Raw genomic sequence first — 53781 nt, 5'->3', positions numbered from 1 at the left:
CAAAGAGACACCCAGCACAGAGAGGAACTCGGTGACAGAACAGACTGTCAGGCTGCAGTTACTCAACACGCCAACACATTTACTCCCTTCCCTAAAGGGGAAACTAAAGGGTGCAACATATTTAGAGGACAGAGTCGGTTAGTTGAAGCATTAAAGGTGACCTATTATGCTTCCTTGAACAGGTTAGGATCGGTCTATGGTCTATGCAAAACATGTTCATTACATTTTTTACTCAAAATCATTCTTAGATGATGAGATTTCAGTCTGCTCAGTTCTGCCGTTTTCAGCTGTTTTAAGGCATTTTGTCACTTCAAATCGAAATAAGCTTCTGCTGGCCACGCCCCCAACTCAACATTTACACGTGTACATGAAAATGGCTGCAAACAGATGCACAATTTATGCAACCGTACATCTTCGAAAAGCAGAAGTGGAGTCTCCTGCACAACCAACAAGAATGCAACAAGTAGTTTTTGGATGATAAGCAAACAAAACGAAGCTCGTCTTTTTCAGCAGCCATTGTACAGTGACAAAACCAGCTGAATAAACCTGTTGGAGCTCAGGTGCTGTTGCTAGGTAACAGAATGGTTTTTAAAATGGCTCATTTTCCAAGCACCAAAAAACATCTGGGTGGGTTCTTTTGTGTTTTTTTTTTTACAGCACTTCTTTTAGAAGCATGGAAATATAAAATTGTGCAAAATGTTAATTTGGTGTAATAGGTCCCACTTTGAGAAGCAGAAATAAATAAAAAAAACTTGATAAGAAGTGAGATTAGAGAGAGACGTTTGAGCGTGATGATGCTCGGCTAAATCTAATGGGCTGTTTACTCGCTGCCTGCTGAGATCCACTACGCCACATTGACTCCTGATTTATACGTTCTGATTCACAGAAGCGTGTTCTTCTTACTTTAATCAAGGTTCTCCCCCTCATCTCGTTTTTTTTTTTTTTTCCCCCTCCACAATGCACATCAACCGCAAGGAAAACAATCAGTTTTATGGCGGTTTTTAGCACATGATGGGTGAATAAGGCATCTTTAAAATGATCCGTCACTATCCTAAATCTCCGAACAGAACCGCCGAGATGGAAGGCAAAACGAGGCGAGAGGACACGGTCTCAAGGGTAGGCTTCTGCAAACCAACGGCGGCAATCTGATGCCTGCTATTCTTCATGTTTGTTAGCAAAATATAATTTGAGGGATGAACTGAGAGCTCAGATAAGAGAAGCAGATCATTTGGTTGGCTGCAGAGCGAGGAAACAGTGGCACTATCAGCCGAACAGCTTTTTTTTCCTGTTTCAAGCTATTTAATTTTACACCAATGCTGAAAGTAGGGGAGCTACAACACATCATCATAAAGGACTGACAAGATAATAAAAAGTGGAGCTTTTCAACACAACTGTGACCTTTAAATGAATCAACCTCAGCATCAGAGTAGATTTGTCACACAAGCTGCTTCTTCTGCAGAAGCAAAGTTTCACCTCAGTCTTTGTGTTATTTGTGCTGCTTGTTTTGTTCAGGTCCAAAAGGCCCAGGAGGCCCCGGTTCTGTAGATGAGGTCTGGGGATTTCTGCTAACCTTTCTGCTGAATGTCACATGGTTTGAGCTGTACAGGGATAATTAGAGCCGATTGGCTCTGATCTGTGACTTGCTGTTCATTTTCCGCTGCTGTTGGTGAGCAGTGTTTGGGGAGTAAGTCTGTTTGGAGAAGATTACCCTGCACAAGTTGTACTTTAATATATTTTATTGAGATTTTGTTCATTTATCAGGATCCCCACACTGTAAAAACATAAAATCTTATCGAGTATTTTTGGTTTCTAATGCAAATATCTTAGTACGCTTGAAATAAGACAAAACTAACTTATAAAGTGTTTTTCAGCAAGATAAATCTGGAAGAACAATTTTGTGTACAGAAACTTCAGTATGCATTTTATTTGTCACTTTAATTATTTTGGTTATTTAAAATATCTTTCAGTTGCAGCATGTTAGAAATTAAAGTTAACTGATCTAATGAAGAATGCACTTGCAATATTATGTCTGTATCATTATATATTAGTTGAACATGATCTCAAAACAACAATATCATAATTTATTGAAATAATTTCAAGCAAAATACACTGAATACTGTTACATGTCAACATGTGAAAAATGTGAATTTTTTTTGCACTTTCTGTCATCTGCTTGTGCTGACGCTTCAGTCATCCCTCTCTTGAAGCCGTCAGCTTTACAAAAGTCTGTTTTAGTGATGTAAACACATCATTTGTGGGGCAGAAGGTGACCAAGGGGGAGGGCGCAAAAAATAAAGAATAAATAAAATTACACGCTCGCCCAAATACCTCAGCAAGCAATTCACAGTGACATTTGCCATTAGATCCATGCTGAATTCAACCGGCGACAGAAGCAGAAGAAGCAGCTTAAATCATTCCCAATTAACGGAGGCATCAAACGGTGAAAACCCAAGCAGGAGATTTTCTGGGCAGTGCAGGGAGAAAGGTCAGGCTCCAGTGGAACGGAGAGAGCAAGAGTCGCAGGATTTATTAGAACTAATGAGCGCTTTTGTTAGGCTGAATTAACGCCGGCGCAGAAATAAAAAACAAGAATAAAGTCTGAGCACAACATTTGTTTTGTGACACACGCCTCCAAACGCCGACACACGCACTTGACTGACTGGCTTAATGACCTGGAGGTTTAAAATACTCAAACTAAGTATGTTAAACTAAAACGCATCAAGTTTTACTCATTCAGAGTCTAACATGCACAAAATCTCAGAATTGTTTTCATTATTTCCAATTGCAGTGAAGACCAGGAGCTTCTTCCAGGAAGTTAGAGCCGTCACCGACTAACGGAGGACATTTAACACCCTTTATCATTTATTTTGATAAATTTGATCACTTTTGATTCATTGTTGTCATGATAAGTTTCAGTTGATGTTTAAAACCCTCTAAAATGTCTGGATTGTTAGGATTCTTAGCTTTGCTATTTTCTCCACTGTTTGTTCAATGGAGCCATCAAAACAATTTCAATACATTTGAACATATGATTAAATGTGGTTACATTTTGCAGTTTAATGATAGAAATCACATTTCATTATGAGACTAGTGTCCCAAAGAGGAGTGTTACAAATGGAATGTATGTGGGGCTATAATTGATGTGACGGTCAGTCGAAGCCATAAAGACCTAAAAACAAAATAATAAATAGTTCTTATCACTTTTAGAACAATACCACAAATTATTGAGGTAAAACTTTAAATCCATTTTGCCCAGCCCAATCAAATGCAGCGTTTCTATTAACCATAAAGTTGTATAATTTGAAATTACGAAAATGAATCTGCTTAATGTATTTTGAAAAGTTTTTATGCCATGATGAGGTAGTTTTTCAGTCACATTGAAAAAGATACTGAACTCCTTTTGTGCATCATACAAGTCACACTATTAACACTCAGATCTTATTACTGTTGAAAACGACAAAGAAGATGACAGGAAGTGGTTAGAGGGTGACGGATTGTTTTTGGGGGGTTTTTCTGAACAATGTGCAGATGGCTCCACCACAAGTCTCACATTGTTGCACAGTTCATAAAAGGTTGTTATCCGAATGTGTTGAATCCATTGCTTTTCTGTAAAATCAGACTCCAATTTTCCCAAAACAACACACACGCAGTATAGCAGGTTAGAATAAAACGCCGTCGTCTCCTCTGATGGATGAGAGCTGAAATATAAATATAGGTCATGTAAATGTTTACATCTGTTGTTGCCATGATTTCTATTGACTTATTGCTTGAACAAGCTTCTTAACTGCGTTATTTTAATTAATTTACTTATTTAATGGAAACACAGCAATTGTAAAATTGTGTTTTTTCAACATCAGAATACTGACAAAAATTTGTGCACATTTGTAATGGAAACGCAGCTACAGAGAGTCTGGTAGTCTGAAACCCAGAAGCAGATCTTTTCATGCTCCCAGCTACACAAAACCCACCTGAGCCTCCGTTTGCTAACTCCTCGGTCGCCTAATGAGCCCTGAGCCCTTGAAACGAGGCGAGAGTGTTTATGGAGACATTCAGATAAATAATCCTCTTACCCCCTTGTCCTTCTCCCTGTCTGGAACGATGGAGGTCTGGGTGGGGAGACGTTGCGGAAATTGGCTGTGACAGAACCAAAACGAGGCTAACGAAAGCCGCTAATGAGGAAATGCCAGCCGCGTTTGAACGTTCCAGAACAGCACCAGATACCGGGCCTCAGGAGACAGACGAGCCCAGGCTGCAGCCCAAACTCATCTGTGGCCATTTTGTTGGTTAGGTGGCGGCTCTATAAAGCCACGTTTAGGTGGCACTTCTTTTAGTTTCCTCGTGTTTTTAAACAGGCACTGCAGTGTGATCAAGAGGGCCAACCATCTTTCTGTAACATGAAAGGCTGAATTTTTCATAATATGCTGAATTTAAAAAAGCATAATTAAATTTGAACATTTTGTGTCAGCTGTATTAATACTGACTGAATACATAGCCTTAGACTTAGATAAAATATAACAAAACAGGAACCTTTTATGTTGCTGAATGGAAAAAGATTAAAGGAATAAAATATGTGAAGCATTTAGTTCCCCATGAACAGAGACGTTGATACAGAAGTACGTCTGCGGTTGCTCTTTAAAAAAAGCTAAAACGTCGCCACATAAAGTTCATTAACTCGCCACAACCCTCAAAATCAACTGTGCTTAAAGGCACAATATTTTTTTCCCATCATGTTACATTTTTCTGCTGTTTTGTTTCTGTATCAACTGATTCAGCTTAAGGATGATCAGTGGCGCCCTCTGCTGGACGGGGTCCACACTACAACACTAAAAGGTCTAAGCAGACGTTATCATTCAACTGGAACTAATTTTAATCTAATAAACGATTGACAATTAATTGTAAATCAGTTAATTGTTTAAATCCCCTATTGGAAACGTAGCTGTTGGATGGAGACTCGAGGTTTACTGGTTTGCTGAGGTCTCTCCAGCTCAGTTCACCTCAGATAAATTGCACACTCTGGGCATTTTTCTGACCAGACTTTGGGGATCTCAGGGTCTGCTCTGCTGTGAAGCTCAGATATCTCAGTGGAAAACTGGATGCCATTAGAACAACAGAGAGACCCCCCCAAGCCCTCTGGGGTCTCCCAGGTCTTAAAGCAGCTTATGACGGAGCCTGAGGGCAGGGAAGTAACTCAGCCTTATATAACCCAATGCAGAAGCTTTTACAGGAGGCACGTTTTGGAAAGAGAAAATGAGCCCTGGTGTTGTAATAAAGACCAAATGATTGGTAAAAAATATTAATATGACATAATGATGCAATGCATTCCAGTCTGTTTTCACACCCGATAGCCTGGCAGATTTGGTTTGATTGGGAACCAAAATGGCAACATTTGTTACATTTTCAGCTGGTTTAATTTGCTTTCACACTGCACTGTGAAACTAACCCAAACTAATTTAAAAAACTGTTCACTGCCTCACCTGTAGTAGTGCTGTTCCTGTCCTGCCTGCTGGCATGGAAAGGAACATCAAAAATCTAAGATGAAGAGACTAAGCACAACTTTCTTCTTCACAAAATGTGGCATCAGATTTCAGCGGTTGTAGAGTTTCTGTTTTGTCTTCGGTAAAAGAACGTGAGTCATTTCTCTCACTAGCATTACATTCTCCAGATTGTTTGGGTTGTATTTACCCAGAATGCCCTGTACTACTTAGTTCACTTCCTGCTTTTGGAGCAGTCTTTGGTCCGCTTGCATTCACATGTGCATTTGAACCACACCAGAGTTCACTGAACTGAGACTGAGGTTTCTGGTCCCAGAGTCGGATTAAAGTGGACGAAACGGCGTCGGTGTGAACACACCCTAAGAGATCTACAGGAGATGTTTATGATTTCTTGCTTGGTTTCTGTCCTGATACGCTCCATGAACTGATATATTACATACTCCATTCAAAATTATGAACAACCAATACGCTGGAGGTCAATACTGGAGTGGGCAGTGTGGACTTAAAGTTTTGTTGTGACATTTTGTGGTTTTATAGTGATAATGATAAATGTGATAACTCTTCTTTTTAGGTAAGTATATGGTTGTGATTGCATGACACAGCAATCACATGTTGCTCTTGAGAAATATTCCCATTTATATTGGCCTTCTTTGGGACTCCAGTCAAATTAAGAAATGTGATTTATATCAATCAAATGTATTAATATTTATCTATAATTTCATTGAACAAACAGTGGAAAGAAATCCTGACAATATGGGCACCTTTGGGGTTTTTTAAACATCATTAATTGGAATTTATTATGACAACAATAAATCAAAATCTTTATGTTAAGATCACGATAAATGTTAATACAATGAAGGCTCAGTTATATTTAAACTGATAATCAATTCACACAAAAAACTCTATGATCTAGAACAAGCAGATCTTTTCATAACCCAGAGTTTTGCCGTTGCAGGAGGGAGGAGTTACGAGCTGCAGGGTGTTTTTTGTGTGCTTCCCTCTGCAGAGACAGACATGTTGCGGGATGATAAAGGGGGATGAAGAGGTTGGCATATGGTCACATGAGAGGCACAATCACGATCCACACAGCCAAAGCCCTGCCTTGTGTGTGCGACACGCTTTCATGGCAACAAACGCAGGACGGGCGCGTTTCTGGAGCGTCTCGGTTGTCCTGCCTGCATGGTTGGTGGAAGGGTGAAGGGTACGGGGCGTTTGGGGGGGTTAAGCGTATGATGATGGCCTGAATTGAGAAGAGCCACCTTTTGATTTTGAGCGGCGCCCCTGTTCCTGGCAGGCTGGCCGGCCATAAGGCGGGGTGGGGCCTGAGGATAATGGCAGCAGAAGGGAGAGGAGGCCGACAGCTGGCGAATTCTGCCCCAATATGTTTCCATGAAAGAGGCGAGGAAATTTCAGAAGACGCGATGCCCGATCGACACGCTCGGCGGCAAAAGGGAAGATTAAAAATAAAATTGGTTAACATCTTGCCTGTTTCACCCCACGATGCACATTTCAGCACACAGAGGAAGGGAGGTGCTGCAGAAGGGATGAGCAGAAAAAACAAAAAATCCCTGCAGTTAATTGGAAGAAGTCGTGTGTCGCCTCCTGAAGCTCACACAGATGCAGCCTGCAGTCCGTTAAGCCACTTTGCATCATTTCTTTTCCTCTCCTCACTGCATGCATGTCCTGTTTCCCCATCCTAAGCATATTGTGAATCTGAAATGCAAATCATTTCCTCTTCTTTTTTTTTTTTTTACCTCCAATCACCGTGCCTCTAATGAGGTGTAAAATATGTGCATTAATGACAGAAAAGTTATTTAGATCTGGGGGAGAGTTAATTGGTTTTAATCAGGGCCTACATCCATCTGGTTATGAGAGACAACAAACTACTTCATCCTGATGCCTCATTAGTCGCTGCGATGAAGGAAGAGCTCGTATTTTTCTTGCTTACCTCACACAAAATGTAATCAGGATTGTGAAGCTCAGGACGGCGCCATTTACCCTAAAAAAGGAGCAATGATTCAGATTTTGATGAAAACATGACATTTTCCTCAGCCTTCAGATCTAAAACCCCAAATATTCTTATTTAGAGTGATAACTTTAGTGGAGTTCGACCAAAAGAAAGATTATAAAGATGGAGCGAGGTTGAAGTAATTTTTAATTTTACTACCAGCTACATATTGTTAAATTCTTCAAGTATTGTGCAAAAAGTGCTTGGTCATCTTGTTTCTTCATATTTCTCTAATCTTTTCAAAATGGTTTCCATCAGCAGTTTTAAAAAAATAATAATAATTTTTTATTTATTTATTTATTTTTTTACAAATGTTTCTTTTTATGGTAATCGGAATATTGATAATATTGTTATCAGTATCGGATTAATACTAGTGTGGTAAGATCAACAATTTAGTTTCAGATTCCCTCTTGAAATTTGTTTTATTTTTGTACCGTGGGTTCAAATTCTACTTAAGTTGTTTTTATTTGCTCTCAAATGATTTTTTTTTACCTTATGTAGGGAATAATGCATGTGTTTGTTTTCATTTTTCATTTTTTTCTATTTATTGTGCTGATGTTATTCAAAAAGTATCGATATCAGTATCGTTATCAGCACTGGTGAAACTGGCCCTGTGTTTAGTTGGTGTCAGATCAATACAGAAATATGCAGCATTGCACATTTAAAATTAAAAACATTAAAGTTTGATTAAGATGAAAGATTATGGATCCTTTTTAACACAAAAACTGGAAAATTGTGTTAAGTACAAAAAAAAGTTAAAGTGTTAAATGTTTGACTTTTAGCTGTACTTAAGATTTATTGGAAAACATCTTGAAATAAAGAAAATCTAAATCTATAAATTATGGAAATGTATTTTTCCTTTGACCCCATCCTCCTTTTTTAAGAATCAAAGACACTTAGGGTTTTCTAAGTTGAACACGCCGTCACAAAGCCTCCACAGGTCTCCATCTGTCTTTCCTTACTGATGAAAGCTGGTTACATAAGTTTAAAAACGGACCTTAATTACGCCTCTGGGGAAACATACATTTCCTTTCATCATCCTGGAGAGCCCTCGTTGGAGGGGAAGCTTCCATCCAAAGGGGAAGCAGTCGGCTATCTGCTGTCAGTCTTCATCCGCTAAGCATGAAGATGCTCTCGCCATCTGTTGGCGGTGCGGCCATGTCCAAAGGACCGTGTTTCTGAGCCTCCGAACAGGCCAAGAACCGAAATGTGTGAAATGCAGGCCTGCTAAAGCTGAAGTGTTGATAAGAGGCTTGAAAACACGCTATGTGCGACTTACACCACCAAAACTAGGAGTTCACTGGGGATTCAGCCAAGATATGCAAGCAAAATATACACCTTTAAGTTTTTAAATTAAACCTCAACTTGTTTTTTATACAAAACCCATTGCATATTCTAAGGAATTTAGTATAACAGAAAATAAGGGAATTTATAACATCTGTCACTTATTAGCATTAGCAGAGTGACACCTTCATTGTTTATGATTCATATTGTGAGGTTCTAATGGCTCCTAAACTGGGTTTGAATGATTTTATATTCAAAGAAATGTGTGAATATTAAATATTTGTAAAATTCTACACAACAGGTTCATTTTGCATTCAGTTACAGTAAACCAGAGAAGTTCACAAGTCATTTTTTGAAAGTTCAAGTTATGATTCAAGTCTACACCAATTGAAATAAAGTCTTAAGATCAGAAATTGAACCAAGGACAGCCGTGCTAAGGACTACAGCTCCTGCACATGGTGGGCATTCTCTACCAACTCCCTAACAACAGTATCTAAAGTCTGTTCTCTTTTTAGGCAGATCTGTGAAGACACCGTTGCATTAATCAATGTGACTAAAGATAAAAACATGGATGAGTTTCTGTTGATCTTTCTGGAACATTATGTTCTTCAGGTGACAGAAGGCCGGCTTTGTAACTGTCTTTATGTGACTGTGAAGGTTCAGGTCTGAGTCCAACACCACACCCAGATGTCAGGCCTGATCGCTGAGGTTTAGCTGTAAAAATTGAAGCTGTGCACTACTAATAATCAAATAATGTTGACAAATCTAATACATCTCCACTCTCCTCTTTTTAACAAAGACTTGCTATAAAAGTCCAAATAGACTTCAGTTAAACAAAAACACGAACAAGAAAAAACAAAGAAAAAGAAAGAGCAGCTACAGGCCTTCTGTTTGTCGTGCAAGAGATTTAGTTTGATTAGAGAAGCAGATAGATCTTAATTACAGACATCAGCATAGTTGCAGGCTTGTGTGGAAGGAAGAAAAGTTGTGTAATTTAGAGATTTGCAGGATGCAACAATTAAATCAGCAACAGTGATGGAAATTGCTGCAGTTATAATTGAGAAGACCTTAGCATATTTAACTAAATTAAGCGGCGAGATGGAGTCCATATTTACAGCTTCGTTTTCGGACTAATTTGCAGTTCACCCTCATATATAGAGTCAAAAAAAATCCCCTCTCGCAGTGTTTATGTTTAGTTTCTGTGTCCGTTCTCATTCATCGTGATTGACATGTTTGAATCTACAAGGCCAGATCCAAACTAAGCACAAATTGTACATCCAGGAAATGATGCGGGGTGATCATTATCGGCCAGTGAACTTTGGCGCCTAATCATGAAAACAGTATGCGAGCGGAGCAGGTAATTATCTTTGGATTGTCTGTAAGTATACATGTGTCTTTGCAAAACGAGTGCAACAGCAGAGCTCATGCTAATCATCTCAGACTGCTGTGTGTTTTTTTTTTTATAAATGGCCAAAATAATCACGTCTACAATTATGACTTCAGGATAGGTGGGAATTTAATCTAGGATTTCCATAGTGCGATTTCAAATTGCGTATTTGCATAGGAAAGGTCAAACAATTAACTCAAATGTTAAGCTAATTTTTTATGCTTTGTCAACTGTCACAGGAATAAATAAATATTAATAAAAAGCAAAAATGAACAGAAAAAAATATTTATTGAAAAGAATAAAACTAACAAAAACAGTAACTTGGAACTGACTGAATTTATTCACAGATATTTATAAAAAGGGTTTTTGCTCATATTATTAAATTAGTCTTCATATGATCAGAAAACAAATTAGTATCATGCAAATTAGCAACATTAGGAATAATTGGTTATAGAAGTAAATAAAATTTAATTTCACAATCTAACATGTGTTGATTGTTTTATTGATGGTGTTTTTGCTAAAAAGGCTTAGAAACTCAAGTGTCAGTAAAACTTTTCAAAGTGTCTCACATGCAGCTCACTGAAAGTCTAAATGTTTTGTATATTTTTACCCTGGACAAAGATTTTGACACAAATTAAGTAGTTAGCGAACAGGTTGAGAAAGAAAATTAACAAATCTGACAGGAAACCTGAAGAAGCTGAAATCTCACCTAAGATCACTTTATATGTCTTTGTGTCTCTGTTTCTTCCTGCTTTAAGCCAATTTCAAGGACAAAATGTCAGATTATGTAGTGTTAGAGTGGAAGGTGGTATCGTTTTTCTTCTTAAGGTGGATTTATGGGGTTTGTCTGTCTTGACACTGGGAGCAGACGGGTACTGATCCTGTATATTCACATTTTTCAAAGTTTATAACATTTTAGCAAGTTTACAACAAAAGGAGACAAGTTGGTAAACTACAAATATATTTTTAAATTAAAGCTAATAAACTCCTACAAACCAGGTTTTGTTATCCTGTGGCAATGATCATCATCACCATTCAGCTAAAAATCTGGCTCAAAATTTACATCTGAATTTCTGCCACAAGCAGCTATTAACTAATTACAGATGAGTTATGAGAAGACCAGGCTCACAAAAAGGTACTTTTAAATCCCTCCGCTGTGTGCCGGTCAGTCGGGTGTCCAAACTTCTGCTTTGATACGTAATTCCTTCAGATTTCCTCCTTTTATCGCACACATTTTTCTTTGGAAGAGTTAAATTTCAGATCATTTTAAGCTACTGTCGTTTTAGGTGAAAATTATGAGTTAAGTTCAGATCTTTACAAATCTTTCACTTCAGACATGAAAGTAAAAATAAAAAGATGAGAAGTCAGAATTTAGTAAAACATAGGGTTTCATAATAAATTTACATGAATTTCATCAGAAATTATTTTTTTTGGCTATTTGTTTTACATTAGATACACTCACTAATATGTGTGTCTTTCAATGCCATTGTCTGTAGCATCTCCTATATAACTGTATTAGATTAATTAATTTTAAAACAGACATTAAGCACATTAAAATAAAAACCAAATTTATTCTGTTATGTTTTGTCTTGTGTTTTAGTTCGACTTGGATTTAATGAGCCATTTCTGAAAATGCTAACGAGCGACGCCACGGCACATCTGGATCACGCTGAAGGCCTCTGCTCAAACAGCATAAACGTTCCCCTGAAACAGCAGTGCATCATGGGAATAGATGTGCTCCAAAAGGTTGATGTGGAGGATCCAGGCAAACACTCAGAACAACAAGGCTGCAAACTCACTGGGGATTTTTACATCTGTCCGGCCTCATTGCTATGCACAGAGCCCCGAGTTCAATGTCTCTGCCTCCACCTGAGGGGCAGAGCGTGCTGGCTATGATAGCGCCCTGACAGATTACCGCCTGAAACTGTGAGGAAGAGGCCTGCCAGCAACAGCTGTCCTTCAGCATCGGAAATGTTGGACAGGGACTGAACAGGAATGAATCAACAGCGCTCTGCCCTGCAGTACTTGCCAACATCTTGTAACTTTCTGGGCTCCAAAGCACTTCTCTTTTATACTTCAGGATTAGCAAAACAGTTGGAATATGTGTGGCATTTTTTATTTTTTTATGCCATCTGACGCTTGGAAAAAAACTAAACAGTGAGTCAAAACTGCTGCTGAACCAGAGCGCTGCGCTAGCAGGCGGCTATGCAAATGAGGTCAGAGGAGAGGAAAGCAAACAAATCTGTTAATTGATACCTCCTGTCAGTGGAGGGCCTGTGGGATTACCTGCTAGAAGTGAAGTGTCATCGTCAGGGAGCTGGGACACATAGCAAGAGTTTAAAGTGCAGCTAATGGGGCCATCAGCAGCCGTCCTTTACAGGCTAATGGCGGCCATTTTGCGGCGCCCACGTCGTCGAGGACCAGGCATTCACGGCGACCCGAGCGACCCGCTGCGACTCCCCTGTACAAGTGTACGGGTAAGTTCAACAACCTCTCCAGAAAAAAGCCGGCAGCCGCAAGAAGACACTAATTAAGGCAACACGGTCAGCTAAGTCCCACAAGTGCTGCACACAGTTGGAGCGTATACTGAACCTTGTCATGTAGGTCACTTTGGAGCTTTTTGCAAAGCTATGCATATTAATGTTCCTCATCCACAGCAGGCAGTGTCTTGTTGCTTATAGGGAGGGCGATGGGGTTGTTTACAGAATGTGGGGTTGTTTTCTGAAACATATGCAATGCAAATGAGTCCAAGGCTGGATGCAGCCCCTCAGGAAGAGCTGAACCATAACAAACATGCGAGGAAAGTTAAAGAAATGACTCCAAGTAGTAACCCAAGGTTCAATCCTTGAGCCCCTTATATTTAACATCTACATTCTCCCTCCTCAGAAAATAAATAAGATTAGTTCTGCTGGTTCTGCTCTGCATCCCCAGAGCCAGAACCAAACATGGAGAAGCAGCATTCAGCTTCTATGCACCACAAATCTGGAACAAACTGTAAAACGGAGTTCCTTTAAACCCAGACTAACAATCCTCCTGTTAGAGTTGCTTTTGAAACATAAATGAAACACTGACTGACATTTTCATGTGACAAAATGTAATGCTTCAGTTGTTGACTGTATGTTCTATGACTTTGTATTTTTGTTTTTATGTAAAGCACTTTGAACTTAAATGTGCCATATGCATTTAAGCGACATGCACCTCAGTGCATGGATGTGCCATAGCTTTCTGAGGCTAAACAGAAACAAAACTGAAGTTATTAACTTTAGCCCCAAAGAGGAATGATCAAGAGTCAAACTTAAGATCAGGCCCAAATCTGGGTGTAGTGACAGACCTGAACCTTCAGAGTCACATAAAGACAGTTACAAAGTCGGCCTTCGATCAGCTGGAGAGCATTTCCAGGATTAAAGGACTAATTTTCCAGCAAAATCTTGAGAAATTCATCCAGGCGTTTCTCTTTAGTCACATTAATTATTGCAGTAATGCCACTAAACCCAGAGTGATAAATCACATCACTGACGCATTTAGCTGGTTTTGCCTTCAGCACCATTTTCCTCCGGACTGAAAGAGTCATGAACACTTTTCTCCTGACCATGAGACGTTTCAGTTGGTTCCAGCTGGAAGGAAGGAAAAATGCTGATTCTACTTCTGTGAATGGTTGATATCTTTATGAGAGTCTAATGACCTCCTTTCCAATAAGTTCCCCCTTATGCAGTCTAGAATAAAATAATCCAACACTGTAATCAGAGTCAGGTGAAAAACCAACCATAAACAGGCACATAGCTGCATGTTGGTCCACAGGACCACCAATTTAATCCAGAGTGGTGTTTTGCTTTTACTCTGATCTCTTTTAATTCAGAGACGCGCGCGTGACGCCGATCTTCAGCTGAGCCTCACAAATCGTCTGCCGCCGCGTCAGTCATGCCTTGTTTACAGAAATCCAGCATCCTTTCATTCTCGCTTGGCTGCCTCGCCGCAAAAAAAGAAAAAGAAAAAAGAAGTCGGTAGGAGATGTGTGATGTACATCATCGGTAATCAGATAAGTTGGGTACCATCCTCCTGCTTTCTCTCCGAAACAACATGTCCACTGAACTGAAAGCCAGAGTGCAACTGTCACATTAGCAGCCAGAGTTCCTCACTTCGCTGCGTGCCTCGCAAACAAACCCCGAAAGATGTTCTGCATCGCAGACAGACGCGCGGCTCTTTCAGGCGAGTCGCCGGAAAGACCCGCCGCCCTCTCCTCTCTGTTGTGAGCTGAAATCTTTTCATTAAAATAAAAAAAGGGGCTAATTGTTTGGTCAACAGCCTATGAGTCAATTATTTTACCTTCTCTGTAATTTGCACATGAAATGTTCCCTCTGATGACGACCACCTGCATTGTTGCATCGTTTTGCTGCAGCTCTAATGAGGTGTTTCATATTCAGAGAGAAAAACTAACCTTACTGCTGTTTGTCACTTTTTATAATGAGCGATGGCCTCGTTAGGTTTTCCTGTAGATCATAATGGAGTCGTCAGAGTCCCATCGCTCTGTTCTTCTGTGGAGGCGAGACTAGGAGGGTATATTTACCACTTCATGGGTTTTTGCTCTGCTAAAGTTGTACAATTACTTTTGATTCCCTGGGCTCTAAGAGGAGAAATTTAGTGGAAATAGTCAATTATGGAGTAATAAAATGCTGCAACAAAAAATAAATAAATACATTATATTCAGTTTCTGTGATGTGTGGAAATGTCGTTAGGCCAAACGGAAACGGTTTGAGATAATGAATCGTGTGGTTAAGGTCAAGGAAATGGTTCACAATCAATTAATTTAGCATTTCTGTGGTTTTTTGTTAGTCATCACTAATGACACAAACCCAGCAATCAAAATCTGAATAAAGGGATTTACACAATCTCCGCCTTTCCTGTGAGGAATCCCAGCTGCAACTCCAAAATCGTTCCTTCGGAGGTTAAAAAAAAGAAATCCACTCAGCCGGTGTGGCTCCTGCCAAAAACACTGCTCATCCAAAGCCATTTGCAGCAAAGTCCATTATCATCATCACTTGTGGCGATGAATTCCCTATGATGGTGGCAGGCCCGCAGCAGCCTCCACTCTTAATGACATTCTGCTCTTGTTGGCAGCCTCTCCCAGTCAGATGGCTCATTCCCAACAGCCAGCGTGTCAGACGGGAGCGCGCACAACGCCGGACGGAGGGGACGACGACGACAGGCACACCTGATTTAAGGACAGGCCAGTCAGCATGTTGGTTTTACCTCACAGATTTCTTGTTTTTGATGCCCACTCCAAAATATTAACTGGCTGCGTTCCAATTACCTGGGAAACTCAAGGTAAAGGTGTTTATGTTAAACATTGTCTCCAATAGCGCTTACAAATATTTTAAGCTTAATTTACATAAACAAACACCAATTTTAATTTTTGGAGTTTAGAGTTACCGGCGCTACATGTAAAATGTATTTTAGATGCACTTTTGCATGTGTGTCTTGTAAAAATAAACATGTTTTCACCACATTTTAGTACCGGTGATGTGAGGAGAGGCCATATTGAAATGCAAAGTCTGCCTTAAAAGTTGTTACTGGGGATAATCGTAGTTGCTCCCAGTGGGAAATTCGACTTTGGTTAATTTTTCCGACCAGAAAGTTGGGATTTCCCAGTTCAGAGTACAACTGGAATGCAGCTTAAGTGTCGGCAGTTCTTGCAACATTTGCCAAATTGCTAAATACTTCATGAAGAGATTGCTGCATCCTTAGTGCACAAAGTAGAGTTATGGTAGATCCTCCCAGCAGCTCTTAGAAAACAAACTATAAGTGTTTACATCCCTGCTGGTATTTGCAGTTTTCCCTCATTTCAGATAACATTTCTGCTGTTCGCAGTTTTTATGCACCACAAATCTGGAACAAACATCCGGAAAATTGTAAAACAGCCGAAACACAGAGTTCCTATAAATCTAGACTAAAAACCCGCCTGTTCAGAGTTAATAAATGAAACTTTAACCAACATTTTAATATGTGATGATGCAACTTGGAAAAATGTAATGTTTCAGTTGTTGATTTTTGTGTTTTTATGATGTAAAGTACTTGGAACTGCCTTGTTGCTGAAATGTTATACAAATGAAACTTTATTGTAAACATTATTTTTAATATTTAAATACATATGCAAGTTTTTTTTAAAAAAAAACATGCTACATATTACTTTTAATTGGACTTTTAAAAACTGCACAGCATTTTATGTTGTAATTTTGCCTCAATTTTTAATTCCACATGCTTTGATTCCTGTCACTTTGTTACACCAGATTTTCACCTCATTGTGGAGTGATAATGGATATTTCTATTTTATTCTAAAACATGAACATAAAGCTCATCATGTTGGAGTAAAACATCCCCTGCATGTCTCAGCTGAGTAAAGCCTGACTTTAGAGCTGAACCAGAGCAAAGCAAGATGGCTGAAGGTGACTGGAAGCCTGAGCTCGTCGGGGGATTTGAACGAGCGGCCTGGCAGGGAGCTGCTCTCTGCTGCTGACAACTGGTGATGGTGACCAGGTGGGATATGTTATCCTAACAGTCTGGAACTCTTGTGAATTATTTGCTGATAGATATAAACAGCTGTTATTGTTGGTAATGGAAAGCAATTAGAAACATCTGCATATTTGGCTGTGAGCGATGCCTCAGGATGGCGACCGCGGCTCCCAGGTGCCGCTGGGAAATAATTACATCATTGGGGCCGAGGCGGCGGGGCCGCTGCTGATCTGTGAAGAGCGACAAAGAATAGTCGAAAAAAAAAAAAACAACAGATATTTGGATTAACCAGAACTAGAAAAAGCTGCAAGTTGATTATATTATAGCCAATGTTGTATTCAATGTCATCCTCTCACTGCTTGCAATTCTGCAGTTTAATTTAAATAAAAATAACTAAAAATAGTCATTTTATTTGCTCAACAAACTGACTGATGCTTTATAAAGTGTGTTAAATTAAATTAAATTAAAGACATTTTTACCTAAATACAGGGTTTATACACTTCTCAGTAAAAATCCAGCCAATTTTAAACATTTTTAATAGAAGTTTTGAAAAATTTCCAGCACTGCCAAAAATCTATTTTTTGGGTCATTTAGACTGACATCAAAAAGTCGGATATGTGGAAAAAACAAACAAAATTGGATTTGGGTTGAATTTTGTCTGAACGTAGCATAAACATAGCCTGTTTAATTCATTGATACTGATGAGGTCTAAGTGTAGCTCATCAAATTTAAGCAAATAATTAGTTAATTCATGATTTATTTGAATTACCCTGTTGATAAAATGTGCCATATAAATGAACTTCATTTGAACATCCTTTCACAGAACAGTAAGGCATGTTTAACCACGAAGCCCATCTGCCTCCTTCTTTAACACTGTAATAAAAAAATGCAGATTTTAAATTAACTTGTACAGTTTTAAAAAGCACAAATAGGAAGATCAGAACAAGTTTTTCTGTCCAACGCCTCAGTTGGTCGCACCAGAACTAGAAACGAATATTTAAACTGCAGATAATTTAAAAGCAGCTGTTTTATTGTATCACTTCATAATAAAGTGCCAAATCAACAGGTATGAAGGAACAGAAGGGATTTAAATGTCTCTGGATCAAAACCTCCTAAAAGTTTTCCGCCTCAGACATGAGGATCCACTCTGAACAACTTTCCTCTTGCCAAATTTCTAAAACTCAAACTGCTCTGGACAGACGTACAGGGACACAGACACTCTTATAAACACATACACCCACAGATGAAGACAGCGGACATTTGTTAGGGTGATAATTTATTCCATTTTCCCAGCGACATAAAAGATCTGTCTCTCTCACTCTGATGTTTGACTTCATCTGAAATCTGTCTCTGAAAGTCTTAAAAGTGAAACTCTCTCAACCCAACCAACGCCTGACATTTAAAGTTGGTTTTTGTTGCTCAAAGTGGTTTTTATGCAACAGGAAACAAAAACTTTCATAATTTGTTGGATTTTGAGTTTATTTTCATATTTTTGGTTCCATTGCCGCCTTCGGTCTGTATTTGGGTCAGGATTTGAACCAGGAACCTTCTTGCTGCAAGGCAACAGTCGACACGATTAGATGGACATAAGTGATCAGAATAAATCGCCATTAAAAAGCATTATGTAAATTAATGTCATGATTAATTTGTGCTCATACAAATGATACATTCGCATATGGGTGGGTAATATGGACTTAAAGGTTTCACATGATATCTTGTGTTAATAACGATAAGAATTATTTATTACTTCTTTTCTTCCTTTGAGTTCTTAAACACAGCAATCAAAACCACAAACACAAACACTGCTCCTGAAAAACATCCTCATTTCTTACAGGCTTCTTTGGGACCCAGTCAAAGTGTGACCTGTAAATCCACACACATTCAATCATATCTTCCAATTTAGTGGAGAAAAATAAAATATCAACCACAATAATGAAGTTTTATGAGTTTTTAAACATTATTTGTTGTGACAATGATGAATCAAAATCTTGAGTTTAACACAATACATGATAAACGATGTGATAAATGCAGACCTTTACATTAGTTTTTCTTTTTAAATCCAAATCCATTTCAATGCAATCAAGGAATTTGTAACCATAGTTACTGCTGCCGACTGCACCGCCCTGCAGTCCCACCAAAACATGATGTATGAATTATACTTTTTACCAAAATGACAGGATGATATGATAACTGGTTACAGACCAGATTTATTTCAATATATTCTTTTAAAGAACAAGCGTTCTTTAAAAAACTTAAATTATTTTACCTCCAGAGGAAAAAAGGTTCTGATATGCAGATCCTCAGAGGGACTGACTTTCTGCACCAACAACTCTCCTCCCTTTTAGCAATCCTTGAACACCACCTCCCCCCTCTAATGTGCATCGCCTCTGAATTTACTCCTGCTAAAGCATGACACCAGCGTAGCGCCCCCCACTGAGCGCGCTCATCGGCTGTAAATACCAGCAGTCTGTGCCGCTGCGGTCCAACAATTGGTCCAGAAGAGCAGCCCGTGTACAGAGGAGTCAGCTTTGGCCTGAATGTTAAAGAGGACGTCCTGAAAGCAGAAGGTCACCTGCCTGATTGGCTCGGCAGGAAATGAGTCCTGACTTGGTGTCCTTGAGCAAATCAGGGTGTCATGTTTATTCCTGGATTCCTACACATTTTACTGTCAGAATCCCAAATGCATCCAGATCCAAATGTCCTCTTTAGTTCGTTTTTAAGCTATCAACACAAAAACATATTTCTGCAGAGTCACTTTTCTGCAAGATATAGGAGTTTGTTTTGAGTCAATAACAATGTCATGAAGTAAAATAATTTACCAATAGAACTAGTATAGTATTAGTAGCAACATAAAGGAATTATTTTTGCACTGAAGATACATTGATGGTTGAAAGAATGAATGGTTGATTAAATGGACTAACAGGTAGACAAATGGATGGACAGAAAAACAAGAGTCATCACAAAGCTTCAGTTATTACAGCTGGAAACTGAGATCAGGCCCAAAATCTGAGTGTAGTGGTGAACTGAGACATGAACCTTCAGAGTCACATAAAGACGGTTACAAAGTTGGCCTTCTATCACCTGAAGAACATCTCCACAATTATAGGATTAATGTCCTAGCAAGATCTACAGAAACTCATCTGTGTGTCTATCTTTAACTGTATTGATTACTGCAACAGTGTTTTCACAGGTCTACCTAAAAAATAAAATATAAAAACAATTAAACTGACCCAGAATGCTCCTTCTGCCATTCTCACTAAAACCAGGAAGATGGAGAACATCGCCCCAGTTCTCCACTGACTCCCTGTAGCTCAGAGAATAGACTTTAAGATACTGTTTAGTTTATAAATCACTGAACGGCTTAGCAACACAACACATTAATTATCTGCTGTCGTATCAGTTTTTATGCTCCTCTGATCTGGAACAAACTTCCAGGAAACTGCAAAACAGCCGAAACACTGAGTCCCTTAAACCTCACCTGTTTAGTCAAATAGATGAGTGAAAGGATTGACAAACATCTGGACAAACGGACAGACTCATGGATGAAACTGCAGCAGCTCCAAACTCTTGCATGTTGTCTTCTGGTAATGAAAAACCTTCAGTAATGAAAAGCCACAGGCTAAATATAATTTACAGTTTCACAAAAGAATAAAAATTCATAGAAAACTAGAGGATATAGGTTATAACTTCTGCTTAAATTGAGATAATACTAAAAACACGACTTGGGTCAAACTACATCCACATCCACATGCAGGCAGTCCAGCCACAGACTAAAAGTAGAAGAAATTCCATCAGCCTGATTCGGATCCACACAAAAACAACACAGGAAAAACAGATGGGGCAGAATGGATCTTTTTCTGCAGACAGGAGCGGCTCCAACACAGAACATTATGTTTGTGCCTTTGTCTCATTGGGCCCGTAATCCCTCGGGCAACAAACAGAAAACAGCCGTCAGGTCGGATGAACCTGCGCGCCGTGAGCCGCGGCTGCTGCGGCGGGATACGCTGATGCTGGCTGGCGTACCTGTCAGGGAAAGCTGCAAGCGCGGTTCAAAAACGAGGTGGCTGGTGTCACATGAGTCTGCAGAGGGACTCTGACAAATATGAGCACAGCAGAGAAGCTCACCGTGAGGCTCTGTCAGCACTTTATTCTGCTTCCCCTGCTCTGCAGGCCATGCTCTCTTATTTCAGCTGCATCTATGGAATACAGTTTTCCTCCATGTTTATAAACAAATTAATCCTGTTTGCTTTCTGCAGCGTCTAACAAATTAATGTTTAAGGTTTGATATCTTCTCTGTTCATGATAGTTTTACTGAAGTGGCTCTCTCTTGTCCATCAGTCATTGTTGAGGGAAAATAAACCAGATTTGAAATAAAACAGTGTTTTGATTTGAAAAAAAAAAGGTTACATTTGTAAAAAGGTGGTTTAAAGGGGCAGTATTGTGTGGTTTCCATTTTATAGCGTGAAGTAAAAGAAATTTGACTTTGTAATTTACCGACTTGAAATTGGGCTTGTCTCTTTAAAAACTCTTGCTCTTTCTGAAACTTTACATCATGTTATAATTTTATGACATCATGCAAAGCTAAAAAATTTTAATTTTACACAACACAGCCCCTTTAAAATACCAAAATTGAAAATATTTGTCATTTTAAAATATTAAATCAGATATGATCAATTTCTCTGTACTTGAGTCGTCTTTTCATCAACTACTTTTACTGAAGTAAAAATGTGTTGAAAATGTGTCTTGTTTTGGGTTCTCCACCCACCTCAGGGAGCCACTGAGTGAAAATGAACCAATACAAACAGGCTTTCTTCAGCTGAACCAAACATAAAAGAAAACATAAAGACACAAATGTGTCCCAACAAGTAGCTCTTGTTGGGACACATTTAAGTTGGAACTTGTGCAGCTCAGTGTCCATGTTGTGTTTCTGCATTTTCTTGAATTTTACCATTCCAGTTCAAAAGGCACCAGTCAGGCCTTCAGCTCTCCCAGCCTGTAACTGGACTGTGCTGTAAAAATAGACCCCAGTTCCACCACCATGCTGGTGTTTGAACCTTTGAGGCTTTTGTGCAGGTTCCTGCTCCAAAGCCGTTTTACATGGTGAATACTCTTATATTACTCAGCCTGTTGAATCTGTTCAGTGTGTCCTCAACTACAAGTCAAGTACATGATCAGATTAAAAAAAAGTATTTTCATTAAACTGATCCTGTGTACTGTGCAGATGAAAAACAATAATAATAATTGGTATGTGGAATCCTTCCTCTTCCCAGATGGTCCTTCAGCCTTTTAATATTGAAATCTGCTTTTGTGTTATTTAAAAAATTACAATAACCTTTCTGCTAATCCCCTGACTTACGAGCGAGTACACCTGGGTTTCTGTGATGCACGTACGTCCAAAATCCCCCGGCTCTAGATAGCATATTAGGATTATAAATAGTTTAGATGAGCATATCTGTTTAATTTCATCCAGCCTCCCTCCCTGAGCCAGGATTACAGAGGGGACCTTGGGTTTGTGTGAGTGCCGATACTGCAGCCTGCAGACAGAACATGCATTTTTAGATTACTTAGAGATAAAACGAATAGAATATCTGCTTATCTCACTGGTCTGGATGTGTCTCACAAAACAAGGAATACAGAATCAATACTTTTGGGGGATTATATTTTAGTTTTTAACTATAATATAATTCCAGCTAGGAGACAAAAAAGAGAGACCCCAGCATTATAGTAAGGCATGTCTGATTGTTGGGCTTCTCTTCCTCAGGCAAAATGGACCAAAAAATAAATTGAAGTCACTCTTTAAATGGCCACAAGTTTTGGGTCATTTATGTTTTGCAAATACTCAATAGGGTCACAGAAAAAGGGAGAAATTATCGACCAAAGATGTGAGACGAATTAATAGTGAAGCCAACAGTGAAGCCTTCATGACGTTCAGAGACAAGGTGAGGATGACAGAAACCTGACCAGCACTGAACCGGACACATAAACTGAACCTTGAAAACCGCACCAAGAAATATCTGAACACAGATCCGTCAAAGGTTTCATGGACTGGTGAGACGAGGCTGGTACTTGACGCACTAAATGGATCAGTGAGAGGCAAAAATCTGCATTGCTACAGAGAGCTGCTATAATAAACAATATTCATAATTATTTCTCTGTCATATTTTATCCCTATCCTCCGAGTACGGATTCAGATTTTTTACCAGAGGCTGTAGAAATGCACTTCCTGCTTGTGTCTTTACAGCCTCGATAACGATCAGTGTTTGTTTCAGCATCTTGGCCAAACAGACTGTAGAGCAGAGGAGCTACGGATCGAACAGCAGATCTTCCCGTCGGAGGCTGACAACTCATCCCAGTGAGATAAAATCTCCAACCGATAAGCACTTCCTCAGACAGATGGCTCACAGGGACCCTCTCTGACAGACCCTCCAAAGAAAACGGACTTTATTTCCTCAGATATTAAACTCTGTAGAGTGTCGAAGTACAAAAACAGACATACGGTGCTTCCACTAAAGGCAAATAACAACACAGTGTTATGTATTGCAGAGTTTTTCCCTAGAACACCGGCTAAGCCTGCACTCAAAAAAAATGAACTTAGGGGGTTATTACATTAACAAAAGAATATAATGTAAAATTCTTGTTTCAAACGAAAACATGGTAAAAAAAAATGTTGGAAACACAAAAAATTCAACAACGTAAATTTTATGAAAATTAATCATGTTAAGATAACATGATTCATTTTAGTCAGATTGATCTTGTCCTAAAGACGACAGGAGAGATCACGCGAGATCATAGGAAATCACACGAGATCACGCCAGATAATCGTATTGCGTGCCGGGAAAAGCGGCAGTTATGAGAAGACTACATTTTGCTGGCAGCATTGTGTGTACATACATACATATATATATACATATATATATATATATATATATATATATATATATATATATATATATATATATATATATATATATATATATATATATATATATATATATATATATATATATATAGATATATAGATATATATATATAGATATATAGATATATATATATAGCTGACTGTATAGCTCAGTGGGTAGACACCAGTCTACCACCCGGGAGACCGGGGTTCAAATCCGGGCTGGGGGGCGAGTTACAACAGTGCAATTGAGCTATGCAGTGTGGGTCCTTAGGCAAGACCCTTGGAGCTATATAGCCTACCTCATACCATGAGAGACATTGATACGCATAACATGCCGGCCTCTACCATCCTCTACATGGATGACATCAAGCTGTACGCCAAGAACAAGCGAGACATCGACTCACTGATCCACACCACCAGGATCTACAGCACTGACATTGGGATGTCATTCGGACTAGAGAAGTGTGGCCGGATGGTTACAAAGAGAGGGAAGGTCGTCCGCACAGAAGGGGTCTCACTCCCAGAGGGAACGATAGCAGACATAGAGCACAGCTACAAGTACCTGGGAATACCTCCAACGAATAAGGCAAGTCCTGAGAAGCCAGCTCAATGGCAAGAACCAGGGGAATTTTTTTTTTTTTTATATAAATTCCCTTCTCACCCTCCGTGGGTGGTCTCTTTCATCCTCTGAGCTCGGGTCCTCTACCAGAGGCCTGGGAGCTTGAGGGTTCTGCACAGTATCTTGGCTGTGCCTAGAACTGCACATTTCTGGACTGAGATGTCTGATGTTGTTCCTGGGATCTGTTTGAGCCACTGCTCCAGTTTGGGGGTGACTGCCCCGAGGGCCCCGATGACCACAGGCACCACTGTGGTCTTCACCTTCCAGGCCTTCTCCAGTTCCTCTCTGAGGCCATGGTATTTCTCCAGTTTCTCATGCTCCTTTTTCCTGATGTTGTGGTCACTTGGTATTGCTACATCCACCACAACGGCTTTCCTCTGTTCTTTGTCCACCACCACAATGTCCGGTTGGTTCGCCATTACCATCTATATATATATATATATATATATATATATATATGTTCACAATGTTGCTAAGTTTAGTAATGTTTCTATGTAATTTATATGGGCACTTTTCTTACATTTTCTTACATAAGATCATCTAAAAATGGTTCTGAAATAAAATCAACACTTGAGAACTAAAAATTACTGGACAATAAAATTAACACATCAAATTAAATAATTGCTGAGAAATAAACTATTATGCATTTTGATTTTGAAAAACATTGGAATATGACCACATTTCTTAAATTCAGTTAAGCTCAAATATGTATGTCTTAAATCCATGGAAACTGAACAGTATGTATGGCCTGTTAGCTCAGCTGGTCAGAGCATGGTGCTAATAACGCCAAGGTCATGGGTTCAATCCCCATACAGGCCAGTTTAAAGATAAAGTCTTAACAAAACCTGAAAGTCAAATATTCTGTATGTTCATTTTGTAAAACATGAGCACTTTTCTTAATATTTCATTAAGATCATGTAATTTTTCCTTATATCCATGGAAACTAAATAGTATGTATGGCCTGTTAGCTCAGCTGGTCAGCACATGGTGCTAATAAAGCCAAGGTCATGGGTTCAATCCCCATACAGGCCAATTTAAATATAAAGTATTAATAAAATCAACAAATAATGGCCTGAAAATCAAATATTGGACATGTGATTTTGAAAAACATGAGCACTTTTTTCAAACTTTTCTTATCTTAAGATCATGTAAGATTTTCTTAAATCCATAGAAACTGAACATTATGTAAGGTAGGTGAGTTAGCTCAGCTTGTAAGAGCATGGTGCTACTACAGCTTAGGTCAAGAGTTCAATCCCCTTACTGGCCTATCCAAATTCTTAATAAAATCAACATCTAAAAAAAGTCTGGAGAATCAAATAATATACTCATTGATTTTAAAAAACATGAGCAGTTTTCTCAAATTTCCATTAAGATCATGTAAATTTTTCTTAAATCCATGGAAACTAAATATTATGTAGGGTAGGTGATTTAGCTCAACTTGTAAGAGCATGGTGCTAGAAGAGCTGAGGTCAAGGGTTCAATGCCCTCATTGGGCAAATAAAATCTAAAGGTCTTCAGAAAATGAACACTTCAAAATAAAAATGGTTCTGAAATAAATCAACACTTCAAAACCAAAGACTCCTGAAAAATAAAATCAACAACACAAAATTAAAAACTGCTGCAACATGAAATCAACACATCAAAATCAATAATAACAAGGTCATGGGTTCAATGCCCATATGGTGTAAAACAAATCTAAAGCCATTCAGAAAATGAACACTTAAAGATAAAAAATGGCTCTGAAATAAAATCAAAACTAAAAACTGCTGGTCAATAAAATCAACACATCAAAAATTATTGAAAAATATTATATATTTTGATTTTGAAAAACATTAGAATATCAGCACTTTTTGTTTAATTCAGTTAAGATCAAGTACGTGTGTCTTAAATCCATGGAAACTGGACAGCAAGTATGGTTGCTTAGCTCAGCCAGTCAGAGCGTGGTGCTAATGACTCCAAGATCAAGGGTTCAATCCCCTTACTGGCCAATTCAAATCTATGGTCTTAATAAGATCAACACTTAGAAAAGGCTGGAAAATCAAATGACATACATTTTGATTTTTAAAAAGATTAGCACATGAACAGTTTTCTCAAATTTTCATTAAGGTCATGTAAGTATTCCTTAAATCCATGGAAATACAACAGCCTGTATGGCCTGTTAGCTCAGCTGGTCAGAGCGTGGTGCTAATAACTCCAAGGTCATGGGTTCAATCCCCATACTGGAAAATCTAATATTATACATATAGATGTTTTAGAACATGAGCACTTTTCTTAATATTTCATTAAGATCATGTAATTTTTCCTTATATCCATGGAAACTGAACAGCATGTATGGCCTGTTAGCTCAGCTGGTCAGAGTGTGGTGCTAAGAATGCCAACGTCATGGGTTCAGTCCCCATACTGGAAAATCTAATATTATACATATAGATGTTTTAGAACATGAGCACTTTTCTTAATATTTCATAAAGATCATGTAATTTTTCCTTATATCCATGGAAACTGAATAGTACGTATGGCCTGTTAGCTCAGCTGGTCAGAGTGTGGTGCTAATAATGCCAAGGTCATGGGTTCAATCCCCATGCAGGCCAATTTAAAGATAGAGTCTTAAAAAAATCAACAAATAATGGCCTGAAAGTCAAATATTGTACATTTTGAAAAACAGTAAAACATGAGCACTTTTTTCAAACTTTTCTTGTCTTAAGATCATGTAAGTTTTTCTTAAATCCATGGAAACTGAACATTACGTAAGGTAGGTGAGTTAGCTCAGCTTGTAAGAGCATGGTGCTACTACAGCTTAGGTCAAGGGTTCAATCCCCTTACTGGCCTATTCAAATTTGTCGCCTTAATAAAATCAACATTTAGAAAAGGCTGGAAAATCAAATGACATACATTGTGATTTTTAAAAAGATTAGCACATGAACAGTTTTCTCAAATTTTCATTAAGGTCATGTAAGTTTTCCTTAAATCCATGGAAATTGAACAGCATGTATGGCCTGTTAGCTCAGCTTGTCAGAGCGTGGTGCTAATACCACCAAGGTGATGGGTTCAATCCCCATACTGGCCAATTCAAATCAAAAGTCTCAAAATCAACACATAAGAAAGGTTCGAAAATGTCATGCATATAGATGTTTTAGAACATGAGCACTTTTCTTAATATTTCATTAAGATCATGTAATGTTTCCTTATATCCATGGAAACTGAACAGTATGTATGGCCTGTTAGCTCAGCTGGTCAGAGCGTGGTGCTAAGAATGCCAAGGTCATGGGTTCAATCCCCACACTGGAAAATCTAATATTATACATATAGATGTTTTAGAACATGAGCACTTTTCTTACTATTTCATTAAGATCATGTAATTTTTCCTTATATCCATGGAAACTGAATAGTACGTATGGCCTGTTAGCTCAGCTGGTCAGAGTGTGGTGCTAATAATGCCAAGGTCATGGGTTCAATCCCCATGCAGGCCAATTTAAAGATAGAGTCTTAATAAAATCAACAAATAATGGCCTGAAAGTCAAATATTGTACATATTGATTTTGAAAAACAGTAAAACATGAGCACTTTTTTCAAACTTTTCTTCTTAAGATCATGTAAGTTTTTCTTAAATCCATGGAAACTGAACATTATGTAAGGTAGGTGAGTTAGCTCAGCTTGTAAGAGCATGGTGCTACTACAGCTTAGGTCAAGGGCTCAATCCCCTTACTGGCCTATTCGAATCTATCGTCTTAATAAAATCAACACTTAAACAAGGCTGGAAAATTACATAACATACATTTTGATTTTTAAAAAGATTAGCACATGAGCAGTTTTCTCAAATTTTCATTAAGGTCATGTAAGTTTTCCTTAAATCCATGGAAATTGAACAGCATGTATGGCCTGTTAGCTCAGCTTGTCAGAGCGTGGTGCTAATACCACCAAGGTGATGGGTTCAATCCCCATACAGGCCAATTTAAAGACAAAGTCTTAATAAAATCAACATATAATGGCCTGAAAGTCAAATATTGTACATGTTGATTTTGAAAAACAGTAAAACATGAGCACTTTTTTCAAACTTTTCTTGTCTTAAGATCATGTAAGTTTTTCTTAAATCCATGGAAACTGAACATTATGTAAGGTAGGTGAGTTAGCTCAGCTTGTAAGAGCATGGTGCTACTACAGCTTAGGTCAAGGGTTCAATCCCCTTACTGGCCTATTCAAATCTATCGTCTTAATAAAATCAACACTTAGAAAAGGCTGGAAAATCAAATGACATACATTTTGATTTTTAAAAAGATTAGCACATGAACAGATTTCTCAAATTTTCATTAAGGTCATGTAAGTATTCCTTAAATCCATGGAAAAACAACAGCATGTATGGCCTGTTAGCTCAGCTGGTCAGAGCGTGGTGCTAAGAATGCCAAGGTCATGGGTTCAATCCCCATACTGGAAAATCTAATATTATACATATAGATGTTTTAGAACATGAGCACTTTTCTTAATATTTCATTAAGATCATGTAATTTTTCCTTATATTCATGGAAACTGAACAGTATGTATGGCCTGTTAGCTCAGCTGGTCAGAGCGTGGTGCTAAGAATGCCAAGGTCATGGGTTCAATCCCCACACTGGAAAATCTAATATTATACATATAGATGTTTTAGAACATGAGCACTTTTCTTAATATTTCATTAAGATCATGTAATTTTTCCTTATATCCATGGAAACTGAAGAATATGTATGGCCTGTTAGCTCAGCTGGTCAGAGCATGGTGCTAATAACGCCAAGGTCATGGGTCCAATCCCCATACAGGCCAATTTAAAGATAAAGTCTTAACAACACATAAGAGAGGTTGGAAAATATTATGCATATAGATGTTTTAGAACATGAGCACTTTTCTTAATATTGCATTAAGATCATGTCATTTTTCCTTATATCCATGGAAACTGAACAGTATGTATGGCCTGTTAGCTCAGCTGGTCAGAGCATGGTGCTAATAACGCCAAGGTCATGGGTTCAATCCCCATACAGGCCAATTTAAAGATAAAGTCTTAATAAAATCAACAAATAATGGCCTGAAAGTCAAATATTGTACATGTTGATTTTGAAAAACAGTAAAACACAAGCACTTTTATCAAACTTGTCTTCTTAAGATCATGTAAGTTTTTCTTAAATCCATGGAAACTGAACATTATGTAAGGTAGGTGATTTAGCTCAACTTGTAAGAGCATGGTGCTAGAAGAGCTGAGGTCAAGGGTTCAATGCCCTCATTGGGCAAATAAAATCTAAAGGTCTTCAGAAAATGAACACTTCAAAATAAAAATGGTTCTGAAATAAATCAACACTTCAAAACCAAAGACTCCTGAAAAATAAAATCAGCATCACAAAATTAAAAACTGCTGCAACATGAAATCAACACATCAAAATCAATAATAACAAGGTCATGGGTTCAATGCCCATATGGTGTAAAACAAATCTAAAGCCATTCAGAAAATGAACACATCAAGATAAAAAATGGTTCTGAAATAAAATCAACACATCAAAACTAAAAACTGCTGGTCAATAAAATCAACACATCAAAAATTATTGAAAAATATTATACATTTTGATTTTGAAAAACATTAGAATATCAGCACTTTTTGTTTAATTCAGTTAAGATCAAGTACGTGTGTCTTAAATCCATGGAAACTGGACAGTAAGTATGGTTGCTTAGCTCAGCTAGTCAGAGCATGGTGCTAATGACTCCAAGATCAAGGGTTCAATCCCCTTACTGGCCAATTCAAATCTATGGTCTTAATAAAATCAACACTTAGAAAAGGCTGGAAAATCAAATGATATACATTTTGATTTTTAAAAAGATTAGCACATGAACAGTTTTCTCAAATTTTCATTAAGGTCATGTAAGTATTCCTTAAATCCATGGAAATTGAACAGTATGTATGGCCTGTTAGCTCAGCTTGTCAGAGCGTGGTGCTAATAACTCTAAGGTCATGGGTTCAATCCCCATACAGGCCAATTTAAAGATAAAGTCTTAATAAAATCAACAAATAATGGCCTGAAAGTCAAATATTGTACATTTTGAAAAACAGTAAAACATGAGCACTTTTTTCAAACTTTTCTTAAGATCATGTAAGTTTTTCTTAAATCCATGGAAACTGAACATTATGTAAGGTAGGTGAGTTAGCTCAGCTTGTAAGAGCATGGTGCTACTACAGCTTAGGTCAAGGGTTCAATCCCCTTACTGGCCTATTCAAATCTATCGCCTTAATAAAATCAACATTTAGAAAAGGCTGGAAAATCAAATGACATACATTGTGATTTTTAAAAAGATTAGCACATGAACAGTTTTCTCAAATTTTCATTAAGGTCATGTAAGTTTTCCTTAAATCCATGGAAATTGAACAGCATGTATGGCCTGTTAGCTCAGCTTGTCAGAGCGTGGTGCTAATACCACCAAGGTGATGGGTTCAATCCCCATACTGGCCAATTCAAATCAAAAGTCTCAAAATCAACACATAAGAAAGGTTGGAAAATGTCATGCATATAGATGTTTTAGAACATGAGCACTTTTCTTAATATTTCATTAAGATCATGTAATGTTTTCTTGTATCCATGGAAACTGAACAGTACGTATGGCCTGTTAGTTCAGCTGGTCAGAGCGTGGTGCTAAGAATGCCAAGGTCATGGGTTAAATCCCCACACTGGAAAATCTAATATTATACATATAGATGTTTTAGAACATGAGCACTTTTCTTAATATTTCATTAAGATCATGTAATTTTTCCTTATATCCATGGAAACTGAAGAGTATGTATGGCCTGTTAGCTCAGCTGGTCAGAGCATGGTGCTAATAACGCCAAGGTCATGGGTTCAATCCCCATACAGGCCAATTTAAAGATAAAGTCTTAACAACACATAAGAGAGGTTGGAAAATATTATGCATATAGATGTTTTAGAACATGAGCACTTTTCTTAATATTGCATTAAGATCATGTCATTTTTCCTTATATCCATGGAAACTGAACAGTATGTATGGCCTGTTAGCTCAGCTGGTCAGAGCATGGTGCTAATAACGCCAAGGTCATGGGTTCAATCCCCATACAGGCCAATTTAAAGATAAAGTCTTAACAACACATAAGAGAGGTTGGAAAATATTATGCATATAGATGTTTTAGAACATGAGCACTTTTCTTAATATTGCATTAAGATCATGTCATTTTTCCTTATATCCATGGAAACTGAACAGTATGTATGGCCTGTTAGCTCAGCTGGTCAGAGCATGGTGCTAATAACGCCAAGGTCATGGGTTCAATCCCCATACAGGCCAATTTAAAGATAAAGTCTTAATAAAATCAACAAATAATGGCCTGAAAGTCAAATATTGTACATGTTGATTTTGAAAAACAGTAAAACACAGGCACTTTTATCAAACTTGTCTTCTTAAGATCATGTAAGTTTTTCTTAAATCCATGGAAACTGAACATTATGTAAGGTAGGTGATTTAGCTCAACTTGTAAGAGCATGGTGCTAGAAGAGCTGAGGTCAAGGGTTCAATGCCCTCATTGGGCAAATAAAATCTAAAGGTCTTCAGAAAATGAACACTTCAAAATAAAAATGGTTCTGAAATAAATCAACACTTCAAAACCAAAGACTCCTGAAAAATAAAATCAACATCACAAAATTAAAAACTGCTGCAACATGAAATCAACACATCAAAATCAATAATAACAAGGTCATGGGTTCAATGCCCATATGGTGTAAAACAAATCTAAAGCCATTCAGAAAATGAACACATCAAGATAAAAAATGGTTCTGAAATAAAATCAACACATCAAAACTAAAAACTGCTGGTCAATAAAATCAACACATCAAAAATTATTGAAAAATATTATACATTTTGATTTTGAAAAACATTAGAATATCAGCACTTTTTGTTTAATTCAGTTAAGATCAAGTACGTGTGTCTTAAATCCATGGAAACTGGACAGTAAGTATGGTTGCTTAGCTCAGCTAGTCAGAGCATGGTGCTAATGACTCCAAGATCAAGGGTTCAATCCCCTTACTGGCCAATTCAAATCTATGGTCTTAATAAAATCAACACTTAGAAAAGGCTGGAAAATCAGATGATATACATTTTGATTTTTAAAAAGATTAGCACATGAACAGTTTTCTCAAATTTTCATTAAGGTCATGTAAGTATTCCTTAAATCCATGGAAATTAAACAGTATGTATGGCCTGTTAGCTCAGCTTGTCAGAGTGTGGTGCTAATAACTCTAAGGTCATGGGTTCAATCCCCATACAGGCCAATTTAAAGACAAAGTCTTAATAAAATCAACAAATAATGGCCTGAAAGTCAAATATTGTACATGTTGATTTTGAAAAACAGTAAAACATGAGCACTTTTTTCAAACTTTTCTTGTCTTAAGATCATGTAAGTTTTTCTTAAATCCATGGAAACTGAACATTACATAAGGTAGGTGAGTTAGCTCAGCTTGTAAGAGCATGGTGCTACTACAGCTTAGGTCAAGGGTTCAATCCCCTTACTGGCCTATTCAAATCTATCGCCTTAATAAAATCAACACTTAGAAAAGGCTGGAAAATCAAATGACATACATTGTGATTTTTAAAAAGATTAGCACATGAACAGTTTTCTCAAATTTTCATTAAGGTCATGTAAGTTTTCCTTAAATCCATGGAAACTGAACAGCATGTATGGCCTGTTAGCTCAGCTTGTCAGAGCGTGGTGCTAATACCACCAAGGTGATGGGTTCTATCCCCATACTGGCCAATTTAAAGATAAAGTCTTAACAACACATAAGAGAGGTTGGAAAATATTATGCATATAGATGTTTTAGAACATGAGCACTTTTCTTAATATTGCATTAAGATCATGTCATTTTTCCTTATATCCATGGAAACTGAACAGTATGTATGGCCTGTTAGCTCAGCTGGTCAGAGCATGGTGCTAATAACGCCAAGGTCATGGGTTCAATCCCCATACAGGCCAATTTAAAGATAAAGTCTTAATAAAATCAACAAATAATGGCCTGAAAGTCAAATATTGTACATGTTGATTTTGAAAAACAGTAAAACACAAGCACTTTTATCAAACTTGTCTTAAGATCATGTAAGTTTTTCTTAAATCCATGGAAACTAAATATTATGTAGGGTAGGTGATTTAGCTCAACTTGTAAGAGCGTGGTGCTAGAAGAGCTGAGGTCAAGGGTTCAATGCCCTCATTGGGCAAATAAAATCTAAAGGTCTTCAGAAAATGAACACTTCAAAATAAAAATGGTTCTGAAATAAATCAACACTTCAAAACCAAAGACTCCTGAAAAATAAAATCAACAACACAAAATTAAAAACTGCTGCAACATGAAATCAACACATCAAAATCAATAATAACAAGGTCATGGGTTCAATGCCCATATGGTGTAAAACAAATCTAAAGCCATTCAGAAAATGAACACTTCAAGATAAAAAATGGTTCTGAAATAAAATCAACACATCAAAACTAAAAACTGCTGGTCAATAAAATCAACACATCAAAAATTATTGAAAAATATTATATATTTTGATTTTGAAAAACATTAGAATATCAGCACTTTTTGTTTAATTCAGTTAAGATCAAGTACGTGTGTCTTAAATCCATGGAAACTGGACAGCAAGTATGGTTGCTTAGCTCAGCTAGTCAGAGCGTGGTGCTAATGACTCCAAGATCAAGGGTTCAATCCCCTTACTGGCCAATTCAAATCTATGGTCTTAATAAAATCAACACTTAGAAAAGGCTGGAAAATCAAATGACATACATTTTGATTTTTAAAAAGATTAGCACATGAACAGTTTTCTCAAATTTTCATTAAGGTCATGTAAGTATTCCTTAAATCCATGGAAATACAACAGCCTGTATGGCCTGTTAGCACAGCTGGTCAGAGCGTGGTGCTAAGAATGCAAAGGTCATGGGTTCAATCCCCATACTGGAAAATCTAATATTATACATATAGATGTTTTAGAACATGAGCACTTTTCTTAAAATTTCATTAAGATCATGTAATTTTTCCTTATATCCATGGAAACTGAACAGCATGTATGGCCTGTTAGCTCAGCTGGTCAGCGCATGGTGCTAAGAATGCCAACGTCATGGGTTCAGTCCCCATACTGGAAAATCTAATATTATACATATAGATGTTTTAGAACATGAGCACTTTTCTTAATATTTCATAAAGATCATGTAATTTTTCCTTATAACCGTGGAAACTGAATAGTACATATGGCCTGTTAGCTCAGCTGGTCAGAGCGTGGTGCTAATAACGCCAAGGTCATGGGTTCAATCCCCATGCAGGCCAATTTAAAGATAAAGTCTTAATAAAATCAACAAATAATGGCCTGAAAGTCAAATATTGTACATTTTGAAAAACAGTAAAACATGAGCACTTTTTTCAAACTTTTCTTCTTAAGATCATGTAAGTTTTTCTTAAATCCATGGAAACTGAACATTATGTAAGGTAGGTGAGTTAGCTCAGCTTGTAAGAGCATGGTGCTACTACAGCTTAGGTCAAGGGTTCAATCCCCTTACTGGCCTATTCAAATTTATCGCCTTAATAAAATCAACACTTAGAAAAGGCTGGAAAATCAAATGACATACATTTTGATTTTTAAAAAGATTAGCACATGAGCAGTTTTCTCAAATTTTCATTAAGGTCATGTAAGTTTTCCTTAAATCCATGGAAATTGAACAGCATGTATGGCCTCTTAGCTCAGTTTGTCAGAGCGTGGTGCTAATACCACCAGAGGTGATGGGTTCAATCCCCATACTGGCCAATTCAAATCAAAAGTCTCAAAATCAACACTTAAGAAAGGTTGGAAAATGTCATGCATATAGATGTTTTAGAACATGAGCACTTTTCTTAATATTTCATTAAGATCATGTAATTTTTCCTTATATCCATGGAAACTGAACAGTATGTATGGCCTGTTAGCTCAGCTGGTAAGAGCGTGGTGCTAAGAATGCCAAGGTCATGGGTTCAATCCCCATACTGGAAAATCTAATATTATACATATAGATGTTTTAGAACATGAGCACTTTTCTTAATATTTCATTAAGATCATGTAATTTTTCCTTATATCCATGAAAACTGAAGAGTATGTATGGCCTGTTAGCTCAGCTGGTCAGAGCATGGTGCTAATAACGCCAAGGTCATGGGTTCAATCCCCATACAGGCCAATTTAAAGATAAAGTCTTAACACATAAGAGAGGTTGGAAAATATTATGCATATAGATGTTTTAGAACATGAGCACTTTTCTTAATATTTCATTAAGATCATGTAATTTTTCCTTATATCCATGGAAACTGAACAGTATGTATGGCCTGTTAGCTCAGCTGGTCAGAGCGTGGTGCTAATAAAGCCAAGGTCATGGCTTCAATCCCCATACTGGCCAAATCAAATCTATTGTCTTAATAAAATCAAAACCTAAAAAAGACTGGAAAATCAAATATATATATATTCATTTTGAAAAACAGTAGAACATGAGCACTTTTTTCAAACTTTTCTTGTCTTAAGATCATGTAAGTTTTTCTTAAATCCTTGGAAACTGAACATTATGTAAGGTAGGTGAGTTAGCTCAGCTTGTAAGACCATGGTGCTACTACAGCTTAGGTCAAGGGCTCAATGCCCATATTGGGCAAGTAAAATCTAAAAGTCTTCAGAAAATTAACACTTCAAAACAATAAACTTCTGGTTAATAAAAGCAACATATAAAAAATTACTGAAAAATAAAATATTATGCATTTGATATTAAAAAACTTTAGAATATGAACAATTTTTAAAATTCGTTATGATAAAGTACATATGTCTTAAATCCATGGAAACAAAACAGCATGCATGGTTGGTTAGCTCAGTTGGTCAGAGCATGGTGCTAATAATGCTAAGATCATGGTTCAATCCCCATACTGGCCAGTTCAAATCTAAAGTCTTGATAAAATCTACACCTAAAAAAATGCTGGAAAATCAAATAATATACATATTAATTTTGAAGACCATGAGCACCTTTCTCATATTTTCATTAAGATCATTCAAGTTTTCCTTAAAACCATGGAAAGTGAACAGCATGTATGCTTGGTTAGCTCAGCTGGTCAGAGCGTGGTGCTAATAACACCAAGGTCATGGGTTCAATCCTCATACTGGCCAATTCCAATCTAAAGTCTTAATAAAATCAACACATAAAAAAGGTGGTAAGGGCACTATGACAGCCTTTTGTGCTAAAATTCTTTTAAAAGTTACAAGAATTCAGAGGTGCAAAAACAATCTTGGACATTTTTGCAGGTGCAGGGATGGCGTCCTCATGCCCTGTTCAATGTGTCAAATATAACCCTAGTTTAATCCACCTTTGTCCCTCTTTATGTTTTCTTTTTTTGACTGATTCAGTGGTGAAGAAAGCTCATCTCTGACTGAAAGGTAGGGCGCCAAAACTGCAGAAAAATCTAAGCAAGACAGATGATGACCCAATAGTTGGGTACATAAAGAACTTTCTTCTGGTGTTCTGACAATCTGTGCTCCTCGTCAGATGTCCCTACTGTAGATCGTCTAGAATGCCGTGTCCATCTGTCTGAGCTACCTTTGGAAACAGCTGGAACATCTGTTGAATCCTATGAACGCTGCAGTTACATCTCCATGCCCTGTTAGTTGCCACAGAGAAACAGAAATGATTTTGCAGGCGGGCTTTCATAGTGCAGTTTCAATCAATGCAACCTTTTCTCCAGCTGCAGAAATGCTAAATTATGTATCCACCAGATGACCACGACATCTTTGTTTTTAGGCCAAACACCCCGCTCCCTGTTGGCCACCATCCTCCACTGACTTGCTTTGATTTTCTGTGTATTTCGTACCTTGTGAGCTGAGTAAATACCTCAGCAACTGCATGTGTTGGTGCCTTCACCTTACCTCAGCAGATGGTCCTCACTCTTCGCTGCACACACACACTGGCACCTGGGACTCTGGGGAAATCCTTCAGTGGCTTTTTTTGTCACTCTCTCACAGACATGTTATAAACACGTATGCAAAGCCATGTCTTCAGGGTTTAGGGGGTTTTCTGATTATTATTTTGTCCCATGATGCAACATGGACTAGTTTGTTTGCCTTGAAAGCCTGGTTTGTATGGGGAGGTGTGAAAACAGACCAAAAAAAGAGGACTCTGGTCCACCTAAAACTCTCAGTCTCTGTTCCGATGAAATGAATACGTCAAAACAAGCAGACCAAAAGCAGGAAGCAGACTGTAGCACAGAAAATTCTATGTAATATTTACATTTTGTGAAAGAAGTTGCACTCATGTCTTCGAAGGTTTTTGTGTCGTTTCCTTCAGTACAGCACGTACAAGCTTTTGTGTTATTTCATCAAAAGTTTAAATATATACACAACGATACTCCACACACAATATCATGGGAAGACAGCATAAAGACATGATGCTCTCTCTTCACACAGCATGCAACAGAAAGCTAGCAGCAGAGCAAGGATTCATTCAGATGAGAAGGAGCTGCTGTTTCCTGGAGCCTGATGTGAAAATATGCCTCCCAACCCCATGACTGTGTGGCTGCAGGAACGATGTACAGACAAATAAACGCCTCGTGGTGACTAACTGATTTAATTAAAGACGCCCTCAGTGTGAGCGGAGTTACTCACTTAATGATGAAATTAATGGCTGCTGTTTTCCACTCTGCGCATCACACCAGTCTGGCCAGTATCCCCGAGCTGAACTACTGACTGGGAGGAACCGCTTCATATGGACGCAGGCTTCACTTCTTATATCTGCTTTGTTAAAGTGAGCAGCAGAGAATGTCTTTTGTTTTTGGCATTAATTAGGATCTGATGAACTGCTGAGTCGCTTTCAACAAGACGAGTATAAAACAGCTTCTGTCTACTGGCAGGAAAGAGGGAGGGGGAACTTGTGGACATCAGGCTGTCATGGTTATTGAAGCAACAGTAAAAAGTAGTGACATTTCAAAGTCATTTCAATAATTTAAGTTGAGAATCTAAATGGGTTTACATTGGAAATCTTTTTTTTTTGTTGAAAGTAAAAAGACAGATATTACATAGCCTTGAGATGGCAGTTCAGGGCCATTGCAGGTAGAAGAAAAAGGAGGAAATTTCTGCCAAAACATTTTGAGATTGACCACAGAATTTATTATTTTTTTTAAGTTGGACATTTCTGAGTTTAAAAAGCCAAAAATTTGTTTCCAAATTTTCACAAACTCAGAAATTTAAAAGGTTTTCTTTGAAATATTCTGAGATTAATCTCAAAATTAGATTTTTTTTTTCTATCAAATTTTTGGCTTTTCAAACTCAGAAAATTCCATTTTTTTCAGAAAAATCTCAGTTTTTTGGAGGAAATCTACAACTTTTTCTATCTACAAGGCTACACCGTCGTGGTCGGGAACTCTGATGCTAAGAAACTATTTATTTAGAAATAAATAAATCCTAAAATTCCCAAACCAAGACATAAGCTTTGAAATTCTGTTTATGAAAATCACAAAACAGACCAAAGACCGGCTGCGACCCTCTACACTTCCAGTACTTCTTACTTCTACTGCAGTAGATGCTTTGCTGCTCATCTTCTCCACAGTTGGTGTGTTTTGTTTTTAATTTAGTGTAATATTTTAGCTTTCATCCTCCACCTGACTGTAAGTCTTGTTGAACATCAGAGCTGTGTCCCTCCTGGCTGTGGATTTACCCTTGGCCTGTCCAAAATATTTACACACAAAGTGATACAGAACTCCACTTAAGCACAGGTATAATTTGTTTTCTAGCCTTTGGGGACATTAATGCAAATTTCCATAATGTTTATCCGAGAACTTAAATAAATGAGAAGGGATAAATCACACCCATGTGTCTGTGGCTCTCAGACACCGTCAAGGAAACGCGGTGATTGATCACAGGGGGAAAAAGGCGATGTGGCCTTATACGTCAAAGTTTAATCGCGTCGCAAAGAATCGCTCTCTCCTCACAGACAACGGAGTCAAAGATACTTTAAGGTCCAGACCTTCACTCCTGTCCTGCATCAATCACATATGGGCGTTTTTAATTTCCGAACTTTCTGATCTGCGTGTTGCTGGAAACATTAAGGGTCAAGTTGTTTTTTTAGACCCGAGACTCGACGCTTCCCTTAGCAGCTGGTTGAAATGCAGAACTCAATGTTTATGTTTCACAAAAGTTTTTGAGCCATGAAAGTTATTTGAAAGTATTTTCATTTGCATAAGAGTTAAATTAATAACAATTTTATATACATTTCTTCTACAAACAGAAACCCTCGTCACTAATGTCAAAGTCAAACTGATTTTTCACCGTTTAAAGAAATTTAAACTCGTCTCTCCCCTGTTGAGGACTCACATCCAGGGGTTGGGGTTGTTAAGTTACCAGGATCGTCTTCTGGTAGACAGCAGACAAAGGTGTTGAACAGGGTTTATGTCAGGACTCTGTGCAGATCAGTCATGTCTTTATGGACCTTTATTTGTGTACCAGTGCAAAGTCATACAGGAGGAGGAAGAGGCTACCTCCAAACTGTTCTACGATCTCTACACAGTACTTTTCTCAGCATCGGCTAACCCCACTCTGTGATTTTACACGTCCTACTTAAAACCCACTCTGTCCAGAGAGTCGCCACTTAGATTTACACCAGGCCTCTTTCATCCACTGTGTCTGTTTCTGTGACTTCACTCACTTTGTTTTTCTTCAGAAAAGATTTTTGGGTTTTAAAATCAAATCCTTCTGTGTTTTGCAATATGTTAAAATGTATGCAAACGTAAACAAGCAAGATGATAATCCAGCAATGACCTTAATTCTTTTGAGCGTAGAATATCAGAAAAGATGACATGCAGTTTTCTTCCCTTTCCTCTTTTTTGTAGCAGATGTGCAGCTTTAAAATCTCTCCAAGTTTCCATCTCACCAGCACAGATTGTTGCATGTAGCCTTCCCCTCTAAGTTAACATTAAACCATGATCTTCATTGACTTTTAACCTCCTGGAATCCTGTCATTACAAGGTTTTAAATCTGTTCCATGAAATCTCTATCCAATGTGGTCTGTAGATTGGATTTCCTAGTTCTTTGTGGATCCAATCCTGATTATTATTGATGTTGTCTGACAGTGCAGGTACCACTGTGATAAAATGTAATCCATATGTGAGGGGAATATATTTTGTTGGTTTTTATGTAGCCTAGCATGTAGTAAGTAGGTCGGAAAACTAACTGAAAGCTGCTGTTTGCTTTTTATTGTGCTGCAACAAACTCAGTCCAGAAAACAGAATGTCAGCTCATAAACAAATTACTTTTTGGTAGATATTTGAATGGATAACTTTAAATTGAATTAAAATAAGGAACACAAACTCAAAAGACTGGCTTTAGATGCTGTTAAATACAGAAATTAGTTTTCAAACCAAATCTACAGGACAATCAGGTGTGAAACCCTTAAAGACAGGTCTAGACATCTGTGTCAAAGCTCTGCTGACCCCCCTCCTGGTGATGATGCTGCAGTTTGGGGGCAACAGATTAAAACACTTAATCTACTGACCCATAAGTGAAAGGATGTCTGAGCTCATGATCTCTTCCTCTCGTAGAAAGTGAAACCTGCTTTGTTGAATTTTAAGCCTCAGCAGACAATGGAGAGGATTCAACAGCATTTCTGAAGAGGAGAAGCAGCAAAACAAAAAAACAGGTTTCAGATGATGTAGGAAGAAAGATGGATTCCTGAGCCTGGTAATTTAATCCCTTTAAGGCCAAGCCTTGTGATCGATGAAGAAGAACAACAGAGAAAGCGACAGAGAAATACACAGCTAATTTAACATATTTTCAAGTGTGGATATTCTCATGTCAAAGAGTCATAATATAGCAAATTAGCATAATTAAAGGGCATACATTTACATCACAGAAGTAGGATCTGTCAATAAAGTCAGACATCTGCGACCAAAAACGCCAGAAGTCCTCAGTTCAGGAGCTCTTTTCCTGCCTCAGAGCGACTTCTCCAGGGTACCACCGTGTTGCAGCTTCTTCCTCGCCGTTTTAGGCTTTTATTTCAGGTCACGTTTTAGTCATTTGTGGTGAAACTGCGCCAGAAAATCATTCTAAAACAGAAAAAAAGCCCAGATGGACCACTTACACTTTGAAAAATATTGAGTTGTGCATCTTTTTAAATTCACCACTGTAATCTTAGAGGACTTCTGGTATTTTTTGTTGCAAATGTTTTCATTCAGACTTTACAAAGTCAGAAAATATTAGTTTTCATATCATAAATGTATGCCTTTAATCATGACAAATTATCACTTCTTTTCTGGAAAATTTAGGACTTTTTGACCTTGGAGAACATCCATATATGTCTCTTGTAAATGCGTGAAAATAATTTAGAAATTTCAAAGTTTTGAGCAAAAATGTGCCAAATATTGAAAATACACAGGGATGTATGAATGTAGAATGAAGTATGGACTATGGTGGAGATGCTACAATAATTCCAGTATATTCTCATTAAAATGTAACCTGTACTGGACTAATTAATAATAAAATAAGTTATAATTCAAAACAGAGCAAGCAGTAGATTCCTGCTGAATGCATCAAGTAGCCTGATCTGATTTCCTGGTATTCATATGATTATAACAGCAGCATATTGACACACTTTAAATGAGAAGGTTTACAGATGGCTTATCCTAAAATGTTACTAAAACATATCATACATTACTGAGAGAGCATTGGTGTGGATCTGGAGCAGAAATGATGCGAACAAAATGATCCAGGTCGGGGTTAAGCTCATTCTGAGACAGATTCATCTTGTGGATTATTCTTCCTTTAAGGCGGGATGGACAGATGATACTGAATCATAGAAATAAACAAACATGTGATTGCGGGTAGCATGGTGGGGGTCAGAGTATGATAGGTGAGGAAAAGTGAGTGAGTGTTTATGTTCTGTTATCCTGCTTTATTAGTTAAGATTTTGTGCACAATTGAGGAATTTGAATTTGGACTTTTTATTTTTTGTCTTTAAACCAAGACCTGGTCTCACAGTCTATGCACTCTTACATGTTTTTTAATATTTAAAGATTGATGAATAAGTAAGAACTAGTTGATGTTGAATTGAACCACAGGTGATAAATACATCTGTATTGTTCCCAGTATTGAACTGAATACTGTTCTATTCAGTCTAATGCGTTGTGCTCTTATTGAAGTCTTTACTTATTTCACATTATTTTTAGAATTCCTAATTTAACTTTCTGAACCATATGAAAGTCGGCTTCTTGCAGCTTATTTTTACATTTTGACCAAAGTATTCAACCTATTTCAGTTTCTTTATGACTTAGTTTACGTTGATTGGAAACCACTAATTACACTGACTGAACTAATTAAAGTTGTGTTTGTTTCACGTACATATCTTGGTGTATTTAAGTAAGCTATGCTAGTGCAGAATTATCAAATAAATTTGCAATTTAGTACATCTATGTCCATGTTTCAAGAAAGTAAACGTTTCAAGTCAATTCAGCATTTTTCTGTATCGAATCAGTATTGGTCGATATACAGATATCCGTATCGTATCAGACATGAAAAAAGGTGAATTGGTGCCTCTTTAATGTGAACATGAACTGAAGGCATCAGTTTGGTTCATCTGGACACGTTTTGGACAGTGAACTGTTTCACAACGCTTATAGGAGTGTTTTTAGATTAAAATCCTCTCATATCTGGACTCCAGCGTGTCTTTAACAAGTCCCTTATGGTTCAGGAGGAGCAAAAATGAGCCTGAGGTGTTAAATTTAGCCTTAAGTAAACTGTTAATACACCAGAAACGTACTATTTCCTCTGATTACTGCGATGGAAAATGTATTTTAACAGCAGCAGTCAATGTGACTGAAGAGGGAGCTTTGTCATCACATTACAGCAGCAGCAGGTAAACCAGAGCCTATCAGGTAATAACCGCCGTCTCCCTCTCCCGCCTGACTCTGATGTATCTCCAATGTCATCAATGGGTGGAGCTCGTTTCTACTTTATGTTGGGGTAAGAGGGGAAAGAGGCACATTTCATTTGCTGCTGTAATGACATAAACATCAATCTGTCTGAACTGCTGCTTAAATGACTGTGTAACCTTTACAGCACTGTTAAGGAAAGATGTATAATTTCTGAATAAAACATAAAAGATAGAGGCTGAGGTAGTAAAAACGGGAGTCTGAACTCCCCGTCTCTGGAGTCACTTTGTCAAAGACCCGCTGATATTTCCTGCTTTTTAAGACTCGCATCAGGATAATCAGTGAATTCTCAGATTTAAAAAAAAAAGATATGCAGGGACAACAACAGATTGAGAGCCATAAAAAGTGGAATAAAGTCTTTATTACCCACCGACATTCCCTGCATAATGGAAATATTTTACAAGGCTGCCCATTTATAGACCCCTACCCACTATAAATTATATTATGCAAGAAACATCATGAGCGGTGGCGTTAACTACCCTGTATTAAACAGGTTTCCAGAGGGTTCAGTCGCTGCATGTAGCCTGGAACAAGTTTAATGCCACGTTTTTTTTATGATCTCCAGAGCATATGTCGGCCTGGCCACAGATGATGGAGGTAGAGCGAGCAGCAGGGGCGAAGTCCGTTTAAAGGTGCATCTCGACAAATGAACCAAGAAGCTGATTTATTAATGCAGTTCAGAAAACAAAACTTACTATAGAGATGTTTGAACACTTCTGTTCATTTCAATGGCATGTTGTCAGTAACTCAGAATAGAAGAACAAGGTTCATTTCACTCAAAAATATACGTAAAATCAGAGAAACTGATCATTTTAAGTGGTTTCTTAATTTTTTCTCTTTTTTAGATTAAATTAGAATGTTGCCATAATATTTCCATTCACTGAGATTCACCAATAACAACAGATGCAAGCAAATGAGCTTTGACCTTTGTGAAGGTCGTGGTGGAAACTCGTGGCTGGGCGAGCCCTCGGCATGTGTGGGGATTTTTTTTTTTTTCTTTATTGGTGCGAGGTTTCAACGTGAAAACGTGAAATTGTTTGGAAACATTTCGCCTTGCGGGGCCTTCACGGAGCCGCATAGAGCTGAGCTCTGCAAGAACGGCCGCCGCTTCTTCCATAGTTGAGCATATGCCACTTTCTGTTTGAGCGAAGCCGTGTTTGTGCGTTGGCCTCTAACTCAGAGCTTCAAGGGCTGGTCAGGGACAGCAGCTGTGCGTCTCTGTGAGCATCACGGCACGCGTGACCTGCTGAAAAACACAAGGTAAGCATAAACACAGCGACCACGCCGAGCAGCGGCCGTCTGCAGCTCATTAAACCCCCCACAAGTCGTCCATGTAGACGTTAAACTGGAGCAGAAACCCCTGGGTCAAGAGGTCAAACACAAGCAGTGGAACATGCAGAAGGAGGGAAGAGGCCTAATGAAGAGATGAAGGAAGGAGGCTGAGGAGGGCCAGGAGGATGCTGGTGCATCTGCCTGCAGCAACGGGACTGACGGACATATTTCCCCACAGCTCCGTGTCACGGTGGGATCAAGATTACGAGGCGGATCAGCGTGATCGGCTGTCGCTGATTTCTCAGACATCTGTCGGTGAGGTGACACAAGCTGTGACGAGGATCGCCCACCGCATAAAATCTTGAGCGGCTTTCGAGCCACTGTGGCCGAGGTTCCCGCCGCCTTCAAGACAAAACAACTCGATGTGAAGATTTAGTGCTTTGATGCAGGAAGTGGAGAATGTTTGTCCCATTTCCAGCCAGAATTATACCAGAATGTTGGTTATATATTTGATTTCTGCATAAAGTACAACACCTTTATAAATGCTTTGGCCTAATGTTGATTAAAACGTTTGTGAACCAAATTTTGAATAAGAAAATATTAAGGAAAAATATTTCATAACAGGTTTAATTCAAAGAATATAAGCTGACTGAAGCTGTGTCTCCAAAATGCTGCTGAAACAGGAAGAGTGAAGCATATTTTACATAAAACTCTGATTGAGCTGATGTAGATCCTCAGTCATGCATGACATGATAATCCTAAGTGCTTATAAAAAACCCCAACAAAACAGAGAAGACAAGCCTGAGTTTCATCTTTCTAACGCCTGCCCTGCAGCGCCGGGACATGTGACTAAAACGACCCGCATAGCATCGCTAGGCGAGCAACAACGAGCAGAGGGTGACCCCCCATTAGTCATTTTAACTGGCATATATGTGGTTCTGTTGAATATTTCTAAGCTCATCACTTCCAACCATTTTCAGAACAGAGGAAATCTTTCAGATTAGAGGTAAAACATCTTCAAGAAACCTCCCGTTTCTTTCTACTTTAGCACTTTGGATAATCTGATTAAGCATTTCTTTGTTTCTTTCCATCTGCCTTGCTTGAAAAGATGGATTATTTATTCCAGCAAAGTAATTGCAGCGCTCATAGTGATGAGACGTGGATTAAGAAATTCATTATGGTTTTGGAGCAAGGGACAGATTGTAAACAATTACCTTTAAGTCCAGTCCGAGAGATAAAAATCATTTCCTGAATGAGAAACGATCCCCAGCTAAATCCTGGCTTCATTTCATCTTCAAGATTCAAGAAAAATTCTTCAACATATGGACTGAAGTGTTGGAGGTTGGCTGGAGCAGGAGGATGAACCCGCTCTCATTTCTTTTTTAAACAAGATTTTCCTTTGATTAAATGTCAGAAAATCCTCTTTCTTCCTTCCATATTCCAACTACCAACTTATTTATGACTATTCCTCAGTTGGAATTTCATGACGGAGCAAGAACGAAGATCGAAACTTTACCTACAACAGTACTACTACCAGGTCGAAAACAAAGTCATCTCCTGGGTTTAACTGAGCAGACAGGTGCAACACTCCTGTTGGATAAGTACAGCAAAGCTGAAAAGTTATTTAACCCCAACTGATGCAATGATCAGCATCCATGGGCATGGAAAATGTTAATCTGTTTAAAAAGAGTCCAATCACTGGCATCAAGCAGAGGAAACATCTAAGGATATTCAGATTAATTGAGTCAAGGACCATGAATGCACTGAGCCGCTTTTTTCACCTCCGATACGATATCTGAGGTTTAGCTCTGGCTGATGCGGATCTACGCAGAAAAATAGTTTGTTTTTTTTTTAAACCGAAACTTAAAGGTGCTGAATTACAGATTTAGCTGATAACTCTGAACCAGTACAGCACATTTAAATACACCAATAGCTTCACAAGCTTAGTCTAACATGTAGAAACAACACAGCTACAATTTGTTCAGTCAGGATGGATAGATGGATGGTTCAATTAGGAGTAGAAATAATAAAGAAACTGACAAAAACAATAGCTTGACTAAAAATAAACACCAATAAATCTTTCAAATGGTTCAGAAAGTGCAATTATGAAGTCTAAATATAACGTAAAATCAGCAAAGCATGATGTCACCAAGATCTATTCAGTCATAGAATTAGACTGAATAGATCTGCCCCTATGGACCAGGCACATTGTCACCAACACGTAATCTAGAATTATTTTCAATTCCTGGACTGATACAGATTACTATCAGATAGGTGCATCTCTAATTTGAGTGAAAAATATTTAAGCTGAATGTAGTTTGTAAGCTGTAGAGAGGACGGGATACACGTTTAAAGAAATATTTTTGTAAGCATAGTTTCAGATCTGACCTATGGACAGACTGAAAATCTAATTATTTTTGATGGCTCGTGTTCAAAGATGCAGAAAAAGTTTAATCCCAAATGCCAGGATGATGATTCTGTCTGCAATTATGGAGAAATATATTTTGATAGAACTCATTTGAAGACTATAATAACTAATAATATTAAAGATGTTGATTTTTTCCCCCTCTGTCTGCGGCTGTCTGCTCAGCCACACATTAAAGCTACATTTGAAGATAAAAGCTGGTCTGTGGTTGTTTATTCTTTATATTACCAGTCGTTCACATGAATAATGTCACCCTGCTTTACCACCAGAAATGTTTATGACAGATTAGAGGGCTCACATCCAACTGCATTTTCATCCTAGTTAGTTTTGTTTTAGCGCATGTGTGAATCAATTAATTCTGTCATAAAAGGCCACCGTAAACTGTGTGCTGGAGTTAATGAGTCCGGCATTACCACGTCATTACACCAGCTGGCATAATGGAGCATGTGTTGTTTGTCATAATATATGCTGCCATGCTTAACAATCATAAATTGTTGGGACTGAAACTTATTTTTATGTTTGATGACAAAGATGAAAAGCTCATGTGTCTGGATGTGGATCAGGCATATACAGCTGTGCAGTTTTACTTACACAGAAGGAGGTTAAACCTTTGAGGCAGACAAAGGCTTACTGGTGATTTAAAAACCCGAAAGGTTTCTGAACATCTCAGGCTTTTTGTAGAAACTTAATGCCTCTCCTCGTTTAGTTCTGGTAGCAACACCGACCGACTCAGATGGATTTAGGCCCGAGACCCTTCAGTGCCCTATAGAGCAAAATCATGACTTTAAAATCATTTATTTTGCAGACAGGAAGCATCAACAGTGATGTCAGGACGGCTGGGATTTGTTCCAGTTTCCTGGTGTTAGTCAGGAATCCAGCAGAGGCTTTTTTCATTTCCGTGACTGAGGCCCATAGCTAAACTTACTGAAAATAAATGCCTGCACCAATTTTTCTGGGTCTAATTTTGATGCACCTTTTTGAATTCTTCCACGAATTTAATTTAGCAATAGATTTTATCCATCTATTATTGCATGTTCTGTAGTTTTTAGCATCACCAAGACTAGTCCCGTGCCACGTTTATTGGCAGCGAATAATTATTCAAGTTCCTTCTGCAGTAATTAGAAGGAACAAAAGAAAGTGTTGGTCATCTCACAGATTACTTTGTATTTGTTTTCTTGGCACTTAAATCCTTCAGATCATCAAACTAACTTTAATATCAGACAAAGACTGAGTAAACACAAAAATCTGATTTCAAATGACGATTATATTTATAAAGGAAAGAAGCGATCCTAACTAACCTGGCCCTGTGCAAAAATGGAATTGAACTGAATCTTTTAAATTATCTATGACATTTAGCAGCTTTTGGCTAAATGTTAGGAGCCCCAGCCAAGTCGGATTACTGTCTGACCGGTAGAACCAAGAACTCATCTGTGTAAAAACATGAAGTAGGTTAAAAGATGACACCCTGCGTAAGGGTGAACATTCATTAAAAATTTTTTTCCACAAAATCATTTTTAGATTATGAGATTTTAGTCTGGCCAGTTCTGCTCATGTTGAGTTCCTTTCAGGATGAGATGTTTTAGGGTGACTGTCACTTTAAATCCAAATAAGCTGCTGCTGGCCACGCCGCCCAACTCAACGTTTATACTCACACATGAAAATGGCTGCAAACAGATAAGCAATTATACAACCATACATCTTTGAAAAGCAGAAGTGAAGCCTCCTGCACAAGAATGCAGCAAGTGGTTTCTGGATAGCAAGTTGACAACAAAACACTTGCCTTTGCCAGCAGCCGTTGTACAGCACCTTTAGCAGTAAATCAAGCTGACAAAATGTGCTGGAGATCACGTGGGTTGCTAGGCAACGGCTCAGTATATGTCACTTGTGACATAACAATTGGGAGGTTTTGAAATGGGGCATTTTCCCAGACAGTAAAAAAACATTAACTGATTGTTATAGGTTTTAGCCAACAGTTCAGACACAAATGGAAGAACAAAAACGTGCAAAATGTGAATTTTGCATAATAGATCCCATTTATATAAATTCAAAAACTTTAAATAATCAGTCTAGATGGAATTATCAGAAACACCAGCAGGTCAACCTCTAAATGACTCAAAAATATAAAGTTTTGGAGTAGCATATCCAAGTCTGACCTTCAACTGGTGTGAGGGTTTTTGAGTAGCATTTTCATCCACAGTGGCACAAACAGGAAGGGGAGGAGTCTGGTTTCTGCTGAGGTCATCAGGTGCTTCTCCATTTCAGGACAGCTCTGCTCCTGCCAGGTTTAGGCCAGCTGGTGTTACCTTGACTGAATGGGGGTGGAGGTGGCACCAGTACCCCCACCCGCCGCTTGGTAACTGGTACCAAATGGTGCCTCTCCTCTTGGGTCCTGACCTGTGAACAGGCAGATCCCAGGACACCTCAGGAAGGAACTGGAAGATGGGCAGGCAGCTGTCTTCCGTCAGTGGGCCTGTGGACTTCCAAGATCTTTCTGCTCCACGCACACAGTCACTTAGTGCAAGGCTCAGTGTGAAACCAGGTAAGGCAAAGAGTGGCACAAATATTATGAAGAATTTGGGATTTCTGGAGAGCTAAAAAAAGCCTCCTTGGTTCTGTTTTCAACAGCATCTTAAAGCTTTTTCCTTGTTTCAAAAATATGAAGGTTAAAGTTCAGTAGAGGGCTCAGCTTGTGATAATAAAAGAACAAGTTAAATCAGTAAATCAGAATATCACCAAAAAGACTCAAATTTATTTCACATTATCTAAGAATGTTAAAAAAACTAAAGTGAAAGGAAAAAATGTGGTAGAAGGGGTGCACTAGCAACGGAGAGAACTCCAAGTAGGTATGCACGATATATTGGTATTAGGGTTGTAAAAATAATTGATTTCTCAATATAATCGATACTACAAAACATAATCATTCAAAGATACTCATCAATGTCAAAACTGATACAAGTGGGCCAATCCACATTTGCCCAGATTGTTGCATTTCTACCAACAACAGACACTCAGCTTCTTTTTAAACTCTTAACATCGTAAGTACAGCCAGACAACATAAAACATGCGACTCTCTTTAGCCGATAATGCTAACACAACAGCGCTGCTGGAAATACTTTCTCTATGAGGCAGAAGAATGTCATATGCTAGCTCTGCTAATGCTACGAGCTAATGCCAAGGCACTCCTGATTGAGAACAACTTCAAATGGTCAGTAAAAGGTCAGGAAGCCTCCTGCATATGCAACAGTGAGGCATTAAACCTCCTGGTCAACATAAGCTAATGCTATTTGGTTTAATATTAGCTTCACTGACACAAGCAGTCTGATGACTGGACTTTGTCCTTCTGAGCCTCTGTGAACTTTGTGTGTAAACTTTTTTTTAAAGATATGCAATTTCTATAGCTGCACTCATGCAGTAAAGTCACACAGCATGTTAAATTTTGCATATGTGCTTAACAATGAACCATTAGCTGCTATTCTTTTCCTATACAAATCTTTAATTGTTAATATTCAGAAGAGGTTATTAATGTAATCGGTGGATAGCCTTCACAGCTGACATTCGTTAGAGATCTTAAAATTCATAGAAAAAATAATTAATAAAATCACTATATTTATAATTTGATCTTTCAGAAGGAGATCTGAGATCCTTTAGAAAAAATAAACTACAATGACAACACAGCCGCTCTTCCTGCTCTGCAACCAGCAGGACTCTGAGGAACATTGTTATATGGGCCTTGATGGGGAGAAGCTGCATAATTAATTTTGTATATTCTAGCATGACAGATGTTTGATTTTGGCCGTAAAAGTAATTAATAAGAGAGTGGAGGGAGAGGCAGATTGCTGGAAGATTATTTATGAAGACTCCTCGATGCAGTGGGGGTTGGGGCGGCTGACAGAGGGAGCATCAGCCTCCACATCACCTGCTCCCATGGACGTCCCAGCTGTTAGCCTGGCCGGAGCACCGGCAGCGCCAAGTGTTTGCTTTCTAAACATAACGATGGTTTTCAGCAGAGTCATGAAACCTGCTGGGGAGCCAACCAAGAGTGATGAAAAGGTTCAGGAATTTATTTAGTGTAGCTTCTTTTAAAGGGGTATTATGCATATTCCATTTTATAGAACTACCAAGTAACTTCAGTCATTATAGAAATGTTTGATTTTGTAACTTAACACCTCCGTCCCTTTAATAGCTCCTCCTCTTTCTGAAACTCCGCCATCACTAAGGCTTCACAACATGGTTCCTATATTAACTCTTTATCAACATTTTTACCAGCATTTTACTAAGAAGAAGCTCCTATAATGAGCTCAGCAGATGGGCAGTTTCACCAGATGTTTGCTAATTGCTGCTGGCTAGTCTGAAGGAGCCAAGTGAAGGCTGTTTTGGGAGGTGGAAACTCAAAAACTTCAACTCAGAGGAGGAGCTGCGCCTCAAAGGTGGACTAGGACCAACCAGACGTTTTGCACAGCTGACTAGGTGAAGGATTTCTCAAAATGTTTGTAAAATTGGGGAAGTTATTTCAAACTTACCCGTTTCCATAAACCATTTCTCTTCCAATAGTTCAAAATGAACATAAAAACATGGCTGATGAACTCCTCAGGAGATTTCTGGAGTTTAGTTGGTAGCGCTGGTTTTTACTTGTTGGTTTAGGATTGAAGGCACCTGAACATTTATGCATCCAACATGGTGAAAAACTTCAGGGAGTTTTAACACTTTTGTAAACAAACAGGCATGTCTGAGAAACTTTGTTAAATTAAACATGTCTGTTTTTCTTCGTTTCTCTGCAGGCTGCTGGTATGAAATATAAATCTACTTTCCTCCATCATGTAGTTTGGTGATATTTAAGCCTGTCACAATAAGCAATTAATCAATTAATGATACAATAAAATAAGTCCATTCTGCTTATTAATACTTTCTGAAGGTTCAGAGACTTCAAACTTCATTTTATTTACGGTTTCAGTTGTATGTGTTTTTTTTATTTCCATTTTATTTATTTATTTTGGCTTTACTATTTTGGATGTTTAAAATATCTCCCAGTTTCTGTGTTACTTGAAAATGTAAGTAATATACTTACATTTAATATAACAAATATAATTTATTGTAAAAACTACTGGGACAGTTTATCCTCCATTATACTGTATTGTCTTTTTGTGGTTCACTTGCATTTTTTAAACCAGCAGACTAACAATCGTTACTAGAATAGCTCACGAGTTTGAAAACAAAACCCCTTCGGGAGGTGAGGCTCCACAACTTTAATCAAAAACCTGCCTGCACTTTCAGAGAGAAGGAAAATAATTAGACAAGTCCAATGTTTTCCACCAGCAGGGACGGGACAATTTATGCCTCAATCTGGCAAAACCTCCATTTTTCTTTTTTCTTTTTTTTAACCTGTTATTACAGAGCTTTACAGCTTCAGATGATAATAATGAACTGTAATGGATGCCAAACAGTGAGGACAGGGAGTGAATGTAATTTTCTCAATGAGGGTATAAATCTCACACCGTGGCTGTTACTGTTACCGGCCGCGTGGACATTCAAATCTGCTGCTTTGATTGAAGCAGTCACAGTATATCACAGGCCTTGTAACCCCACTGAGGCTGAGTGCAGCCCATCAGCCACAATATGATGTGGTTCACTGCAGACCTGGATGCTTATGATTAAAAACAAAGAGTTGATAGCTGCAGCCAGCAAGCAGGAGAGTTAATAAACACCCCGCTTCTTGCTCCGATATGCACACACTATGCACATTTTGACAACAGTAGGTTATTAGCTTACATTCACTCTGACGCTAACCATCTACATTGATTATGTAAATTTAACAGCCGTGCGTCCGATGAAGATGTTAATTTGTGACTGATGCTTCTGTTATCTGCAGCATGATGAGACCTTCTGGCTCTGGGTTCTGCAGCTGTTCTCTAAAGATCCTCCATCAGGTTTCTGAGGAGAAAGCAGCTGGACTTCTCAAACGCATTTCTCCTCCAAAGGAGTCTAATCCTGTGGGGGGGGGGGGGATCGCCAATTTAGAGACTTCAGCATTTCTTTAAATATCTCATTGACCTCTTCTTATTAATACATTTAAGGACTCTGCTAGTAAGTAGCTGGGTTGCAGCATTAGCAGGTATGTTCTCTAAATGAAATTGAAATTCTGTGCTAATAACTGCTCTGATTTTTGGGTAATGCCTCTGAAATTAATTATATAGCTATAAACTGGAGCTTTAGCCGAAGACAAAGTGAACTAAATCTTCTTTTTAAAAGGTTAGCAAGAGATATGAAATATAATGGAAAAAGAAGGGAAGTGATCATAAAGAAGCTCTGTACATTAGCATACTAATTAAAGCAGAATAATAATCTTATATTCTTCAAAGAAGTGTGTCAAACTTAATTATTGTCCTGTTCTGCAGCACCACTGGGAGCTTCGGCTGGTTAAGCTTCTCATTTTGAAGTTTCTCCATCTTAAAACTTTTACTCCGTTTATTGTAATTTTGTGTACACAGGCTGACTGTAGCTGCGTTTTCACTGGACATAACGTAAAACTGGGGTTATGAAAATAAATTGGCTTAATAGAAACACAGATATCTAGAAAAAAACTCATATTTTTCTATAAAAATGTTGAAGTTTTTTTGGCCGTATTGAAATTAGTGTATTTCGCAAAACTGCAATGGAAACACAGTGGATGTTACTACTGGCGGAAAAGACGAGAGGAAGTGGTTCGATGATTATGTTTTTTAATGACTTATTGTGTGAACAAACCTTCACGTGTGATTTTAAATGCGTTTTTATTTAGTGAGAATACAACAACGGCAATATTGTGTTTATTCAACATTAGCGCAACATCAACAATGTTTTCAACACATCTGTAACGGAAATGAAGCTACTGGGATCAATGTTCTGTTTGTTAATGAGAAAACTCCACAAAAAGCACAGGTTGGA

General features: G+C 38.1%; 15 non-coding genes across 15 annotated transcripts; all 15 read left to right on the top strand.

Annotated features, from left to right (window-relative positions):
• Positions 1-24943: 24943 nt before the first annotated feature.
• On the top strand, positions 24944-25017 carry trnai-aau (transfer RNA isoleucine (anticodon AAU)). Its single transcript has one exon. It is a non-coding gene; the product is annotated as a tRNA-Ile (tRNA).
• A 1695-nt stretch (positions 25018-26712) lies between these two features.
• Positions 26713-26786, top strand: trnai-aau (transfer RNA isoleucine (anticodon AAU)). Its single transcript has one exon. It is a non-coding gene; the product is annotated as a tRNA-Ile (tRNA).
• A 624-nt stretch (positions 26787-27410) lies between these two features.
• Positions 27411-27488, top strand: trnal-aag (transfer RNA leucine (anticodon AAG)). Its single transcript has one exon. It is a non-coding gene; the product is annotated as a tRNA-Leu (tRNA).
• A 103-nt stretch (positions 27489-27591) lies between these two features.
• On the top strand, positions 27592-27665 carry trnai-aau (transfer RNA isoleucine (anticodon AAU)). Its single transcript has one exon. It is a non-coding gene; the product is annotated as a tRNA-Ile (tRNA).
• An 888-nt stretch (positions 27666-28553) lies between these two features.
• On the top strand, positions 28554-28631 carry trnal-aag (transfer RNA leucine (anticodon AAG)). Its single transcript has one exon. It is a non-coding gene; the product is annotated as a tRNA-Leu (tRNA).
• A 103-nt stretch (positions 28632-28734) lies between these two features.
• On the top strand, positions 28735-28812 carry trnal-aag (transfer RNA leucine (anticodon AAG)). The gene has a single exon. It is a non-coding gene; the product is annotated as a tRNA-Leu (tRNA).
• Positions 28813-28915: 103 nt separating this feature from the next.
• On the top strand, positions 28916-28989 carry trnai-aau (transfer RNA isoleucine (anticodon AAU)). The gene has a single exon. It is a non-coding gene; the product is annotated as a tRNA-Ile (tRNA).
• Positions 28990-29134: 145 nt separating this feature from the next.
• Positions 29135-29208, top strand: trnai-aau (transfer RNA isoleucine (anticodon AAU)). The gene has a single exon. It is a non-coding gene; the product is annotated as a tRNA-Ile (tRNA).
• A 1780-nt stretch (positions 29209-30988) lies between these two features.
• On the top strand, positions 30989-31062 carry trnai-aau (transfer RNA isoleucine (anticodon AAU)). Its single transcript has one exon. It is a non-coding gene; the product is annotated as a tRNA-Ile (tRNA).
• A 145-nt stretch (positions 31063-31207) lies between these two features.
• On the top strand, positions 31208-31281 carry trnai-aau (transfer RNA isoleucine (anticodon AAU)). The gene has a single exon. It is a non-coding gene; the product is annotated as a tRNA-Ile (tRNA).
• A 145-nt stretch (positions 31282-31426) lies between these two features.
• Positions 31427-31500, top strand: trnai-aau (transfer RNA isoleucine (anticodon AAU)). Its single transcript has one exon. It is a non-coding gene; the product is annotated as a tRNA-Ile (tRNA).
• A 1607-nt stretch (positions 31501-33107) lies between these two features.
• On the top strand, positions 33108-33181 carry trnai-aau (transfer RNA isoleucine (anticodon AAU)). The gene has a single exon. It is a non-coding gene; the product is annotated as a tRNA-Ile (tRNA).
• A 1265-nt stretch (positions 33182-34446) lies between these two features.
• trnai-aau (transfer RNA isoleucine (anticodon AAU)) lies at positions 34447-34520 on the top strand. Its single transcript has one exon. It is a non-coding gene; the product is annotated as a tRNA-Ile (tRNA).
• Positions 34521-35143: 623 nt separating this feature from the next.
• trnal-aag (transfer RNA leucine (anticodon AAG)) lies at positions 35144-35221 on the top strand. Its single transcript has one exon. It is a non-coding gene; the product is annotated as a tRNA-Leu (tRNA).
• Positions 35222-35324: 103 nt separating this feature from the next.
• Positions 35325-35398, top strand: trnai-aau (transfer RNA isoleucine (anticodon AAU)). Its single transcript has one exon. It is a non-coding gene; the product is annotated as a tRNA-Ile (tRNA).
• Positions 35399-53781: the final 18383 nt, after the last annotated feature.

The sequence above is a fragment of the Poecilia mexicana genome, unplaced genomic scaffold (genome assembly GCF_051168715.1).
Source record: "Poecilia mexicana isolate PSO_F unplaced genomic scaffold, ASM5116871v1 scaffold_9, whole genome shotgun sequence".
NCBI lineage: Eukaryota > Metazoa > Chordata > Actinopteri > Cyprinodontiformes > Poeciliidae > Poecilia > Poecilia mexicana.
This window is presented reverse-complemented; position numbering and strand designations above follow the sequence as displayed.